Source organism: Maniola jurtina, chromosome 5, assembly GCF_905333055.1.
Source record: "Maniola jurtina chromosome 5, ilManJurt1.1, whole genome shotgun sequence".
In the NCBI taxonomy this organism is placed as follows: Eukaryota; Metazoa; Arthropoda; class Insecta; order Lepidoptera; family Nymphalidae; genus Maniola; species Maniola jurtina.
This window is the reverse complement of record NC_060033.1, coordinates 16,034-88,122: the sequence shown is the minus strand read 5'-3', so window position 1 is coordinate 88,122 and position 72,089 is coordinate 16,034. Positions and strand designations below refer to the sequence as shown.

The 72,089-nt window shown below is 42.8% G+C and overlaps 4 protein-coding genes across 4 annotated transcripts; 1 reads left to right on the top strand and 3 right to left on the bottom strand.

Moving 5' to 3' along the window:
• Nucleotides 1–4,247: 4,247 nt before the first annotated feature.
• On the bottom strand, nucleotides 4,248–5,700 carry LOC123865384 (actin, muscle). Its single transcript, XM_045906385.1, has one exon. It carries the CDS (start codon nucleotides 5,619–5,621, stop codon nucleotides 4,491–4,493), a length of 1,131 nt encoding a protein of 376 aa, XP_045762341.1. The 5' UTR covers nucleotides 5,622–5,700; the 3' UTR covers nucleotides 4,248–4,490.
• A 16,128-nt stretch (nucleotides 5,701–21,828) lies between these two features.
• On the top strand, nucleotides 21,829–27,870 carry LOC123865375. Its single transcript, XM_045906373.1, has 2 exons — nucleotides 21,829–22,792; nucleotides 23,524–27,870. The coding sequence occupies exons 1-2, from the start codon at nucleotides 22,710–22,712 to the stop codon at nucleotides 27,053–27,055; spliced, it is 3,615 nt and encodes a 1,204-aa protein (XP_045762329.1). The 5' UTR covers nucleotides 21,829–22,709; the 3' UTR covers nucleotides 27,056–27,870.
• A 5,144-nt stretch (nucleotides 27,871–33,014) lies between these two features.
• On the bottom strand, nucleotides 33,015–34,267 carry LOC123865390. Its single transcript, XM_045906392.1, has 4 exons — nucleotides 34,186–34,267; nucleotides 34,012–34,105; nucleotides 33,617–33,825; nucleotides 33,015–33,548 (listed from the first exon to the last, which is right to left on the bottom strand). The coding sequence occupies exons 1-4, from the start codon at nucleotides 34,235–34,237 to the stop codon at nucleotides 33,382–33,384; spliced, it is 522 nt and encodes a 173-aa protein (XP_045762348.1). The 5' UTR covers nucleotides 34,238–34,267; the 3' UTR covers nucleotides 33,015–33,381.
• Nucleotides 34,268–52,549: 18,282 nt separating this feature from the next.
• Nucleotides 52,550–70,159, bottom strand: LOC123865388 (retinal homeobox protein Rx-like). Its single transcript, XM_045906388.1, has 6 exons — nucleotides 69,738–70,159; nucleotides 63,259–63,419; nucleotides 62,692–62,829; nucleotides 55,223–55,310; nucleotides 53,004–53,148; nucleotides 52,550–52,715 (listed from the first exon to the last, which is right to left on the bottom strand). The coding sequence occupies exons 1-6, from the start codon at nucleotides 69,805–69,807 to the stop codon at nucleotides 52,550–52,552; spliced, it is 768 nt and encodes a 255-aa protein (XP_045762344.1). The 5' UTR covers nucleotides 69,808–70,159.
• Between the last annotated feature and the right edge of the window lie 1,930 nt (nucleotides 70,160–72,089).

Genomic DNA, 72,089 nt, shown 5'->3' with positions numbered 1-72,089 from the left:
ATATCCATGACGAAGCCGGTGTTAACATCAGGTTTAAAATGAAAATAATTTAGTCAGTTAAGTAGGGTGAAAACATCGATGGTTGAAAAACGTTAATATTAATTCTTGGGTACGAGTCTAAATCAAATAACCTCAATAAATCTTTTTACCCTTCTTACCTAAACAATAGCAAAATGTTCAATGATGGCGGTCGCCGAGTCGCGAACAGACACCGAGCACAAACAAACAAACAAACAACATCGCCCAAAATTGTGATTACGTTTTAAATCGTTAGCGGCGCGGCGCGAGTTGGATAATGGCTCCTACGCTGTCGCCATAAGGTCGCCGCCTCGCGGGCCCCGGGCGCGACTCGCGCTATCCTCGCCCGGCAAAACGCGGCAACCCGAGTTGTCGCGTTTTGTCCTTACATAGCTTCCTTTGGAACTATGCAATAGTGTCATGGTCGAAAAATACTCTATTTGATAAGAAAATGCAAAAAACAGTAAAGGCGTTTGTGCACACATTTGTATTCGATTCGCAAAAATACGGTTCGAAGTGGTCGTCATTCAAAATGTACGTATGTATGCTTGTGCACTTACTTGATTCTTAAACATAAGAATCGAATGAGTAGGTGCACGACCACTTTGAATGATATTTTTACGAAAATGAAATATACGAGTCCCAAAAAATGTCTTGACAATTTTATAAAGTAATTTGACAAATCCTGTCAACCCTTAATACCACATTTTGTCATAGTGAACTGCGTCCGCCGAGATTTCAACGGTCTTCGTTTTCAATCTAGCTTACAGGTGCGTACAGTATTTTGTTATGGCACAAGCATGCAAGTGCGCAGCGAAATTGCAGCATCACCTGCCCGTAATGGTCTGATGAAATGCGGCAACCTACTATACAGCATTATTGCGGGTTATCACGTTTTATCATCTAAGAGTAGGCGATTTAAACAACTGACAAATCAAACTTCAAACGCGTTTTTCTTACTTTTACAAATTTTGGGTTGCCGCGTTTTGGCACCGAGGCGGCGGGAGTCAGCTCGCAGGCGGAACGTAATTACTTTTCTACTTTCGTTTTGCGATTCGTCAGCGAACTGAGGAGCCGCCCCTCCCTCCCGCACCCCGCGCACCCCCGGTCTAATTAATTCTGTTACTGGAGTGCTGTCTGTATGTCATCGCTCCAACACACCTATATTTTAGGTATCTATTCGATTTCAACAAACAATAGGTACCTACGATTTCTTCTTATTTATGACTTCGTACCTAGGTATTTCTTTTAGATGTAATTTACCTATAAATTCGTATAAATGAATATACAAGTGTAAATAAAAAATTTGTAACACCCCCGACAAGTGAAAGTTACAGTAACTAGAAAAGAGCTGATAACTTTCAAACGGCTGAACCGATTTTCTTGGATTATAGCTAAGAACACTCTCGATCAAGCCACCTTTCAAACAAACAAAAAAACTAAATTAAAATCGGTTCATTAGTTTAGGAGCTACGATGCCACAGACAGATACACAGATGCACACATCAAACTTATAACACCCCTCTTCTTGGGTCGGGGGTTAAAAATAGGATTTACCACAGATCACAGAATAAAAGAAAAAAGTGAAATGCTAGGAATGTTTCACTAAACCGCCTCGGACTATCGAGTATCGTACATGAATAATAAGGAGATACAGACAAATAAACTATGCAAGTACTATTTCTAGTGATTAGAAGTCTTCGGAACCGAGATACAGAGTAACTGTAGTGCAGAAGAAATGCTCCTGAGAAGTTCACATAAAGCTCAACAGGTCTCTCAGGGGAGTGTCTGAAGAGCTGGTTGACTGCATCCCATTCTTCTTTTTCTACAACCGCACGCCGCCGCAAGCAATATCACCCTCAACACCGGGGTGCCTGCTGCACTTCGGCCGCCCGTTGTGGACAGATCCTCTTTCCATGCACATGCAAACTGTGGAATCAACTCTCATCGGCGGTGTTCCCACTGTTCAACATGGGGCTCTTCAAGGGGCGGACCAACTAATTCCTGAAAGGCCGGCAACGCATCGGCGACTCCTCTGGTGCTGCAGATGCTCATGGCCTCGTCGCTTGGTCGCTCAGAAAAGGTCAAAGAACTATTGCCAATCCTCGAAGAGTTACAATCGAGCTGAAGGAAGTGGGCATCGTAATCACATGTGCAATAATAGAATGAATTGTACTAGTATTTTTAGCGCAGGTCTTTTATAGTAGCGGCGCGTTGCGCGTGACGTCACGCACACGGCACAGCTGAGCGCGCAGTCACTCACCTTGGCAATCGGGCGGCTCCGTCAACCGAACATTGCTATGTGAATACCGCGGCTATTCGTGTATGTACGATACCTACCTGCAAACTTGATGCTCTGACCAATTATGGAGTTTTATCAAATCGCATAAAAAGTCGCGGAAACATGTTAAGTCGTAGATGATTAAAAACCAACCGTGTGAGGGACGAGGGCGAGTGCACTGAGGGTTAACCACATATTCACGGTTTTCTGATTTTTTTCATTTACTTGTGCTATAAGACCTACCTACCTGCCAAATTTCATAGTTCTAGGTCAACGGGAAGTACACTATAGGTTATCTTCATAGACACGACAGACATAGACGGACAGACAGACAGTCAGACAACAAAGTGATCCTATAAGGATTCTCGTCTGACTGACGTATCGCTTTAGACGGAGGTTTTATATTATTTTAAGCAAACGAGCAGGTGGGTCGCCTGTCGCCTGATGTTAAGTGATTACCGCCGCCCATGAACATGAGCATAATCAGAGCAACCGCCAATGCGTTGCCGGCTTCTCTGTAATTTGTAATGCTCTGTAATAAATATAATACTCTACTATATATACTCTACGTCATTATTGATCCAGACTGAGAAAGAATTTTAAGAAATTCCAACCGAGACGATGGAAGCCAACGTGGACTATAGGATCATCCATCAGCATTCAGCAATCATATACTGCGAGAGAGTTCATTGAACACTCGGGATTAGAGCCTGGGTTTTGTTCGGAGTATCGTTTTTTTTTTTCATTCAAACGCCTAGATAGCATAGCCGACTCTTTCGACGCAGCTCCTGTGGTGACTCGGTAATGAGTTAAAATAATAATGGCGACAATTCCACCGAATTAACACTTGTCAGTACCGAGTCAGTAGTCACCAGTCTTGGTTTCGTTAATAAACTGTACACTCCACTAGTTAGACGACGGGCGAGGATTTCAAAACTAAGTATGTATTCCATGTATTCAGAATAACATTCGGCTCAATCATGAATGAAACCATAAATCATCAAAAGAAATAAACAACATTTTTTGCCACCGTACGGCGACACGGCGCAGCTTCAGCCGTGAAGCGCTGAAACCCAACACGCCGCCGACCGAGCATCGCACTCGAAATACTTCCCCGTTGCTGCTATTTGTGTCGCTTATCACGACGTAAACAACATTTTTAAATGGAACACTCGACTCCGCCTGTTTTCTAGGGATACTTTCAATTTACAATTGGACACGAAGCGTTTGCGACGAACCTAAACAATCATTTACACTCTAGTCCCCGCCTTCACGTCTCGCGAAAACTCATTCAGGTTTACAAACTATAAACGGAGGTAAACAACCGAATCGGAATCAAAGAATAGGCAACGATCGCGATGACCCATCCACGAGCTGAAACGCGGAGCCGAGGGGCAGGCGTGAGCGCATCCAAACATTCGCCTGAAAATATTGTGATCGTAGAGTCGAGTAGTGTGGCGTCGACGTCACGCCGCACTCGGCGGGAGCCGCGTATTTATAGCGTGCGCGTGCGCGTGCGCGCCGATACCGCGCCTGTGCCCGCTGCGCTGGGCTCAAGTTTCTATGGCGACAGGCGCCTCCCGATTTCGATAAAATTAGAAAATGGTTCGAACGCGGGAGCTGTCTTGCCTATTTATGGTAGTGCATGCGTTGGCTAATTTGGAACCCGTGGGGCGGCCTCGCGCTATAGTTAGCCGGCGAGCGCGGCGCGCGGCCCGACCACTGCCGTGACCAGCTGCATGCGACGCTTGTCGATAACGCTGAATTATGCCTGACCCACTTTCGGCAGTTCACGACCGGCAGTTGACAACATTTGGCAGCGGAGGCCGTGACGTCACAGCTCGTCACGCCTCCGAGTGTAGCGTTACAGGGGGGGGGGGGGGGGGAGGGGGCGGGGGAGTCTAATCAAAAACGAAAGTCAACGAGTGTATAAAAAGAAATAATGTAATTAAAATAAATAAATTAACCGTTTATTTATTAATTACATTTTGGCGCGAGATCCACAAAGATCCCAAATATAATAAAAATAAAAAAGAAAAATTAAATTTATATAAATTTTACAATAAATTACATTATAATAGATGGCGTTATATTAGATGTTCAGTTCTGTCAGTATCACTACGCGACGTACAAATGCTTGCGTTCCTCTCTCGCACTGACGCGCTTGGCGGCGCGAGGGTTAATGAGATGCTTAGAAGCACTTGCGGTGCACGATGCCGGGGCCGGACTCGTCGTACTCCTCCTTGGAGATCCACATCTGCTGGAAGGTGGACAGCGACGCCAGGATGGAGCCTCCGATCCATACGGAGTACTTCCTCTCCGGGGGCGCGATGATCTTGATCTTGATGGTGGAGGGCGCCAGCGCCGTGATCTCCTTCTGCATCCTGTCGGCGATACCGGGGTACATGGTGGTGCCGCCGGACATCACGGTGTTGGCGTACAGGTCCTTGCGGATGTCGACGTCGCACTTCATGATGGAGTTGTACACGGTCTCGTGGATGCCGCACGACTCCATACCCAGGAAGGAAGGCTGGAACAGGGCTTCGGGGCAGCGGAACCTCTCGTTGCCGATGGTGATGACCTGCCCGTCGGGGAGCTCGTACGACTTCTCCAGGGAGGTGGAGGCGGCGGCGGTGGCCATCTCCTGCTCGAAGTCGAGGGCGACGTAGCACAGCTTCTCCTTGATGTCGCGCACGATTTCCCTCTCAGCGGTGGTGGTGAAGGAGTAGCCCCTCTCGGTGAGGATCTTCATGAGGTAGTCGGTCAAGTCGCGGCCGGCCAAGTCCAGACGGAGGATGGCGTGGGGCAGCGCATACCCCTCGTAGATGGGCACGGTGTGGGACACGCCGTCGCCGGAGTCCAGCACGATGCCGGTGGTACGACCGGACGCGTACAGGGAGAGCACGGCCTGGATGGCGACGTACATGGCGGGCGAGTTGAAGGTCTCGAACATGATCTGAGTCATCTTCTCCCTGTTGGCTTTGGGGTTGAGGGGTGCCTCGGTCAGCAGGACCGGGTGCTCCTCGGGGGCGACGCGCAGCTCGTTGTAGAAGGTGTGGTGCCAGATCTTCTCCATGTCGTCCCAGTTGGTGATGATGCCGTGCTCGATGGGGTACTTCAGGGTGAGGATACCTCTCTTGCTCTGGGCCTCGTCGCCCACGTACGAGTCCTTCTGACCCATACCGACCATCACGCCCTGATGCCTGGGGCGGCCCACGATGGACGGGAAGACGGCGCGGGGCGCGTCGTCGCCGGCGAAACCGGCCTTGCACATGCCGGAGCCATTGTCCACTACGAGCGCAGCAACATCGTCGTCGCACATGTTGGATTCGTGTGTGTGTGTGTGGACGCGTGGAAGTTGACTCTACGGCAGCGAGACTGCGAGTGCGGCGGAGAGCGCGGCCGGGCGCTTATATAGCGGGCGCCGCGCCGCCGCCGCGCGCCATACAAGGCGCGCCGCGCTCCCGCCGCGGGGCTGCGCCGCACTGCGCCCGCGGCCCCGCAGCACCCTGCAGCACCCTGCAGCACCCTGCAGCCTCGCAGCACCCTGCACAGCAGCCTGCGGAGTCTTCGCGGGCGCCCGAGGGCGGCGCCGCACGCCTGCCTCCGCGCGCTCGCTACACGCTAACCAAACATTTGATAACAACCAATTATTTATCCATACATTATCACATCGAACAATTTAAGTAATTTAGGAAACCATGGGTAGCACGCTAAGCATGGAATCCTCTGAGAACCTGGGGAGAGACTTATGTTCGGAGCATTTTAGCAAATTAGATTCTAAGCAAAACCAAGGGATGAAAAGGGGATAAATAAAGTCCAATACTTAGGTTTCATCGATCAACTAGGAATGATTCTCTCCGGATTCGATTAGTTCTATATGCTGCATGAACCGGTCGTTTCCGCCTGAAAAGCTTTCTACGGAAAACTTGTAAGTATATCACCAAACAAACATAACCGACACACCTGTCTCCACAAATAGCCGGCCAATGCACCCACGTGCACGTGCGACATGCATGCGACCGTCACCCCACACTCGACATTTCCATATACATTGCCCTTTTTAAAAGGTTGTCGAAAGATAGTGTAGTGTTATAGTGAGAAGTGTAAATGAAGAACGTCGAAGATTACGAGGCTGAATTTCATAATGTGATCCTAATAGTTTTCAGGATAAATTTTATGAATGAATAATTTTATAAGGGATAGCACTTGGACAAATAAATAATATCTATAAATCTGCTAAAATAATTTATTAAAGTAGGACAGTAACAATATTTCCATCGCGGTTTTCGAATATCGCATCGCTGGCGTTTTACATCGATACAGTGTTTTGTGGTGACGGCGACAGATGAGCTCCTCACACGTGGTTACATGAGTTGGCATTTCAATATTTCAAATAGGTATATCTTAAAAATTTATAACACCCCCGACAAGTGAAGGTTACAGTAACTAGAAAAGAGCTGATAACATTCAAACGGCTGAACCGGTATTCTTGGGTTATAGCGAGGCAGCCCTTACACAGTCAATTTAGATCGCAATCAGCGATCTAAATCAATGATCGCCATCCAGATTGATAGTGTACGGAGTAGATTGACGGATTGATGCATCTGATCACAAAATATCTGGATATTTTGAAATCAAGATCGCGATCCACTGATCGTGATCAAGATTAACCGCGTAAACGCAGGATCGCGTCAGTCAGTTTTGTTATATGGAGTTATCATGTGTAGTAACCCGTTTAAAGATTTTCATCCATCCTGAAGTAGTTTTTGTAATCATCATCTTCAGCAGTTAGTTGTATTTCTTTAAGAAGATTTAAATGAGTCTATACACTTCTCTTTTCTGTAACAACTGTTTAACTCAGCGCCTTCTATGAATCCTCTTCTTCAAAGTTAGGGCTAAGATAAGAGATACTACAGCGTTAACCTCATGTAAATCCATGATAACACGTGTTCACGCGGCGTAGGATAACACGGACTGACGAAATCGAGATTGAACGTGTAATGTTGTAGCGCAATCCATCAATCTGTGATCGCGATGAAAGCTACTTGATCGCGATCTAAATTGACTGTGTAAGGGCCTCCTAAGAACACTCTCGATCAAGCGAGCTTTCAAACAACAACAAAAAAACTAAATTAAAATCGGTTCATTAGTTTAGGAGCTACGATGCCACGGACATATACACAGATACACAGATATACACGTCAAACTTGTAACACCCCTCTTTTTGGATCGGGGGTTGATAAATTGCTTACAACAAGTGTAAATTAAAAATTTATAACACCCCCGACGATCCAAAGTATTTGAGTTTTCCAAAACATCATTTTCAAATAAATAATTATGTATCTAGGCAACGTCCATCTTGACAGCTTGACATTTGTCTATTGACATAATATTATGAACCTAACGGTTATCTAACCTTCTTTTCTACAAGAAAACTAGAAAAGAGCTGATAACTCTTAAACGGCTGAACCAATTTTTTTAGATTATAGCTAAGAACACTCTCGATCAAGCCACCTTTCAAACAAAAAAAACTAAATTAAAATCGGTTCATTCGTTTAGGCGCTACGATGCCACAGACAGATACACAGATACACAGATACACAGATACACAGATACACAGACACACAGATACACAGATACACACGTCAAACTTATAACACCCCTCTTTTTGGGTCGGGGGTTAAAAATAGTCAAACACAAAGCTCTTGTTGTCGTCGCCCGCTCTATCTATCCGTGCAGTGTTTTAGCACAACAATTGCTCCAAAACATTTTAATGCTTGGTAGGTGTACCTACTAAACACTTATGTGAAAAAACGTATAAGAACCGTGTTTTGTGTACTTCAGTAATAATCATAAATCATAGTAGAAGACCAAACATGAAGCAGTACAAACGACAATGGAAACAAAAACCCGCATCAGCTGTGTCGACGGCCTCGGGGTAGCTAGAGCGACGCGAGCGCAGCGCACAGCTGCTCCAGCAGCTACACAGCAGCGGTTGCATCGTACCTACCGGCTCTAGGAAGAGTATACCTAGCCGCATACCTGTACTACTGTAGGTATATTTAAAAAATTAAAACGGTACTTAATAAAGTAGCCCACTGTATTAGGTGCCTAACCATTGAATTTTTTTCTCATTTTTCCAAATACATATTTCATAGTTCGGTATTTCATTGATTTTGAGGGGTAGTTCGGAAGCGATGGCATAATAATATCACCTCTCAAAGTATTACAGGTGGACAATAACAAATCTTCAGCATTTTTTTAACTATAGGCATGCGCTTGACTGCAATCACACCAAATAGTAAATGATGATGCAGCCTCTGCCTGAGATGGAGCGCGCCGCCGGCCTAGGAGTTGCCTATTTTGCGTATTAGAAACGAGGAAGCAAATCACTCCGTCCTACTGCGAGTATGTAGGGGTGCAGACCTTTACCACTACGATGCCTTGCAATCCGAAAAAGGATTTGTTTAATGGCCAGCGCAGTGCATTATATACGTTACTTGCTTTACGTCAGATTTATCATCTTAATGTATCGTCGGCCCACTACTGAGCACAGGTGTGACGATGATGATGCTGGTACAGCGATGCGTGTGTGAGAGCCGAGTGGTGCTGCAGTGCAGCGGCGGATATAAATACACCGCAAGTTCAGTGCCGACCATCTCAGCAGCGGGCCATGCGCGCAGCGGGCGCCGTATTCGTATTATTACAGCTAACAGTGTGAACAGTGACATTTAAAAGTAGGGTGAGCGATATTTATATAATATTTTATATTCCGCAGTTTGAAATCAACTTTTCTTCGTTATTTGTCTGTCTGTCTGTCCGTCCGTCCGTCGGTCGTGTCTGTCAAGAAAACCTATAGAATACTTCCCGTTGACCTAGAATCATGAAATTTGGTAGGTAGGTAGGTAGGTCTTATAGCACAAGTGGTTACATCACAAAAAAAATTAAAGTGTGTTCATGAACAAATATTAGTACATATTTTCAATTTTCAAAGTAAGATAACTGTACCAATTGGAGTACCATATGAAAGAACTTTACCTGTAGGTACATTCTAAAACAGATTTTTTTAATGCATTGTAATTTTTGATTTACCGTGCAAAATGTCGAAAAAATACCCGAGAACGGAACCCTCGGTGTGCGAGTCTGACTCGCACTTGCCCGTTTTTTTTATTTTAAGCAGCATACGACAGTCTATTTTATGTCGAGAAATTTTATTAGGAACAATATCGTCAACATAGTGGTAGGTAGTGTACGTCAGTCAGCTGTAGTCGAGCCGAGAATTGACTCGGCTGTAGTGCATGCTGCACGTTGCGGCCCTGCAGCTAATATCACGCTATGTTTCTCTGGCGTAAATGTTAGGCTCTCCAATACTCATAATATATAAACAAAACGGAAATAACCGACTTTGTTTCAAAAGATCCAGGTCAAAATGAAGATGGACAGAGTAGAAGACCATGTACTGTGAGAAAAATGTGGACAATCATCCCACTGGCCAACGATGACATTTTCAGATAGGAGCGTAGTCTTGAGTGAGACTGGCATTAGACCTTAATATGCAAATAGCATGAGCATAAGGAGGACTTAGATATTAAGTATCTATATTGATGAATAATGTCGGTATACAAGTCTAAGGTTTAGTAAAAATAAGACGAGGCTTTCCAACTTGATCGATGGATGACTTGTTAAGAAAATTAAGGCTGACTATCTAATAATTAAGGTTAGTAAAACTTGAATATTGTGTGCTTACCTTTGTCCTGCCAACTATGAAATAGAGCTAAGATTTAATTTAAGGGCATATTATGCCCTTAAATTATAAGATATTTTAAGGGCATAATACTTTCACTATTCAAAATAGTGAAAGTATTAAGTATGCCCTTAAATTAATAATAATGAGTCAAAGTCAAAGTCATATAATTATCGCTACAGATTGTATTAACTGTTGACAGTTAAACTAAGCTAATAAAAGTAAAACAGTCAAAGTATAACAGTAAATTGCAATGTACACATTAATTAGTATATTAAACAAAATTTAATCTGCATACACATAAGTCACTTTAGTATTCATATTTAAATCTTTTATCGTTGACCGATCTCCCAATTAGCGGCCGTGAAATTGATACACTACGATAAGATCATCTGACGTAATTGGCGATAATCGACATACAGCGTAATCCCCCCGAACATCGACGCGCGTGCTTCATGCATCGCGGTTTTAATGGCCCCACTGCGCTATTGTAATAAACAATAATGAACCTTGTGTCCTACTATTAGGATCACTTTTTATTCATTTTGTGTTACGATATAAGACTTTTATAATTTTTTAAAATCATGCAACCCAATTCAGTATCTATTTAGAAGAGATAGAATTGATTTTGAGAAGACGTGTTTCAGCTTTCGTAAAACGAGTGGATGCAGTCCATATTGTTGCAGTTGTATGCAGATTACAGATTATAGGTACCATTAGTTTTTCTGGTATTCCCATACTTGATCCCCACGGCTGCCTCCTCGCCTCGCCTCTACCTAACATTAAAATGCTCGAATCCGACAACATGCTTATACAGTTTTACGATTAAAAAAAATAAACTATGCGTTTTTACAATTACTATTATCTAATGATTTCCTAATTTCCAAACTTTTATTTAAACATTTAAAACTATACTCAACTACAAATGAGCAGCGACAGACAAAAAAGACAAGAAATTGAAATTTAAAATATTATGTGGATACAGAATGTGAGTATATGCGTTACTTGAAAAGCCATAAGACCGAGAATCATATATTGTAGTCCGACGTAGATAGGTATTTTCATAAAATTAAGGAATTATAATATTGAGTCTATATTTAGTAGCTAACTATGGCTGGTAACTTAAATCCATACAAAATGTACGGGCATTAGAAAGAAAATAAACAAATTGGGTAGAAATGCATGAACAAGTTCCGACATAATAAAGATACATAAAAGCGGAAAGATTATAAATCAATTAGCAACCGAATTAGTGCAATAATGCCTGGTTCAGACTCGTGCGGGCCAGCGCCGGTAGCGGGGAGCGGGGAGCGGGGAGCGGGAGCGGGGAGCAGGTAGTGGCCCCAGAGAGCGCTAATAAAGCTGACAAATTAAATCAACCGAGATTCACGACAAAGAGTAGCAATTCGCAGACTGGTACAGATGTGACACATAATATATTAGCTATTTCAATATACCTACTTTGTTTTAAACGTAGAATTTTTGAAAATATTTTGCTACAATACTATATCTGCGTATTTACTACTAACCATATTATAAACTTTTCCTTATTAGGTATATCGTCCCTTTCAGTTACTTTTATTTGCGTAGAGCTAGAGATGCATAGCAGAAGAGTTGCAGGCCGGCACATAGATTACAATGGATGCGGATGCATATCACCAAAGTTCAGAGCTCCAGTTCGCACAACTGCCGGCGCGTCTGCGCGCGGCGTGCTCTGTGGCGGCGCGTGCGCGTCGCGTGCGCGCCGCGAGCGGAGCTCTAATTGACCAGCGCCGCTCTACACTGCTGGCCAAGGAATTGTAAACTTCTACAGTCTACACCACACACGTTTACTTCATACATCGGGCAGAGCGTTTACTTGAACCTTACTACGAATGAAAAAGTATTTTAATAAAATGTATATTTTAATCATTCTTTTAACGAGTTAACAAAAAAGTCAACCCGTTTTAGGAACGACTCCATAAAATAAAGTTTGCCGATGTTTAACTCACTTCTATTTCTAAAAAATAGACAACTTAGATACCATTCTCTTAGGTCCGATTTCACCGACGTAAAATAAGTCTTATCCGAGAGTAAATTTGATATTTTGGCAGATTTTCAGCACAAAAACTGTTATTACGCCCGGTTATTCATTCCTCGGTTATACCTACTATGTCACTCGACGTTGGGGAAATGAGTACTCAGTAAATTATACTCGTATAATGTAAATTAAGCATAGTGTAGTAACGACGATATAATTTGAAGTGAAAAAGTGCCTTTCCATGGCTGCAAGAAAGAGGGGTAGGGGAAGACCGCAAACTACCTGGATGACAAATGTCCAAAGCGACATGAAACGCCTCGGCCTCAGTGACCAAGACGCCAACACGCGATCTACATGGCGCCGCATGATACGTAAACTCGACCCCGCGTAACGGGATAAGGCGAGGGCAAAGAAGAAGAAGAGCCAGTTTACACGCAGCGTGGCCACGACGGGGCTGCTACGCGAGGGAAAGGTGGAACTGTCACGGAAAGTATCGAATTACCCGCTTTCTCTTCTTAATTCTGGTGTTTGGAAATGTCAATGAATGTGGCGCTGTGCGGAACCAACGCGGATCGTTCCTGCTTGTAGAATATGCTCCACGATCACAGACATCTGAAGTTAGATTATTGTCGTAAAATATACAAATAAATTGTATACCCATTAGAGGCGTAAAAAGTAAAAAACTAAAGTATATTATCGTTACATAATATTATATCGGTGGTACTGCATAGTGTGCAATTTTCTGCGCTCGCAGTGCACACGGTAATCCCATGGAGCTGTCCGCCGCGCGATAATATCGCTTGCGGCTCGTTTGGCGCATTAATTGCCCATTGTTGCCGCCCGCTGCCGCCCGCTGCCGCCCGCTGCCGCCCGCTGCCGCCCGCTGCCGCCCGCTGCCGATTGTTGCCGATTGTTGCTCTTTTGGGACGCCACGTGACCATTATTAAGTTGACAGATTTCATTAGCTCCTCTCGTCGCCGGAGCTGTCAATTTGCTCGTTCAGTGAGTCAGTAGTCGCGGTAATTGGTTGGAAATAAACGTTTATTTTGTCCAATTGCTTCATTTTACAATCATGGTTAATTTGACTTAATGTCCCAAAAGAGTTTCAAATTGGTAGTAATTTGATTGGATTAAAGCGTTGCCAGCTTATTATTCTCTTCGCTCTGCAATACTGCATAAAGCATAATGTAGCTTTTATTATTATCTGGTAATACCTAAGTGTCGGTCAACAAAATGAATGAACACGTACTGTTACCTGATTACTCACATTCTGGGTAAGTTAAATCTTCAGTAATCATCAGCATTACCTCAATGGCTCTTATCTGGGTAACTGGGCGTATTCATCTCGGTTAACTTTCAGAGTGAGAAGCGTACAGAGACAGACCTACTCCATCGATCTGTTCAAGTTGTGTAGGTGTTCTGTTCTAATTATTATTATTTATATAGAAAGCTTTATACCGTGACAGCACGGTAATATTATCTATTTACCATTACCGTGGTGACAGGAATTCTGACCTGGGATTTCGTTCTGAGTTAAAGTTCCGACTTCCGACGTGTGGTGCAAACAACGATGATTTTATTATTTACTTACTGGTCTCACCGGCGACACGGAATTTTAAGTTTTGTTTATTTGCGTCTATACTAGTATTATAAAGAGATAAAATTTGTAAATTTGGATGTAGGAGGTAATCTCCGAAACTAGGTACTCATCGAACTTCAAAAATTCTTTTATTAATAGATAGCTACATTATGTTCGAGTGTTGTAGGGCTGTAACATAGCAAATACGTATCGCGGATAAACTCGTGGGCAAAAGTTGGTAGGTTAGTATGTGTAGAGGTCATAAGAAGTGTGATTATACCTTCGTAAAATTTTATTGTTCGCCGCTGATTCCCACGCCGCCGCGGCGAAAATTGTTGGATAAACAATAATACAAAGGGTCAATTGACCGCGGCCGCGGCCGCGCGGGAGCGCGCTGCAGTCGCGAGCGAATTCAATTATTTGCCACCAACGCACCCGCGGGCACTTCAGTGGCGAATCCTAAATAATTATGACAAACAAAACGGTGACAGCTACTAGCTACGATGCCACAAGATTTTTCAGAATATTTTATAGTGAAATATCAATTCAAAACTTGATTATTTCAGCCTTCCTAGTAGTACCTACATTATGATTCATATTTTAGGAGTCAGATATTAGTTACTACCAGGTTGTTACCAACCGTATTGTACGAAATTCTATGTATTTTAGCCGTGTAGCTGTACGAAAGTAAAGTTTTCCCATTTTCATGACGTTTACGGACCTGGGTTAAAGTATCCCGCGAGATACCATATCAGGAGTCAACATGCACGGCCTCCTGCGTGGCGCGTCCTCTCATCTGATAGGTCGCGGTTAGGTTCCTGGTGTATACAAAGAGACGCGATGCTCTCGCGTGGGCGCGCGGTGAGGGCGGTATATTTAGCGACGCGCAGTGTGTCAGTGTGCCGGCCCACGCCCGCCTCAAACATTCGCAACACCATTTTTTAGCTTTTTCCCAAAAACTGCTGGACATAGGTCTGTTGTGCTGCGGCCTTGCAGCGCCACCGCCATGATGTCAGCCAAGCACCTGGTGTCGGATGTTCCCGCGCTGCGCTTTCCGGTGCGCGCCATCCCAGCACTCGGAACCCCAAAGTCTATCGAGTTGTTGAACGATGTGCCCTTCGGTATAGTTATATAATGCTGAACTAGTTCAGGCCGGTTATGTTCGGAGGTGAGCGAACCTTTCGCCGAGTAGGTACGCATGTATTTGATTTCGATGCAATAATTAAAACAATCAACAAGTTATACCTATTAGGTTAAATATTTTTTCATTTAAAAAAAAAGTATTATAGTTCCAGGTGCTAGCCTTCTATTGTAAGGTTATTTTTAAAAATTGATTTGAGTTGTCAAAAATAATATAAAATTATTAATTTATCTAATGCAGGTAGTTTGATAAAATCGATATTTGGCTCATTCGATGTCATACAATCTGTTACTAGGAGGCCAACAAGATTGAACTTGCATAAATACGGGTGTTTTGAAGGTTTTAGTTTAGTCTCCTTCTGAGATTCGGAGCGATATCGCATATTTTCGGTTTTTGTATTGTGAACTGGATAATTAGATGTTGTGATAGCAATCACGCTCTAATTAAATTATTCATTGTTGGCATTAGTTTGTTTAGATCAAAACTCTCGGATAACCTCTACACATTGAACCTGGTGTTTTTTGTGTTGGTTTTGAGAGACATTCCAATTATTCGATAAAAATATTTAAATAATACCTGCTTTTCTGAGTGACGCCAATAATTCAGAAGCGGGACGTGTCTCACGTTGTCTTAATTTCGCTTTGGTATCTTTTTGTAAACAACCCACATTGGATTAAAATTTTTATTGAGTTTGATTTGGTGATTAAAATTTTTAGATTTTTTTTAATAATTTAGTCTTTTGTGAATTGGAAAGTAATTTGCAATGAGTGGTTCAGATTTTGTATACATCGAATGAGAAGTTAGTCGTTTGGATTTATTGTTGACTTGATATTAAAACTGAGAGTTCGGCAGTTCAGGGGTAGGTTTTAATGATTTGATGGAGGGCAGGATAGCCCATGATTTGGATTTGACTTAGGGCAAGGAAGCCCGCGACTGACATGACAAGATTGATTAGAAACACGAGGACGTGTTAAATTCAGGACGGCCGAACTGTAAGGTTATTTTTAAAAATTGATTTGAGTTGTCAAAAATAATATAAAATTATTAATTTATCTAATGCAGGTAGTTTGATAAAATCGATATTTGGCTCATTCGATGTCATACAATCTGTTACTAGGAGGCCAACAAGATTGAACTTGCATAAATACGGGTGTTTTGAAGGTTTTAGTTTAGTCTCCTTCTGAGATTCGGAGCGATATCGCATATTTTCGGTTTTTGTATTGTGAACTGGATAATTAGATGTTGTGATAGCAATCACGCTCTAATTAAATTATTCATTGTTGGCATTAGTTTGTTTAGATCAAAACTCTCGGATAACCTCTACACATTGAACCTGGTGTTTTTTGTGTTGGTTTTGAGAGACATTCCAATTATTCGATAAAAATATTTAAATAATACCTGCTTTTCTGAGTGACGCCAATACTATTGAGGATCGTAGCTGCACTTTGTCAACTCTATAGTTGCTTACATTATTCACGACTAGTTGGCCTACCCGACTTCGCTCGTGTGCTCGAAATCCTCTCTTTTCTAGGTTTAACATACCTACTTATAGAAAACGTCCATGGAAAATCTCAGTAGGTATATTAAGCCCATGGGTTTAAGCCGATCTAGTCAGATACTCGCTTCTAACTTTCCGGAGCTATGAGCGTTTTAAGAAATTACCTAAATATCATTTGCTTTAGCGGCGAATGAAAACACCGTGAGGAAACCTGCATGCCGGAGTCTGTCGAGTTGCACTATACCACCTATGAACGGCGGACGAGTTTCGGCTTCTCATTCTGAGAGGAGATTTGTGCTCAGTAGGTGGCCAGCTATGGTATGATGATGACATAATATTATGTCAGAGAATAGTTACAATAAACAAACCGGCCAAGTGCGAGTCGGGTCATAAAACTCTGTTATGGTTCCGTACATAATTATGAAAATCATGTTTTAAGTGTATCAAATATTTCTTTTTTCTGAGCTAGAATATCGTAATAAACCGTGAAATATAAACCCCAAAATTGTTCGTTTGTTTTGGTCACAGCTCACATGCTATTTTATAAATCGTTGTTTTCAGTAGGTAGGTATTTGTTGTTTAAATACAGCATATGGTACATAATATGCCGACATTTCATTCTCCAAACCAGTTTAGTTTTTGAGATAGCCCGCGTCACAAGAATGCTCTAAAACTAACAACTTTGAAGGTCCCCCATTTCCTATTTTTTAAGATAAAAAAATATATTTATAATTCGTGAGTACGAATTATAGTAGAGTTACTCAATGAGCTGTAAACAATAATAGCCCACATGCTAAGGTGAGAAAAAAAAAATATTTACCGGCTCGTCTTTCATGTATGGGAGCCACTCTAAAAAATAGCTTCATTGAATTTTTAATTCCATATTTGGTTTTGGGTCCGCGTTCTACACCAAATACCAAAATTTTAAGTTTATTCTACGAGCATTCTACGAGCATTCTATTCATTTAGTCTACGAGCTAGAGACCTGTGACACGCGGACAGACAGACAGACAGCAGAGTGACATTAATAGGGCTTCATTTTTACCCTTTGGGTACGGAACCCTAAAAAATGAATATTTTTCTATTCTGTCCATTGGCCCTTGTAAGGCGGGCGTCGCTACACGCGCCTCGTAGCCCGTAGGCGTCGCGCCGCTGTACTACGCGCACGCACCACGCGTTCACGACGAGCGAGACCACAACACTACTCAGCTGAAAATCGCCTGCGTGGGAGTGAAACGGAACGACTGCAGCGCGACACCATTTCAGGCGAAACCTATTGCAATGCAATTATTTAGCAGAGCGTACGGGACGAGTCGCCGACGAGGAGAACGCGACCGTTTCGCGAGCGAGCAGAGTTCACTTCGCCTCGCACGGCTCGTGCTCAGTTATTCCTGGATTGACACAGCGCGGAACAAATTTCATTTCAACCGCTAAAAGTTTAAAGAGCAATTTAAATATTGCGGGCGCAGCGGGGGCGCCGCGCTCGTCTGAAGCGGCGGCGGGCGCGGACGCGGACAGGACGGTGACACTGTGCCGCATTTTTCCCTCAGTTGGAAAACGCCCAAACACCTCCGAGATACGATTTATAATATCGGCCAGGTGGAGTACGAGTACGGAGGCGTGGGCGGCGACCCTGCGTGCAGCGCGGAGCGGGCGGAGCCGGGCGGCGCGCGAGCTGTGCGAGACATAAATAGAATGTTGCAGAATGCGCGTCCAGCTGACTTATTTGGTGAGAGCGGCGCGCGGGCTCGCGGTGGAGTAGCGAGCGGCGAACTGGCGTCTGGCCGGTCGTTCGCGTATGCCGAGTAGATTGCTAGCTTCTAAGCAACTTAGTTTTTAGAAAAAAGTATTGGCAACTAGCTCTGTCGTCATGGTACAGACTGAGAATATGACTATGAACTTATCGGCCTGAAGTTTACTTAAATTGAATATAAAACACAATTCCAAAAATATTGTAAATACGGAATATATTTCATATGAAATAATATATCTCAGGCCATTGCCGGCGAGACGGGAGGCACGAGCATTGATATGCGATTAAAAGTTAATTTGTTAAAGATATTTACCTAATAAAGCTCTATTTCTTTAAAGATCTTTTTTTTCGGATATTTCTAAAGGGGCCTTTATACGTGGTCTATATGCTGGCTCCATCGTGACAAACTAAATTAAGATCAAACTAGTTAAAGTTAAAATTATAACAATTTGAGAGTCACTAACAATTTCATACACTTTCATTCCCTAAATGCTCCATGCAGTGGTTAAAATAGAGTTGGAAATACCTACCAATTCACATTGATAAAATTTAACTAATTGAATTCACACAGTGGACCTTTTCATCAGTGGCTGGACCAGGTGGTCTATGCCCATTGATGAAAAAAAATTGAAAGCAATATAGATGTTATCGTAAGTTGCAGCACGCTACCACACCGCGAGCCTTCAGCGCGAGCTCTAAATAAGGCGCGCGCCGACGCTCCTACTACTCACTCGCTGAGTACTAGACGTGGGCCACTTCGCAGGCAGCATGAACTTGCTGTATGTAGCATAACTTAAACTAGCCCGTGAAACATCGGACAGTAAAATCTCACAAAGTTTCATATGATTATTACATTTACGTCACATCAAACCAATCATTTATTTGCTCTAAACGCAGCTTAACAAAGATATTAGAACTATTCATTTTAGAATCACCACATTTGCCCTCCCGCTTTGAAGTGATCACGCTATATCGTTGAAGTTAGATTCGATTGTGAATGCGAGAATGGAAAAACACTTTCCGTGAAAAAGCGCCTGTGAAATCACTGTGAAGAAAAATAATAATTTCACGAAATGAAAAAGAGCGGTGTTGCCGATCGCATCACTACTGGGTAGGTAGTACCGTTTGGTGCACTTTCATTCATTGTAACTCGCTTAGGCGCGTAATTACATCGGTGTATCATCTTCTAAGTCCGCCTCTAGGCTTAGCATTTACTCTGTGCCACAGAGTTGAGGCCACTCACTCTAACTTAGAATAAACTAAACTTACATGTAACTGTGAGTATTATTGTAAGTTAGAGTGAACTACTGTTTATTCACTTCGCTGCACGGAACTATTTTTTCTTCTTCTAGAATTCATTGTTATGTTACGGCTGGTTAAATTCTATAATTAGTTGACATCATTATCATTCATATCGACATATGAATGATAAAAAAAAAAAAAAATATTGCCAGCTCCCCACTGAACGGTTTCCTACCAGAATAAGGAGGGCTTAAACCATAATCTGCCACGCTGACCCAGTGCGGATCGGCAGACTCCGCACACCTTTGAGAACTTTATGAAGAAGTCTGAGGCATGCAGGTTTCCTCGCGATGTTTTCCTTCACCGTTAAAGCTAGTGATATTTAATTACTTAAAATGAACACAACTCCGAAAAAGGTGCGTGCCCGGATTCGAATCTCCGTCCTTCTGAAACGAAGACGGATAACACTGATAGACAAAGATGACCTTAATGAAAGTTAAATGTAAAATTTAACCACCGAGCTGTCCTTTCTGTTTAGTAGTAACAATTACTTTAAAGTAAAAATAATGTATAAAATATAGAAAAAGGAACATCCTGACTCCCTCGCGCCTCAGCGACTGACTCACATCGCCCGGCGCTAATCTTTACAACCTACAAAGCTGATATTTTGCACAGTTTCCCTTTATAATGTAAATAAAGGTCGGATTTTCCGAGCCACTGTACCGATGTATGCAAGGGCACCGACACCGATACGAGGGGGATCTCTCTGATATAATATTTTATTAGGAGTATCAGTTTGAAAAATTATCTAATAATTTTTTGTTATATATTTGGAATAGCTATTATATAGACCACTTCCGTCTCTGAATGCATCGTCACCATCAGTGGTGAATGTGGTGACATTTGTATGAATATTATATTTGAGCGTATTAAAATCTCCTCTGACGTCATAGCCAAGATATAAACAATCGTTCAAACCTCTTTAAAAGTACACAGTCGCTTGCAGCTTCGTTGGAGTAGTCGTGTAGTAATACATACACAAGGAAGACATCTGTAGTAGTCGAGCGTGACGTGCGCGTGCGCCGCCGACGCGCCTGCGCGCGTGTGCTGAGGCCGGCTGCTCCGCCACGCAGCGTGCAGGCTAATCGACTGATTTACTGATCTGACACTATATCTATACTAATAAATAAAATTGGAGTGTCTGTCTGTAATTTCGAAATAACTACCTCATATTAAGCTCATATGGTTATTTGAACGATACCATAACTGAATCACACGTTTTTAAAATTTTTGTCTGTCTGTCTGTCTGTCTGTCTGTTTGAAAAGGCTAATCTTTGGAACGGCTGAACCGATTTTGACGGGACTTTCACAGGCAAGTAGAGGATTGACCAGGGCGTAAAATAGGCTACTTTTTTAACCGACTTTTAAAAAGGGAGTTGTATTTTTCTACCTATGTACACCGAAATCTCCGAGATTTCTGAACCGATTTGCGTCATTTCTTTTTTAATCGATAGAGGAACTTTGCGACATTGTTTCATAAAAAATTTGGAGTCCAACTCCTCAATCCTGATGCTGCAGGGGATCTGACCAATCCACGCGGGCGAAGCTGCGGGCATCAGCTAGTAGATTATATATTTAAAAAACAAAAACAGGTCAGACACGCACACGAAGGGCTCTTTTTTTGTTTTTTTTTGTGATATAACCACAAATTCATGATTTTCAGATTTTTTCCTTTACTCGTGCTATCAAATATTGCTATCTGCTAAATCTCATGAATTCTTGGTCAACCCCTTAGGCTTCGATTCCCTTGACGGCTGCGGGGGACTGCAATTACTTAAACGTGACATAATGTTATTGTAAACTGAATATTTGAAAAGAGCAAACGCCGAGCTTCGTGCTGGTTGTTCTTGTTAGTGTGGGCTTTCCTGACTAGTGCTAGGTACGCTTGACAATTATTGTCAAGAGAATGATTTAGAATCCCAAATAACCTAATCTTGACAATCCTCTTGTAAAAGTTTCATTGACACATCGAACAATCTTACTAAAAACCCTTCATTTATATTTAGATATTTCGATGTTGACAGATTTTAACAGAACCTTACAGTATTTTATGGCCCAAAGTCTGCTTCCTTGTAATAATTACTAATTTGTTTTAATGTAGTTTAATTAGGCACGATAATAATCTGATCTGATAAAATGATCTGATGAAAATTCTGTGATCATGTTTAAGTCAAGTAAACTTTACGGACAAAGAAATTTCGAAAAATTTCAAAAATAATAACTGTGCAAACGTAAAAATAGTTGTAAGTAGCTCAATAGGAACAAAAAAAAAAGGAAAACATTTTGATGATTAAAAAATCGGCCGTAACTAAATTATCGTGTTAATCGTTGGGTTAATCTATAGCCAACCGTCCGCGGTGCGGCCGGTCGTGTGACGTCAAAGTGTGCCCCCCCCCCCCCTCCCGCGCGTTTTTCAGTCAGCTGTTTCAATGTGAGGCGCGCAACTCGCCCGCATCTTGTCGTTTCTCCGAATGAAAGATCTTAATTATTTAAATACATCGACACCTTGGGGTAGAAAGGTGGTATAAACCATTTTACCCAAAATGAGTTATGTATGCAGTCTTATTTAGAATTTTTCGCTCTACCGATTGATCTATATAACACTTTCAAATTCGCAAATAAATGGTTTTTACGGCCCATGTGACTTCAACGTCTAAACAAAGTTTTTATTGGAATTTATGATGTAAGAACCAAAAAAAATATTATTGCTATGACCACTTGGAGTAATACCATATTTTTTTACAAGTTCAGGTTGTAAAAGACAGTAGATTCGAGTCAAGTACGGTGTACTACCAAAGTAATGAATTGCGCTTGGTTGTAAAAACCAAAGTTCAGTTTGACTTCGATTTACAGCCTTTTAACTCTATACGTTTAGTACAATTTAGTTTTTACACCCTGAGCTCAAGTACATCAACTGACCGTAAAGTATTTACACCCATCCGGAACACATTCGTGAAGAGCAAATTGGCTTTAATATCTCTAAGCAATTTTTGACAAATAAATTGAAAAGTACTTACTCCGTTCGAAAAAATACGTTTGAAGCCAAACGCCGCGCCGAGAGCTGCCGATTAAAGTAGAAATACCTACATCGTCGGCGACTCGTCATACTAATTTTAGATATTATGATTGCTTAAAAATAAGGTTCATTTTACAATAGTCACGTGTCTCCCTTTCTAGTTCTTATGAACTTCATAGATTAGAGTAAGATAGATAGTAGTCAAAGAATTTCGTTTTGATTATTGTTTTCTCAAGAGTCCGGCTGGCGTGGTTCAATTGTAAACGGATAGCCGTACAATTGACATCGTATTAAGAATTTGTTATACTTCTTTGATAAAAAGCAAGGTGATGGTGTAATTTATCGAATGTTGCGATGGAAAACAAACTGAATTCATTACTTGAAAGACGGAGAGTACTTCAATCATTGTTAAAACTACGAAATCGAGTGCCAGAAAGGTAAGCTACGTTATACCTAATTATTTTCCTTACTTTAGCTTCGTTAGTGCTTTCCTGTTTTTGATAATAAGTGTTAATTATTAGTACCGATGTGTTATACAGTGTCACTAACTTTTCTAAACCGATGATATTACTGTTGAACTTAGTGTTAGAAAAAGTGACGGTCATTTCGAAAACGGCGACACTTAGTGTCAAATATAGCCACCGTCGTCGGGTTAGAAAAGTCGGCACTATAGTTATTATTATAGTTTAGTTAAGTACCTATAATGTTATCAATATTAGCACCTGCCTAATAATAATAATGCCTGAGTATAATACTTGAATAGCTTATTTTTTAAAATAATAATATAGTTAAGTACCCAGATAACCGTGGTCGTAACGAACACCAGACGAAATACATGGTTTATACACCAATTTAGCTTTCAATACTTTTTTGTCTTGACGGTTTTAGTGGTTTATACGACGCAGTTTACTATTTCTCAAGGCTTTTACTGCCTACTCATATCTTGCCTCTGAAAAAATGTGTCTTCACGTCATGATAATATTTTCTTTTTCTAATGTTCAGATAAATAAATTTAAATAATTATTTGGCACCGGGATATTAGAGACTCCTGTTAGAGGGGATCTATAGTGGAATACTATGAATGACAAAAACACAGTCTCACAGTCAATATTATTATGTGAACCCGCAGATGACTATCATTAAAATTAGGTATAATTTTTACTTACAGATTGAATCACGAACAACAAGGTGAGATAGGCAGATACAAAAGCATTGATAAAAATAGCAATGATGTAAATCAGAGCTCAGATATCATAGAAGGAAGTGATACAGAAAGCCCACCAAAAAGAAAAAAAGTACTAAAAGAAAATATTATAATACATAGCAGCAGCAGCGAAAGTAACTTCAATACTAGAAGTATTGAAGTACCCCGATCAAATACATCTTTCTTTGGAGAAAATGCTGGTGTTCCGAACAGTCCATTAAAAAGTACTGATGCAAAGAAGCAAAGTAAAGTTGAGATTATTTCTATCGACGTAATAAAACACGGGAACAGTACTGAAACCACGACGTGTTTGGAGCCACTTGTAACACCATACCAGTATTTTTACGAGCCACCTGCTACTTCCGGCAACACTCAGCCCTCAGCTTCGTGCTCCCTGGGTCCTGATGAAACTCCGTTCTTACCGACGAGCTACCCACCTGCTGTTTCTGGAGACGCTCAGCCTTCAGTTTCGTACTCCATGCGTTCTGATGAAACCACGTGCTTGACGACGACCTACCCACCTGCTGCTTACGGAGATGCTCAGCCCTCAGCTTCGTGCTCCCTGGGTCCTGATGAAACCCCGTGCTTAACGACGAGCTACCCACCTGCTGCTTACGGAGATGCTCAGCCCTCAGCTTCGTGCTACCTGGGCCCTGATGATACCCCGTGCTTAACGACGAGCTACCCACCTGCTGCTACCGGAGATGCTCAGCCCTCAGCTTCGTGCTCTATGCGTTCTGATGAAACCGCGTGCTTGACGACTACCTATCAACCTGTTGCTTACGGAGATACTCAGCCCTCAGCTTCGTGCTCCCTGGGTCCTGATGAAACCCCGTGCTTAGCGACGAGCTACCTACCTGCTGCTACCGAAGATGCTCAGCCCTCAGCTTCGTGCTCCATGCGTTCTGATGAAACCGCGTGCTTGACGACGAGCTACCCACCTGCTGCTTACGGAGATGCTCAGCCCTCAGCTTCGTGCTACCTGGGCCCTGATGATACCCCGTGCTTAACGACGAGCTACCCACCTGCTGCTACCGGAGATGCTCAGCCCTCAGCTTCGTGCTCCATGCGTTCTGATGAAACCGCGTGCTTGACGACTACCTATCAACCTGTTGCTTACGGAGATACTCAGCCCTCAGCTTCGTGCTCCCTGAGTCCTGATGAAACCCCGTGCTTAGCGACGAGCTACCTACCTGCTGCTACCGAAGATGCTCAGCCCTCAGCTTCGTGCTCCATGCGTTCTGATGAAACCGCGTGCTTGACGACGACCTATGCTCACGGAGATACTCAGCCCTCAGCTTCGTGCTCCCTGGGTCCTGAAGTAACTCCATGCTTAATGACGAGCTACCCACCCGCTGCTTCCGGAGACGCTCAACCCTCAGCTTCGTGCTCCCTGCGTCCTGATGAAAAAGGAACTCCAGAAATGAAGCAAAATACAAAACGTAAAAGATTATCGTTTAAAAGGTCCTTATACGTAGAGTTTTTGTCAGAAGATGAATTAATGGATTTTAGTGGAGGAAGTTCCGATGAGTGGTCGTGTAATGAATCTGAAGCAAGCGATAGTCCTGAGAAAAAAAAGAAAAAACTAAGTAAAAGGGCAATCAAAGAAGATAATATTGATAGTGTAAATAAACGTAAGAAGAAAAAACCTATTAATAAAAGAAAGCAACGGAAACAACTTAAAGATGAAGGTAAAAGCTACGAAAAAAGAGAAGGAAACTTAGTACCAGAAAAAACTATGGGACGAAATCCTTGTGAGCCAAATAAATGTAAAAGGGGTTGTTATGATATTTCCGAAGAAAAAAGAAATTCCATTTTCAATTTCTACTGGAGCTTAGATTTGCAGAGGAAAAAAGACTGGCTTGTCAATTGTACTCGCTTAGTTCCGGTTTCACGCACAAGAACATCTCATGAAAGCAGGAGAAGTCTTACTTATGAATATTTCATCAACGACGGTGAAGATCGTAAGAAGGTGTGTCAAAAGTTTTTACTTCAAACCCTCAATGTAACTCAAAAATTTTTACTGTACACTCTGTCGCATTCTAAAGAAGGCATGGCCCAAAATGAGTTGAGGACACGCAATGTTCCTGCCAAATATTCTTCCGATGATAAAGAATACGTGAAGATGTTCATTGAAAAGCTACCTGCAGTGCCTTCACACTACACCCGGAAACGATCAAGTAGGGTTTACCTTCCTCAGGAACTCAAAAACGTTACTAATTTGTATAGAATTTACCAGAAACAGTGTGAAAGTAATCATAAGCAACCTGTTGGAGAATCTGTTTTTAGAATGATATTCAACAATGAATACAATATCAGTTTTCATACGCCAAAGAAAGATAAATGTCTTTTGTGTACAAAAGCAGAGCGCAATGAGAACATGAATGAAGCAGAAAAAAAGAAATTAGATACACATTGTAAAGAAAAGAAATCTATGTACAGAAGATTTTCAGCTCACCAAAAATTCAGAAGTCTTAACAATGACACACTGACCACAAGCTTTGATCTGCAAAAGGTGCTAACCACACCTCATGGAGATAGTATGCTACTAGGATATTCCAGAAAATATGCAGTATTCAATTTCACTTTGTACGAAAGTGGGACTCAAAATGGATATTGCTATGTTTGGGGAGAGTGTGATGCGAAACGAGGCAGTCAAGAAATTGCTACTTGTTTATATAAATACTTTGAAGAAGTTGATAAAAGAAAGGTGAAACATTTGATTCTTTACTGTGATTCCTGCGTGGGACAAAACAAGAACAGGATAGTCTTGTCTGTTATTAATCAGTTCCTGAAGCGATCGAAAAGCTTAGAGACTATTCAAATAAATTTTTTGCTACCAGGACATACTTACATGCCTGTGGATTCCATGCATGCAACGATTGAAAAAGAAATTCAAAAGCTCACAGTATGGAGCCCCTCGCAATGGCTACCTTACATTTCAGCTGCACGAAAACGTCCGCGACCCTACCAAGTCAATATTTTGGAACATGAAGACTTCATCAACTGGGAAGCTCTTGCATTAAAAACATTTACAAAAGAGACACAAAAAAAAATTAAATTCCAACAAATCAGGATTGCGACATTTAAAAAAAGAAATAAAAATAAAGCAGAAATTAAATACTCGATGTGCGAAGACGCACTCCAAGAAACAATCAATCTTTATGAAGAATCTACAAAAAGGAAAAAGGGAAAGGGGAAAGGGAGAGGGACAGGAAGATTCAAAGGAAAGGGAAGAGGAAGAATTCATGATAACGACGACGATACAAATAGCGAACAAAGTTCCATCCAAGGAGAAGAGTTGGTATTGCGAAAGTTGTATGACCGTCGGCTGCCCATTTCAACTGTAAAATACAACGATTTGAAACGTTTATGTGAAAATGGAACTATACCAAAACCATATCAACACGAATATTTGAATTTACCTCATGAATCTTTACAAGACTGCCTCCTAGATACAGATGAAGACGATGAAGATGACCAAGATGAAAGTTAATTTAAATGTAAAGTACCGTCAAGTTTTATATATTTGTAATTATAAGAAGATAATGTTCTGAGCAACTTTGTTGATGATTACTGACGTACGAAAAATTGTGAAATAGTTATTCAATTGTCTTAACGAAACACGAACGTATTTTTACAGTTGTAATTACTGTCACCGTATTGTATTGTCATTAACATTGTGTTTATGTTTTCTGGAATAAAAACATGATTAAACAAAAAATGATTTTTATTTTATACTTAGTTTTTAGTAGATTCATTTAAAAAAATTGACTAAATTTGATTCATCAACTGATAAAAAAAATTGGAATAAGTTCACACATAGGTACTAGTAGGTAATGTGGGATATTTAGGTAAGTATAGTGGTTTTTGCTACCAATTTACAGTGAGGTATGTAATATTACTATAAAGTTATTATAGTTACACTCCCAACATTTGAAAGGTATTGATTTTATGACTTTCTTTTTTTATGTTAGTGGTTTTTAAGCTCAATAACAACAACTTACATCTAGTTACGACTCATTACAATGCAACAACTCAAATTATCGTGGGGTGTATTAAACATGTTTCAAAAAATAATTGGTCGTAAATCCACACTAACTTTTAAACTAAGAGACTGACAATAAAATAAGCCTGTCCATTGCAAAGAGCATAAAAAATTAACAAATTTGACTTAATAGGGTCAATATACATACATGAACAAAAAAGTTATTAGCCAAAATGTTTTTAAAATTTCGTTTTTTGCTCGTCCTGAAAAGTAGGCTTTTGGCTTTTACGACCTTTGTACCCCAAGGTAGCGACATATTCCTTTAAACAGGCGCTTTGATTCGTTAAAAAATACTTGTTGAAATAATTGCTGTGCGGTGTTTCTAAAGTACAGTAAAACGTCGCGTTCTAATACCTTGTAAGTCATTTTTTGCCAGTTTTAACATTTGAAAGTCGTTCGCTAGAGAATCTAGAAACGCGTTTGAGCCAGTCAAGAACAAAAAATGTTCAACAGAATCTTTTCAAACAATAAACAGTAACGACACGGCATCCATCATATCCATACCTCTGGAAACTACAATGTTTTCGCTCTCCTGTCAAGTTGCATGACTTGTAGTCCTAGGTACGTTGTGTCAGAACTTCAGCGACGAAACTTAGTAAGCGTAGAATTTTTTTCTATTGCAAGATTTAATTACTGTTACTTAACTTTTCGTATCTTGTAAAGACCCTTCGTAAAACGATTAAGTAGGTACATAGATAAACGTTTAAGTACATATAGGTACATAATATTGACATAATAATGTATCATGTTATTTTTAACCGACCTCGAAAAAAGGAGGAGATTCTCAATTCGTCGGAATCTTTTTTTTTTAACAATATTTTTGTTTATCTATTTTAAGATAATGTACCGGGTGAAGTAAACTTGATTGAAAGCACCTACGAGGGCGGCACTGAAAATTTCGGGAATCAAGGAAGTGACACAACATTACTATTTAAAAATGTATTTATTGCTTTTCGAAGTATTCTCCGCGAAATTTGACACATTTTTCCATACGATGGAACCAATCATTGAAGCAACCATTCCATTCGGAAGTTGGGGTCTCCTAAATGGCCGTTTTGTAGGCGTCCACAGCTTCTTCATGTGACAAAAATCTCTGACCACGCAATGTATTCTTTATTTTAGGGATAGTACAGAAATCATTAGGGCTTAGGTCGGGGCTGTACGGTGGATGGTCTAATAATTCTATGTTTTCTTGCTCTAAAAACTCTTTTGTTCTGTGCGCGGTGTGAGAACTCGCATTGTCGTGATGGAGGATGATGCGGCGGTTGCAGTTCTCTTTACGGAGTTCAGAAACGACCTGTGGCAAACAAATGCTAGCATATCATTCTGCATTAACCGTTCTTTATCCCTCAAGAGGAATAGTCGCAACATGGCCGGTTTTGGAGACAAACGTGGCCACCTTTTTTGCAACACTTCGTGAACGAACAATTTTTGTTGGCTTTAACTCATTTTCGAACACCCAAACTCGTGACTGGTTTTTTGTTTCGGGTTCGTACGCGTATATCCAGGATTAACTAGGTATTATGTTATATAGATATGTGTGTGGGAAAAAGTATGATGAAAACCTTTCGGTTCTTTTCACCGGATCTGTATCCCGTGAGATAATCGCGCCGTTCCGCCCCGCGCCGCGACGGAGCGGGTGTCGGCCTGCACTCCTATGTGTGTGACACTTTTGTGGTTTTCGCCACTAAAGCGCACCAAACTGCACTAAAGCCGTGCGAATAAGGTTTTTGGGTCAAGTTTTTTGCATCCTCTCGTTGATCTCCTTTCAAACATTTTGCTATTATGTAGTTATAATAGAAAGAATTTGAATCAAAACCCGTCGAAGCGTGTTAATAAATGCCATTTGATGGCTTCAAAGCAAAAGTGAGATACAACATGATGTACCAGCGTGATAGACGACATGAATGCTCGTTTTACGATCATTTGTGCATTCGCCCTACTTAATATTTAAAGAATTTTTTTACATTTTTTTCAGTCATGTTTACAATCATAGGTACATTTAGTTTGTCTATTTATTTGCTATCGAATACCGAGCAAGAAACACTGTATTGGCTGATACACTTTCGAGCGTGATATGACGAGGCTGCGCCTGCGCCGCGGCTCTCCTGCAGCCTGCCGCCGACAGCGCCGCATCAGCTGAGCAGCGCCGCGCTCAGCCAAATGAAATACTTAGGAAGAATGAACTAAGGAGCATAAACATTGGTCGGCTCCTTGGTTTCCGGGGGACTATGTTGCTCTACGTATCTGTCTGCATATTTTAATCTTTTTTGGTTAAAGAAAGGATATTAATTATTATTATTAAATGTTCTAAAACAATACACTATGTTTCATTTTACTCTGTACAGTACACCTACATGGCCGGAAACCGCCCTCGTGGTAGTCATGTAGAGTTTTGTTTTTTATAAAGAAATATACTTTGAAAGAAATTGGTACTTCGGTCACATTGTTTATTATTGGATACAATTTAAAACTACTTATTGCTTTATTATTAAAACTACAAATAAAACCTAATTTATCAATCAAAAACTTTACCCTTCCGCCATTAAGTAGGTAAGTACGTGTGGTAAAAAACCTAGAGTTATTGTTACACTTTATTTAATATTTGGCCAACATGTAACCGGAGTGGCCATTAAACTCTTATCCGCGTAATCTTGGGCGCGTAATTACATAGTTATTGTATAGTGATTGTGCAGCGAGCGGCAGCGGCGCGCACACAGCGCGGCGCGGTGCGGTGCGGCGCGGCGCGGCGCGGCACAGCGCGGCGCGGCGGGGGGCGAGGCTGTTGATATTTGTTATTATATTTTGGCAGCCCTCATTATGTACGCCTAAACGACGCCGGCTTAGGGCGCAGCCACACTACGCGTTTTAACTTCAATTTAACATACGTTTTATATGAACCCACTTACTAATCTATTTATAACTTTGATACTTACCCATTACTTTAGTATCTATTTTAGATAAATAATAAATAGTAATTAGTAATTACTATGTTTTTAAAACGGATTATAATAGGTAAGTTTAACATAAATAATTATAGTTACCTAAGAAAACACTTGTAAGATATAAAAAGCGTGGGACGCACGCAACAGATGAGTGTTGAGTAGGTGCATCATAAAAATTGTAGTCAATATATATGTAGTGCTGTAATTCAGTTTGGGCAACAGTCGTTGAGAAACTCCCCAAGCAATTTATATCATTTCAGAGGAATAAAATTGTTTGTGACGCAGATGTTAATAGTTACAGACATCAATAAAATTATAGATATGTATTGCCATAAGTATTCTCATATCAAACTATGATTATTTGAATTTTTTTAGTCCATTTTAAACGTGGTATATTTTAAAATACTTTTTCCTTAAAAAATATTGCATCATTCTTTCTATTACGTACCTATGCCTAAACTCCAACTGACAATTTCTAAATGTACAGGGAGCAAGTTACGAAGCAGCAAGTGAACGCGCGGTCTCCTCGCGCAGTGTGTGGTGACCCTCAGCTGGCGGCGCACAATGTCGCCGCGGGCGGCGGCCGCGGTCGCACCGCCGAGCGAGGCCGCAGCTATGCTTTCTTTTTATTGCCTTGACTGACGATGCTGTCTAATAATATGGTAGCGGGCTAACTTGGGGGTGAGGCAGTTCTTATTTATTTTTACTTTATTTTATTTATCCGAGCCCGAACAGCTTACAAAACATTCAAGCTATAAAAATACAGATATCAGAAAGTTTCCTCTAAAAAGTAAGTAAATGAATTATTATATCAAATAAAAAAATCTCAACGAACGTCACAAACACGTATTTGTGCATATTTAATATAGTATTATAATATAGTGTGTAGTTTTTGTGCAACCTAAGTGTTTGTGCATATTTTCGTATGAAACAGGAAGATAAAAAAGTGGGGTGATAACGAGCCAGGGCCATAGCCTTCCATCCGACAAGACCAGAGATACATTTAAAGGACCATTAAACAAATAAGAACCTATTCTTAGCTGTTATTATTTTTACCCTATATTATCTATCTATCGCTTCCATTTACAACTGCAGCCTTCTTTCAAATAGTTTTTAGTAGATTTTGTCAACAATGTAAAGTTAGTGTCATTCTTCAATTCGCCACTGCGCGTGAGTGCTCTCATTTCCGGTGCCATTCGCCCACCGCCGCCGCCGCCGCCGCACAATACGCACAATACGCACAACCACACACAATCATATCACTCTATTAAACTGCGCTCTGCACAAATTAAACCAAACTATGCCAAGCTAATTGATACTTTAAACTTTCCCAGTTAAAGTTCAGGTTTCGTTTATATATTTTTTAACAAAGATGTGGTTGTATTAAAAAAATTGCCGGTGGGTCTTTATGTAATTGATACATTAGTATTTTTTCTCGCAATAAGTAATGACAATTTGTCGCAGTATAAAGGTGTTACTTAAATATCAATTACAAGCGCGGAGTCGCTGCGAACGGAAGCTTATTGTATTGCAGAGGCATTGAGATCGTTTTATGGGAAGTTCCATTTAAGCACTATAAAGAGTGCTGCATATTATTACATTTAATATTTACCATAACCAGTAATAAACATTTTAATTATTTAATTCATTTTGACTGAAAACCAACTATTTATGTACAGTTATCTATATATGTATTACACGCAACATGAGCTACTTACTACGGAAAACGGTCAAAACCACGCTCCGAACATTCTGAGCTAATACTCAGAAACTCAGAAACAATTTGATATAGTTCTTTACTAGACGATACCTGCGGCTTCGTCCGCGTGGATTTTAATTTTAGGTTTTCTTAAAAAGCCCGCGGGAACTCTTTTATTTCCCTGCCTGCTGCCTGTGCCAAACAGTTGCGTGTTTCAATTTCCGGGACGCGAGCTACCTCTGCGTCGAACATATAAACCAGTTAAATGGATAGACGTCGATGATGAGTCGACTCGAGAGACGAGACGCAGGCCGCAGGCCGGGTCATGTAGTTTATTCAGTGACGGATTAAGACTACATGATGCCCTAAGCAATCCATGCCTGTGGGCCCCCCTATCCGTATGTCAACTAGAATCGCTCTTTAAACCTTTACCGCCTAAAAACATTAGTTTTTTGTAAAATAAGATGATGAGATGTAACGTACTTTAAAAGTGGAGTAGTTAGGTGCGACAACAATAAAAACCAAAGCATAATTTATTTATTTATTGAAATGCGCCTTGCGGCTTTCGGACGCATTCGAATTTCGAATGCACAAGCGGACAGCAAGTCGGTAAGCTGAAGTTGGGTTATGACTCTAGATCATACTCTATGTCAACTTAAAACGCGCGAATTTTCAAATTAGTTCTAGAAACTTTTTTTGGTGTGGTTTTTGGTGACGTGAGAGTGAGACGTGATGCCCTAAGGACGGATTTTTTTTGTGCTTCTTCTGGTGCCCCCTCAGACGTGATGCCCTAGGCAATTGCTTAATTTGATTAAGGGTTAATCCGTCACTGAGTTTATTGCATAAGAAGATTGCGCTTCACGTCGACAAGTAGATCTTGCCGGAAGTAGAAAGTAAACATTTTAAGTATTAGAATACACTATTTGTGTTATTAAATGCACGGTAGAAAATAGTTACTGGGAAAGTATTAGCACCAATTCTCTAAGGATTATCCCGACGCCCACCCACCGCGGTCATCGCCCGGGAGCCCTCTGTGCAGTGCGCCGAGAGCGCCGCACTGTGTGACGAGGATGTACGGATGAGTGGCAGGTTGACTGGCAGGGAGTAGGACGGTGTGGGAGAGGGTGAGGTCAGTAGAACTCTCCGTCGGACAGCTTGAGCGCGTAGAGCTGCAGCGCGCGGAACTCGCAGTAGTGGTCGGTGCAGCGGCCGCCGCGCCCGTCCGTGCAGCGGCACGAGTCGCACTCGTCCATGTACTTCTCGCCCGGGATGCACTTGAAGAACGGGTTCTTGATCACTGCGGACAACGCACGGGTCAGTGACGGCGGGGCGCAGCGCAGGTACACGCAGCAGGGCACTACCCACCTGTGCAGCGCAGGCACGGCGTGCTGCGCTCGGCGAGCGCGGTGACGGTGGGCTCGCAGTACACGCAGGAGGGCATGGCGCGGCAGGCGCCCGAGTCCTGCGCCTCGCACAGCAGGCAGTTGCGGTTCTCGGGCTCCAGCGTCGCCGCCGTCTCCTCCTGCCAGTACTGGTGCGGCGGCCGCGGCTTCACGAACTGCGACACCACGTACCTGCCGAACCACCGCACGCCTCACTGCGAGAACTAGAGCAACATGACGCTGTTGAGGTGGAGCTCCATTGATGCCATGCAAATACCCTCACCATTCTTGAAAAAAGAGCGATAAAAGCGGAAGTTGTAGTTGAAATATTGGAGCAGGCGAAATAAAGCAGTAAAGGTGGTGAAGAAGTGGGCTTACGCCTGCGAGCCGGGGCGGTAGAGCGGCGGCGCGCGCTCCTCGCCCGCGCCCAGCGAGCTCAGCGTGCCCGCCGGCGGCGCGCCGCGTCGAGCCTCTGGCGACACACACAAATCAATCATTATACTATGCCAAGAAAGATACAAGGTCGCTAAAATATACGATAACCATTTTCACCTCCTTCGCCATAAGCCGCCACCGCCGCGAAGCAACAAGCGAGCACCAGCATAGTCGTAGTTGTGTGCGCGGAGCCAGCGCGAGTGCCGCCGCCGCGAGCAGCCGCTCCGCAGCCGCCTAATTGAGCGGCCAATTACTGCGGATTGGCTTAACCGACACCGCGCACACACAGGGTGCTCCGATACCTACATATATTCTTACCTCGCATTCTAATTCACATTCAAAGCATTTATTCAAAATGAGTACCACTATACACTTTTTTTCAATCGTTCAATTTGTAAGATAATGATGTAATGGGGTGATAATTAATTACGGAAACTTGCGCTTTCAAATGTGCTTTGTACGCATAGATATGTATGTTTGTACGAGCTACTGACATCGGTTTGATAGATAGGGTGAGAAGATAAACAAATAAGAAACTGAATCATGCAATCACAGTCAATTGTACCCAATATTCACTTGTATGTCAATCTGATGCAAGGCAAGTGTAACATTATACAACTTTAGCTGATACCTGTTGACTTCGTCTGAATGGATTTAGGTTTTACAAAGACCCCGTTGGGATTTCTAAAAATGTTTTTTAGCGTTTGTCTATGTTATAGAAGCGAGCTATACCTACTATGAAAGATTTCAAGTTTCTTGATCCACTCAGGTTTCGGTTGTGCGTTGTCATGGTAGAATCACTTAATTAGAAATTAAAAATTAATCAATCTATATTTAGGTACTACGAACCTATTTTTCTTATTACTATGAGGCTTTAATTTAAGTCGTAAGCAATATTTCTTGTTTATAATAAACCTAGATTTTTTAAATTGTGAGATAGAGTTGCGCTTGTCAGCAATCACGCCTGAGGAGCAGAGCAATGTTGAGGTGTGGGATGGAGTGAGCTTGCCTGCGCGGTGTCGGAGCAGGCTGTATGTGGGCGGGCGGCGATTAGCGGCGCGCTCGTTACGCGGATCTGTTGCTGCAGCTCGCATACATACGTACCTCACGGCTGCACTAATTGGACATGTTCGCCTGAATATGGTTTACAACTGTTTAATTTAAAGTTTTTTACGATTCAACAACTAATACAAATTGTAATATTATTATGGATCCTTGATATAAATAAAAAATAAATATGGCTCCAAACATTACCCTCGTGGAGAACATCCAATATTTTTTTATTTATACTTACACTCATTTATTTAAAAGAAAGTATGTAATAGACTAATGTTCGTCGTAGTATATCAAATCTATTTTAACCTGCATTTGAGCAAATAAAATGATTTGATTTGATTTAGAGTTTCCTAAATTACGAAATAATAGAAAGATATTCGGTTAAAGAAATAATAATAAAGGTGTAGTAGTAAATAAGTAACGTAATAAGTAGGTGAGTTACGTTAGTTACTGTAAGTATTTTGTCAAGTCCATTGTTACAAGTTACACGGAACACGTCATGTAAGTAAACTATAACGGGCGTGATTGCCCTCGCGTCGTGCGCCCTCAGCGCGCGTCGTGCGCCCTCAGCGCGCGTCGTGCGCCCTCAGCGCGCGTCGTGCGCCCTCAGCGCGCGTCGTGCGCCCTCAGCGCGCGTCGTGCGCACAAAGCCGCGATGATGGATGCGGCGCACGGCAATGGCGCGCTATCGACTAAACCAACAAACGTGCAGATAACCGCCATCGTATTATTATAATGTAATAATAGATTATGCTCCTACAGCCAGTAATTCAATAATCTACGAGATACACACTGAATGGCGACGATCGCTCGTGTCTGTTCGTCGGAGTTGTCTCGTGTCTGTTCGTCGGAGTTAGCTAATGATAAGCGCGATTATATCACAAGCTGTACTGGAGTTAGTTTCAAAAGTTTATTGACGACCTCTAAGCTCGCATTGAATAGCTTTCGATACCATCAACGTTTAAGAAATTATTTATTACTCAGGTGTACATAACGTAGCTATGGTTCTACTACTACTTAGTCTACTACTGCTTCCTTTGTGAAACTACGACATATTCGAATTTTTGTGTTTGAGTTGTGAATTAAAAGTTAAAAAGTAAGGACCGGGGTCGCGGGCCAACACTAGCACATAATAAAATGATATTAAAGTGATAAGCGAGGAGAGAGCGCGGGAGCGGGCAGCTGCGCGTCGGCTTATCAGCTCGCACCCCAGCACCTGCAGATTCCCGCACTATTGCTTGTTATGATTTCTAAATTTAGTTATTTTTAGTTAATCGTATGGCAATTAATTTTTTAATAAGCGTGTTATATTATAAAGTAGATATATATACCTTCGGAGTTACCTTTTTCAGTTTTACACGTGTCCCCGTAAGCGAGCGAGAAGCCGGACAGCAAAGCAGCAATAAGCGTGTTTTCGCTGCTTAAACGTTTCAAATGAATCAAAGGCTCTTTCTTGTAAGAGCCCCCGAGCGAGGCCGCCGGAGCTGCTCCGCGCGCTGCGACGCCACGTACAGGGTATAAGTCTAAATTCAGTAATTAGGTGTGAAATGCTTCTTTTCTAAAAGTGTAGATACTTTTGTAAATTTCTTGCCAATTTCTTAACAATAGGATCTGCTTTACGAAAGAACAAAGTCATAACTTGCTGTACCTATAACTACCTATAGTGATAATAATTTAATTGAATTACTTACTTATATTAAATGATCTCTTTTAAAACATTTGCCCACTATAAAATGAGTCGAATGTTAGCCTCTGACTAACTACAGTGTGACGTGTGGGTGGTCACTCACGTGTGGGTAGATAGGAAACGTTATACTGCGCGTATTTTAATTAAATTTTATTATTTATTAATTAGTAAAAGTGTTAAATGTTATAGTTTATTGTTTAATAAGTTTCTACACTACCTGGCAAATATAATTCACTGCACTTCAACAAGCTTCGACATCAAAATGGATCTACACAATCAGCTGAGTAAAAATATGGAAGAAATTGTGTCACAGTTTAAGTCTCGAATGGATAACTTCGATGAGGCCCTCAAACAATCACAATCCTCTTCAAATAAAGCTTGTGATCTCAGCTCGCTGGCTGCCGACTATTACGCCTTCAAGGAGGTTATGTGGAAGACACTTTCGATGCTGCAACAACAACTGCAACTGCTCACGGAGGGCTATGACAAGCATGAAATGCACACGCGGAGAACGGTTTTATTGTTCCATGGCCTACCGGAGGAGGACAATGAAAAAGTGGAAGGTAAAATCTGTGATTTGGTCTGTGATCGGTTAAAGCTGCCTATCCTTGAAGAGGCAAGTGTCGAAGCCTGTCACCGTCTTGGCTTAAAAAGGGATACACCACGACCTATCTTAGTCCGTTTTTCTAATATAAAAGTGAAGAATGCAGTATGGAAAGCTAAGACAGCTCTAAAAGGCACCGGAGTCACAATATCAGAGTTCCTCACTAAACCTCGACAAGAGACGTTTGTTGCTGCCAGGAAACACTTCGGCATCAAGAGCTGCTGGTCATCAGACGGTGTTATAGTCATCGTACTTCCGGATAAAAGCCGTACGAAGGTTGTTTCGCTTTCTGAACTTAATACATTAATCGCCAAATACCCACAGACCGCCGCGGCCGTCTCTCAAGATACGAAGTCGTCGAGATCACGCCGAGTAAACAAACATACGGCCAAGTGAATGCGTCATTAATGAGTGGTGGCTAGCGCGTGTTGTAGTATCTCTTTTATTTGATGGCATTATACGCTTCGCTTAGTTAAATTATCAAATACACCTACAAACGAAACTCTTGAAGTCGTGTAATATTTGTATTAAGTACTTAAATTAATTATTGTTTTTACGATAGACTTACTTTAATACTCCTCTATAACCTATTGTTTATAAACCTATTGTTTTTAACTGAAGTTTGTTTTAGTATGTAAGTACTTATGTATTTCCTTTTGTATTTTCTAACTTAATTACTCCTTACTTTTAGTAGGTACCTTAATGTTAACTCGTGACTCTTGCCAGTTAGTGTAGGATAAAAGATTGTGTGATTTATCTTATCTTGCAATTTTTTTCGCTTATAGGACGTTTTTATATAAAAAAAAATTTACTTATATATAATACTCTTATTAATTATTTTATTAGTATTTATTATTTGTATTTACTTATTATTTTGTTATATATTATTTTATTAGTTTAAACCAATGACAGAATGTGATGATATACTTAATAATGACTTTTTTTCGTGTTCCTCATCCGACGAAGAGGAGTTTCACAGTGCCGCTAGTAGCTTATCTCTGTGTAGTTGTAATTCCTCATGTAATCTTGACACTAAACTTAAATCGGTGCTGGTCAGTAGTGCTCATTGCCTTAATTTTGTACATATAAACGCACAGAGTATTCCGGCTCATTTTTCAGATCTTCAAGCATCCTTTAGTGACGTGCAGGTCGATGGGATATTCGTTTCGGAATCCTGGCTGAAACCATTCCTTCCTTCTATCCTTTATGCCCTACCGGGATACACGTTGATTCGCAATGATCGTACGTGTAAACGTGGTGGAGGGGTCTGTCTATATCTCAAGGACAACATAAAGTTCAACGTAATAAGTCAGAGTCCGAGTATATACTCTGGCAACTTTGAATACCTATTTTTGGAAATTTCATTTGACCATAAAAAACTTCTCCTCGGGGTAGTCTACAGTCCTTCTTGTAACGTAAACTATTTCAATGATTTTGACACCCTCCTCAATAACTTATCGCCATCCTATGAACACGTCATCATCATGGGTGACCTAAATACTTGCTTAATAAAAAACGACCATCGATCCAAACAATTAAATTCCCTAGTTTCATCAGTCAACCTAAAAATTCTTCCTCTTAACGCGACTCACTTTTCTCCTAATTCTATCCCTTCTCTCTTGGACCTCATAATTGTTTCTAATCCCGATAAAGTACTCGTTCACGGTCAACTAACAGCCCCCTTCTCTTACCACGACCTTATTTTTCTTAGTTATAACCTATCTGTCCCTAGACGTAAGAGCAAGGTTATCCTGCGACGTAATTATAAAGGTATAGACTTGGACACATTAAATGATGACGTTTCTAAATTAGATTGGTCCCCTCTTTATTGCTCATCCACTGTAGACGACAAGGTTGATTTTCTAAATTCGACCCTCATAAGACTATTTGATGCACATGCACCTGTTAGATCAATAAGGGTCAAACATCTCCCAGCCCCCTGGCTCACTCCTACGATTAAAAAACTCATGACCAAACGAAACAAAGCAAAGAGTCTCTGTAAAAAGTACCCTTGTGATGTCAATGTGGCTGCCTATAAAAAGTTGCGTAATCTCTGTAATAGAATGTGTAGGGATGCAAAACGTCGCCATATTTTCTCTTGTGTAAATGATTTTTCTTCTTCACAGACCTGGAGGTTTTTTAAGTCTCTAGGTGTAGGAAAAAGTTCTGAAGAATCTAAGCCCTCCGTAGACATAAACTCTCTTAATCAACATTTTTCTAACCCCCCGGTAAAAATTTCCAATAGCAATAAATTCCAAACGCTTCATAATTTGGCCAATGTTGCCAGGCCCAAATGCGAACCCTTTCTATTCCAGGAAATTACGGTTGGTGAGGTTAAGAAGGGAATTCTTAGTATTACATCCAAAGCTGTTGGTAGTGATAACATAAGCCGAGATATGCTTATTCTTATCATTGATGTTGTTTCGCCTATTATTGCCCACATCCTCAATTTTTCTCTTTCCTCTAAATGTTTTCCTACGGCTTGGAAGTTAGCTCACGTTATACCTTTGCCAAAAATCTCTAACCCTTCTTCACTCTCTCAATATCGTCCCATTTCAATACTCCCCATTATTTCCAAGATTTTAGAAAATTCCGTATTTAAACAACTTTCCTACTATCTTTTTCAAAACAACCTTTTGAGTCCCTATCAATCAGGTTTCCGTCCCTTACACAGTACCACCACCGCTTTACTCAAAGTCACGGAAGATATTCGCCATGCTATGGATAACAAAAAATTAACAGTACTTGTTCTTCTTGACTTTAGCAATGCGTTCAATTCAGTGGATTTTGATGTACTACTCAACATTCTCTGCTCGCTTAATTTATCACCATCCGTAGTTGAATGGTTTAGATCCTACCTTCTTGGTCGCCGTCAGAGAATCTATGCTGACGGAGTTTACTCTGATTGGGCTGATATCTCTGCCGGTGTACCTCAGGGTGGCGTTTTGTCTCCTCTGTTATTCTCTGTTTTTATAAACGAAATCACTAAAACAGTTTCATCCCACTACCACCTCTACGCAGATGATTTGCAAATTTATAGGCATGCTGCTGTCACTGACCTGGCCGCTACAGTGGATGAAATTAACTTGGATCTTGCACAAATAAAGAATTGGGCTGACGCACACGGTCTTTTGGTAAACCCAAAAAAATCGCAGGCTATTGTAATAGGTAGTAGACAATTTCGAATTCGTGCTGATTTAAAAAATCTCCCTGCAATAGCCTACGATGGGGTAACTATTACGCTAACCGAAAGAACTAAAAATCTTGGCGTGATATTGGACGGCCATTTATCGTGGGCAAGTCACATTAATGAAGTGAGTAAGCGCATGCACTACTCCCTTCACTCCTTGAAACGTTTGCAGAATTTCCTTCCTCTTAAAACTAAAATCTTACTCGCACAATCTCTTCTGCTTCCTCTCCTAGATTACGCCGATGTCTGCTATTTAGATGCAACCGAGGAGCTGCTTGATAAACTAGATCGCCTTCAGAATTTGTGCATCCGTTTTATTTTCGGATTGCGCAAATTCGACCATGTTTCTCAATTTCGAAATAAGTTAAAGTGGCTCCCTATTCGACTTCGCCGGAATACTCATATTCTCACGCTACTCTTTAAGATTTTAAATTCATCCTCCCCCTCTTACTTGCGTGAGCGCTTCAACGAAGCCGCTCCTCGGGTGATGCCAGTGCGTTCGTGTGTCAAGTTAAACTCACTTGCAGTTCCCCCTTACAACACTATATTTTATGCTAAATCTTTTACGGTACTCGCAACTCGCCTTTGGAACTCACTACCTGACAGTATTTTTAAAAATAACCCTTCCATCAGCACCTTCAAACTTCGTCTGAAACAGCACTATCTTTCCTCTCTGTCATAACATATTGTTTACATATATTTATCGGTATATATTATAAGATATATTTATGACTATAAGTATATATTTATGTATTAAGGTATATATGTTTTTGTAAGTCTATTTTAATATATAAATATTTGTAAGTATATATTATAACATAATATCTACTATATTTTTTTGTTTTCATGATTACTGTCTATCTTTGCTGTACCTATTCTACTCCATTTACAACCTCTCGCACTGCCAAGGGTCACTGGTAGAGATCTCTTATAGAGATAAGTGCTTCCCTGTCCACTTTTTCTTTCCTTTTATTTATATTGTTACAACTTTCTGGTACAAATAAAAATAAAAAAAAAAAATACAGTACCTACTTCCATCCATTTTGTACCAACGCGGCGTTCATGCAAATAAATAAAGATTATTTATTTATTTGATGTTTTGAAAGCAATTTGAAGCTAACTTTATTTAATTACTGTACAAACATGCCCGCGTGGAACGAGGCCAAGGATACTTGCTGCATTTCTGCGTTACCCGACAGACGTCCACGGCTGGACAGGGTCTCCTGTAGAGATCGCTACAGGATGGAGATCTCTAGAACCACTGCTTAACTTCGACGGCTCCCGCGTCTCGTCTGATGTGTTCTTCCACCTAGTGGAATTAAAACAAACTAAAAGCAGCATGAAAAAACCGGTGAAGTGCGAATCAGGCTCGCGCACTGAGGGTTCCGTACTCGGGTATTTTTTCCAACATTTTGCACGATAAATGAAAAACTATTATGCATAAAAATAACTAAAAATCTGTTTTAGAATGTACAGGTAAAGCCCTTTCTTATGATACCCCACTTGGTATAGTTATCTTACTTTGAAAATTGAAACATATTTTAATTTTTTTTTTAATGATGTGACCCTAAATTCTTGATTTTCAGATTTATTCCTGTACTTGTGCTATAAGACCTACCTACCTGCCAAATTTCATGATTCTAGGTTAACGGGGAGTACCCTATAGGTTTCTTGACAGACACGACGGACGGACGGAAGGACGGACGGACGAACGGACAGATAGACAGACAGACGCACAGACAGACAGACAGACAACAAAGCGATCCTTTAAGGATTCCGTTTTTCCTTTTGAGGTACGGAACCCTAAAAGATGCAAAAAATGTACTTCTTAATAATTCGATTCCGAATCAACTTGTAATAATCTGCTGCAGTTTCTCTCTCAGGGTATGAATGGGTGAGTACTTACTTAATTAAGAAATGTTTATCGTGCACATTATTCAAGAATCAAAGGTTATAATTAAAGTGTTTTGGTGTGCATATCAGTGAGGCAATACAAGCTATTGGAAGTTAATGAAATGAAGCAGTGCGTCCATTGAGCGCGCCTCTCACGCGCGCCGCTGGTGCGCCTCGCTGCGCGGCGCGGGAACCGGCGGCACATGGCCGAGGATGCTTACCTACTGATGGGTTTCATTATCCTGCGTGCGATACTCCACACTATACTTAGTATAATTTCATATTTTCTGAACGTCTTTTATGTTTACGGAACATCGAGTGAAATTGTTACTTTTGTACTTTTCTTGTGTAGAACTAGTTTATAAGTACTAGTTAGAACGTTTATAGCAAAATATTATGTACACAAATAGCTAACGCCAAGTTGTATAACAACACTCAATCTGAAATTTGAAACAACCCAATGGAGCACTGTTTTGAATATAAAACTTTTTTCATTAAACGAAATTCAAAAAAAAACTTCCAAATAGTCCTCTAATACGGATAATCACGCCCTCATAAAACTAATTTGCCGGCGGCGGGCGGGGCGGGGGGGCGGGGGCGGCGCAAACAGAACAGTTTTTCTACCCTTTTAATAAACCTCAACTGTGTCCCTCCGCCGCCAGCACACACACACGCACACACACACGCACACACACACACACAGACACACGCGCGCAGCGGCGTCGTGCGCTAGCCGCCACCGGCGACTTCGAGATTATGCCATGCATGACATCTCGAAAGAAATCTCGAAGATAATATGTCTGCTTAGTGGCAAGATTCTATCTCGAGTCCGTTCGCCTGCGACCACACTCCAGTGGAAGCAACCGCAAAGCATTTCATGCGCTCCGTACCTCTTGCCATCCCATCGAATGGGTTCATTGACTGGAGACCGCCGTTGCTGCATCATTCGTCGAATTCTTGAAAAGCTGGCAACGCGTCCTCTGGTGCTGCAAATGTTCATGGGCGACGGAAATTATCTCCTTCACGACAGGTGAACCGCCTGCTCGTTTGCTCGCTATTTTTATAATAAAAAAAATCAACCATGCCGAACGTCTCTACTCAAATTACAATTACAATTCATATCCTCAAGTAAAAAAGAAAGTGACCACGTCACTTATTAAGTCATACATGTTTTTGTTGTTGCATTGTCAAATCGGATAAATTAAAAAAATTATAAGCTTTTGAGAAAATAAATCGAGAAAGCGAAACGGTATTTCGATTGGAATTATTTTTTCTAAGTTTGATTCAATCATTTTGTTTCATTCCACTTTCAGAACATGTAAGTAATGACACGGTGGTACACGGACGTGACGCGCGACTCCGCCGCGTGTGAGTGTCGCTAGTGTGTGCGGACTCTACGTGCTACGGACGACACAGTACGTAAGCTCGCAGATCGCTCTGAATAAACTAATAAATGTGTGCGCCGCTCGCCGGCCGCCGCAGATCAAATTACCCCGCGACAGCCGCTTATGAGCGGAATCAATACGCGATCATCGCAATAATAGCTCCAGATGTTTGCCTTCGCCCCCCCCCCCACCCACCCCGCCCACACCGCCCGCCCGCCCGCCCCCGGCGCCGGCAATTTGCCCGATATTAAGTTTATACAGCGATTTGTACCCTTCTTTACAGCAGCCGTGAGGCGCGACGTGCACTGAGTCTCATTCCATGCCGTGATCTTTCATTTTATGTTTTCCGCTGGTCCGCGCGGAGAACGCGCACGACCGTTACGCTTTTTCGCAATTACACTGTTGATATCCGGGTAGGTCACAGGGGTAGGTACACGGGGCAGATTGAGTGTAAGCTTCATTTATATTTTTTTAAGCATTTGCAAATAAAATTATTAGAACTCATGGTTCAATTTAGCGATTATGGCTGAAAGAACTTTTAGCTATACTCACTTCAGTTGCGTGAATTTAGTTCCACTCACACCTTAACGTTAACCGACCTTCCCACACCTACTTTTTCCTTTCAACGTATTATATTACGTATAATGACGAGTAAATACCATCATATCAAATGTGTTTTGGATAACTTCGGCACAAATCTGTCGAGCCGGCGTGCGAGAGCAGCAGTGTGCGTCGCGCGCTGAGGGACACAGATCACCGGCAGCTTTACTGCTCACTTTACACCTTACTTATGTTCACGTATCATTTATTTCATCATTTATATACGTTTTTATATACGACGTACCAAGTGCATGATACGAGTATGTTAACAGAACTGCGATACGACACACCAATCTATTAGTAGGTACGATACATCGATGACATTCAAAACAATTTGTTTTTGGTAATCATCCTCAGTCTGTCGTTCCACCTCCGAGAGCGCCGAGAGGTAGTTAGTTCTATCTTTTGACTCATTTTCGTAGGTTGGTACTTTGTAGAAGATTGGCTTTTTGTGCAACTTCTTTAATGGCATTAAATTTTTATAGGTCCCGTAATCTAAGTAAATATTTAAAAATGTCCTTTTGAGAATACTTACCTACTGACGTCTGATCGGCTTCTGGAGTTTCGAATTTATAGTCTCATCGGTAATTTGAGCTCTACGACGACAAGTTATATGACGCCATTCAGATAACCATGGTGATCCTCAGAACAACAACAAGCAGGCTAGGTACGTACTATCCTCGGCCGCCCGGCTTCGTCTTCCGTAGCGCCGCGTGTCGTCGTCACCATGATAACGATGGTGTTCCTCAGAACAACAACAAGCAGGCTAAGTGTAGGTACGTACTATCCTCGGCCGCCCGGCTTCGTCTCCCGTAGCGCCGCGTGTCGTCGTCACCATGATAACGATGGTGTTCCTCAGAACAACAACAAGCAGGCTAAGTGTAGGTACGTACTATCCTCGGCCGCCCGGCTTCGTCTCCCGTAGCGCCGCGTGTCGTCGTCACCATGATAACGATGGTGTTCCTCAGAACAACAACAAGCAGGCTAAGTGTAGGTACGTACTATCCTCGGCCGCCCGGCTTCGTCTCCCGTAGCGCCGCGTGTCGTCGTCACCAGAGGCCATGATAAATGGCTTACCTAACTACTTACGTACCTACCCGATAATCATATTGTACTAGGCGATGCCCGCGGCTTTGTCCGTGTAAATTTAGATCTTGTGAAATCCAGGACACAAGCTATCTTTGTACCAAATTACATAAAAGTTGGTTTAACGAATGAGTCTTTAAGAATCCTGTGTGAACTTTCTAATTTTCTGGGATAAAAAGAAGCTGATCTCCGTCCCGAAAAATTCATAATTAATTGATTATATCATCATCATCATCCAGTTACTCGTTTTGGTGTGACTCGTTGGGAACCCACAATAAATTAAGATAAATCTTCCCAACGAGTCACACCCCGAGTAACAGTGTCACTCGTTGAGAATTACAATGGATAAAAAAGTTGCAACGAGTAGGTCAGTGTGACTCGTTGGGAGAACATTTTCGAAAAATTCCTGAGTCACACTGTTACTCGTTTTGGTGACTCGTTGGGAACCCATCGTCCCTAGGATGGATGTAAGCTAACTAAGGATGTAAAGTATACGTACCTATAACTTACCTACTTGCCAAATTTCATCAAAATCAATTAAATGGACGGGCCGTGAAAAGCACGCAGACGGACAGACGGGCAGACACACTTGTGCATTTATAATGTTAGTATAGTAATGGATATAGAAGTAGGTACGGATTATTATCTGTGAGTCAGTTCCTCAGTTTATGTATGCAAAGATAAAACGCAAGGTAACCCGATATTGCTGGCATTGCTGCAAAAGCAATTAATACTTACAATGAGAGCGGGGCCGGGGCACGCCGGGGGGCGGAGCGCAGCAGTTTGCGTCGAGGCCGCGGCGGCGTGCGTGCAAATGAGATGACTCATTAGCGGGCTCGGCGATATCGCGGTAATTAAGCGGCGCTACAATGCCGCCGTCCGCCGCAGCTGCCGCGCCCCGCACCCCCGACCCCCGCTGTTTGTGTTTGTTGAGTTTGAGCATCGTAATCATAAAGATACTCAAAATGTTACAAAGTACAGCGATGGACGATTATTTATTGTTACGTTCAAATAATAATCATTCCCCTCGTAGTTCCTAATAAAACTATGACTTTGTCCCTAGCCATTGACCCATTGTCCCCAAGTCAATATGTTAAAACATCTAAAGTGAAATGAGCAACTGCTGAGTTTGTGTCGTGGTCAGCTCGAGTAAATTCTGCTTCTAAGCTAATTCGCTTCGAAGCGGTGGTAAGTAGTTTGAAATAATTGTCATACATTATTGATTATTATCTTACATGAAATACTTTCATGCTGTTGTCCGCAGTGTGTCGGCGGCCTCGCCGCGATCTACTCAGCGCGGTGCTACACGGCGCGCCGAGCGTCTCTGCGCACTGCGGCGCGGCGACGCTAGTCTGCCTAGTTCCCGTGTCAGCTACATCTAGGAATTATTACACTTCAGTCATCTGTCCTACCTCTGAACAGAGGCCGCCTGCCTCATGATCTCGCCTATTGTCACAATATAAGCTTATACAATCATTGGTTACACATTTCACGCGTTACGCGTCAGGTCGAATTATGGCAATCGAGGCATTAGGCCCACGTGGTGTGATATGTAGGTTGCTTAAGAATCGGATTAGAGAAAAGGTGATGCAGAATGATGTAGGTTAGATTAAGAAATATTAATTATGTAAACAATAGCATGTAAGATTTCGTCATAATTATTGGTAGCCCATGGAGTCGATTATAAATAAGCCTGCACGTAAACACGTCCACCACAACGCCGTCGTCCGTCATAATATACCAACAAATAGTTGACAGTGGAACTATACAAACTCTTAGGGCGTCATATATGTATTTTGTAGCAATGCACTATATCGATGATGAGCAAGTTCATACTCCGACTCGCACTTGGCCAACTGTCGGGTGTCGGTACTCGGTGCCACAACCTTTTTTTAGGTCTGGATCCGCGCCTGCCTTAAAGGTCATGAGACCGGCCTGCCCGCGAAATTCAAATTTAATTTCAAATCAAATCAAGAGAGATTAGGCATCTTCTAGGAAAATGCGCTCCATCTTAGGCTGCATCATCACTTGCAAGCACATCTGATTGCAGCCAAGAATTAAGTAGTCCGTAAATTAAAAAAAAACCATACTTATTAAGATAATAAGTAGAACTGCCTACATCGGCGTATGTAATCTCAATTCAGCAATTTTGCGTAATCTTCTTAATCTTAAACTGTTAAAGCTCTCCCCCCCCCCTGGGCCCTGCCTTGGTGGAAGTTGGGGAGAGGGGGAGGGAGAGAGTGGGCAGTGCGTTAAACAAGGCAGCTCATTGAACTAACCGCGAAGGGATCGCGGCCGCGTCCCGCTGTGCGTTGACATTGCTCGGAGCTTATCGTGTAATTCAATGACTTCCCAATTACAACAAAAGGGGAAACTGACTGACTGACATGTGACATGAAACTGCAGCTCTAACTTTCGTGTCCGCGAGACTGCTTAATATTATAAACTAGCTGATGCCCGCGACTTCGTTCGCGTGGATGTAAGTTTTTTTTAAATTCCTGTGGGAACTCTTTGATTTTCCGGGATCAAAAGTAGCCTATGTGCTAATCCAGGGTATAATCTATCTCCATTCTGAATTTCAGCCCAATCCGTCCAGTAGTTTTTGCGTGAAGGAGTAACAAACATACACACACACACACACATACAAACTTTCTCCTTTATAATATTACTAGCCGATGCCCGCGACTTCGCCCGCGTGAATTTAGGTTTTTTGAAGTCCCGTGGGAACTCTTTGATTTTTCGGGATAAAAAGTAGCCTATGTGCTAATCCAGGATATTATCTATCTTCATTCTGAATTTCAGCCAAATCCGTCCAGTGGTTTTTGCGTGAAGGAGTAACAAACACACTCACACACACACACACACACACACACACACACACACACACACACACACACACACACACACACACACATACAAACTTTCGCCTTTATAATATTAAGTGTGATTAGTGTGATAGTGTGATGTGATTTGAAAGTTTATTTGTTACTATTAGTTTCTTCTTCAAACGTGTCGCAATGAATCAACTGATCGACATCATTTGTTGCATGCGCAATGCACACTATGGTTAAAAGCCTGAAGAGTGATATTATATAGGCTACTGTTTACTGGAAAATCAAAGTTCCTACGGAATTATAAGCTTCGGTAGCTTATAATTCACGCGAACAAAGTTGCTCGCTTACATATCTGTTATAGGTACTCGTATCTATATCTAACTGTTATCTCTATTCGCAAGTTCTTTGTAGAATCTGCATGCTTTTTAAACGCAGTCTTGATAGAATGTTGTAAAGGCTACGTAGGGCAGGGAGTAGGGACCTACCTAGCCTACCTACTTACTGTAAAAATCTGAAGTTGGTCTAAGAAGGTATACATGAAATATTTGAAATGAAATTATTTGTTTCATGTAGGGCAGCATGTACCATTTGTGATATGTCGAGACTCTACCGCCGGTTCGGAAAGCAGTTCTATCGAGAAGAGCCGGCAAGAAACTCAGCAGTTGAACTTCAAAATAATGCAAATGTTACAATACAAGATATTGCAAATATGCAATATCTTGTGGGCTGCTGAATGCAAAAGCGACCGGATTCGTGAATTTGTTTTTAATATTATAGTAACGGACTTCTGCTCAAACACCAGAAGAGTCAAGTTAAATACTTTGTAATCTCAGTGTATTCCCACTTATTAGTAGTGTTTAAACTTAAAGTGGAGAATGATGAGAGTCGCCTGAGCCTCTCACCGCCCGCCGGAGTTTCCTGGCTCCGCTCTTTGCACAGCTGCCATGGAGCAAGGCACACGAGTGTACACCACTCAACTCTTATTTTGACTCGTCAGTTCCTGGAATTACAGCTCGTATGGTGACCGCAATAGGGCCCGTTGTCGTGTAGCAGCTCACGCTTGTGGCGCGACGTACGGCGCGGTAAGTGGGCTTAGCGCCCAATTTTTCCCAAATTAATCTTTCTTCAAACACTCGTCGTCTTTGTTAGGAGACGCAAATTTAATCTCGCGCTGATCGCGGACGCGGCCAGGGCTGCCACTCCCGAGACACGTGAGATATAGTAATTAAGTTCACCTGGGTCTATGCTTTTAAGTATAAATTTCCTTATCGGTTTGGGATTCGTCTCCTCAGCTCCAGACATTTATGTACAGTATCGTTGCGTAGGGTGATACACTCGTCAAGATAATAATAATAGCATTACTCGATACATATTGTAATATCAAAATATACGGCCAACGTATCACAGGCCATAGAGCTACGTAGAGATCATAGTTTACAATTTAGACTACCTAGTGTGAGCTGGTTCCAGTGCTAAAACTTAGAATGATATGTGCATCACGAAACATTTTGTGGAATGTGGCAGGGGATCTCAAACAATGCCTAACATTATGTGGAGTAGTAGTCGTACATATGTGGATACGGACGAGGGGCTCCGACTGTACCGCCACGTGGTACCGCCTCGCCATACTACAGGTACAGCGTGGCTGTACCGCCTCGCCGTACTACAGGTACAGTGCGACTGTACCGCCTCGCCGTACTACAGGTACAGCGCGACTGTACCGCCTCGCCGTACTACAGGTACAGCGCGACTGTACCGCCTCGCCGTACTACAGGTACAGCGCGACTGTACCGCCTCGCCGTACTACAGGTACAGCGCGACAGCGCGCAACAGATAGGTCCAAGAGTTGAAAACATGTTCGTTGAAGGACGGACAGGACGACTCGGTTTGATTTGTACATTTTTGTGACGTAATTTAATAATAGGTATAAATAAATCTTTTTCAAAAACCAATGTTTTCTTATTTCATAACCTGAAAACATGCTGTTATTTTCTATTTATTGCTCCTAATGAAAGATCATTTTAGGTCTGACTGCTGAAAAGTTCTCCAATTACTTTAAGGATTTACGGAAAGCTACGAATTTGGTTACGACTATAGGTATGTAGATACTTATGTTAAAATCTAGATTCTATCTTATAAGTAAGCAGGTAAGGCCGGTAAATAAATAAAAGACGGCAAGTAATTAGTGATGTATTTTATTGGCGGACTACAGCGACATATTGCAAACCTCTACGCTACTCCCTACATACGACACGATACCGCCGCACTGCACGCCTGACAATATGGAAGATGTAAGCAACAGTACAACATCACAACATACCGTAATATGTAGTGTCAACTGTCAACCAAAATGTATCAATCAATCGATCAGAAACACTTACAAATCTAGGAAGCTGCGAAGTTCTGTGAATTCTTCTAATAAGTACCTACTTCTAATAAGTCTGAGGTAATATTGTCAACGTGTGTCTATCTGTTTGCTCTGCTCCGTCTTCGCAGCTTGAATCAATTTTGACAAAGTTAGATGCAGTCATATCTTGCACCCCCAAAACGGACGGAAAATCAAAAGGTTTCCACAGAATTAAAAAAAAAATTAAACATCAGCAGCATCATGTACTTCCAAATAAAGTTTACCTTTCAGATAAAAGGGTTTGAAACGTAACAAAATATTTTTTTGTGCGGCACTACGGGCACCACTTACCTACTATGATTTGCATTTCCGTAACCTACATCTTGCATAGTGTCGACAGTGGCCGGGTACCTACGGCGCAGTGCTCGGCTACGCGCCACAGGATATATCTACACTTTACAATATTTACACCTGAACTTATTTATTTACTCATGTTAAGGCTAATATCTTACACTTACAATAGTTTTGTATTTTAACACCTAACTTAGTGGTTTCATTTTAAATTTTACAAAATAATTATGACGAATATAAAATTCGTGACAGCATCAATGTAATTTACGCTGTTTATATTTTATACTTGTAATGTTATACACTAGTTCTATTTGCAGCCAGCTGCTGAAACTTCAGCGGAGCGCTCAGAGGCCGGTCCGAGTCCGATGTGTTTTGTGGGACATATACCGACACACAACTTGGCCGTGACGTCATGATCTGAATATCGCTCGCACGAGTACAGAGTAGGCCCCTAGGCGACAGATCACGCCCGGCCGAGTCCATGGCGCCTCCGGACTTGGTGACAGTTTGAACATTGTATAATATGAGAAGTTCGGGCACAACAGCGAGCAGTAAGGCACACGAAGCTATGAGCCCGCAGTCGGCCGTGGCGACGCGCGACGCTCACATGCGACTACTCCATACTTCAACTGAACACAGGGACACTCCTAGTTGTGTTTCAACGATTCATTTGAATAACAAGCGAATTATTGGTTGTTGTTTTTCGATAGCAGTTGAACAATCGAAAAACAATCGATTGTTTTCGGTTGTTCAAATTGTTATTTTGGGCGCGGGTCTGGGACGAATGGCTCGAAAATTGAATGCAATGCGCAAATGATTTAGATTTTCGATTTATTCGTTCGTTCTATTAAAATGATATCTTTTGTTTATAGCTGTTCGCTAAAAGTTTTATAAAATAAGTTAGATTAGCTTTGTGTTCATAATGATAGGTAATTGTAATAATGCCTCAATCGGTGGGATTCTACATAATTATTATTATTTAATAATTATGTATTCTACATAATTATTAATTCTTATAGGTAGGTATAACAAATAAAATATTTTCGAAATAACTGTACATAACATTCATACTCTACTGAATCATTTATGTATTTCAGTACTTTATAGTAACTGATCGTTTCGTGTTTTCAATAAAATATAACAATTCAGTTGTTACAGTAGATACAGTAACGAGTGGTCACACCGGAGACGTGGCGCGGACGCAGCGCAGATGTTGTTTCCACTGACAAGTAAAGGGACAATATTATCGCCGAACTCGCTTTATATCACAATATCGCCGAAATAGATCACCCCGCGTCCGGTGCCGCGGTCCGCCGCCACGTCACCGTTTTTACCACGCTTTTGTCATGTGTACAACCGCGCTTTAGAGTTCGCGTACAGGTGGAGTGTACCTACTCATTGGAACAGTACGTCGGACGCGCAGGCGGCGCGGGCGTGGCGGCGGCCGGTTACGTGTGCACGCGGCTGTAGCGGTCGTGCAGCGCGCGCAGCGCGTCGGCGTGCGGCGCGTGCGGCGCGTGCGGCGCGCGCGGCGCGAGCGGCGGCTCGGCGCGCGGCGACGGCGAGCGCGGCGGCGGCGAGGGCGGCGCGGGCGGCGGCAGCGCCAGCACGTACCTGCCACACACACTCGCGCATCACGCTCTGTCGGACGATGCACTGCGTGCAGGATCCCTGACTATGTTTAATTCACTACAAAGCGCGTGATAAATGCTCTATATTAAAACCCTGAGACACTATAAGTACCTAGTGAGTAATTTCCAAAAATGTACGTAAGACTAGCGACGAGTAAAGCGCGTAACCCCGACCTCCTGTATTTATCTATGATATTGTGAACGCAGCAGCTGGTTGGCTGTGTAGTTGCGGACGAAAGTGAGCTGTACTTGAGGAACGTGTCACAGTTACCTGTGCAGCAGCGCACGGAAAGCGGCGGCGGGCTGCGCCTCGTGCCACAGCGGCGCGCCCAGCCCCAGCCACCACTCGCCCGCACCCACGCCCACGCCGCCCACGCCCACGCCCACGCCCATGCCGGGTGGCCACTCGCCCACACCTATATCATACACAAAACTTGAAAACCAACTCTTATTAAACGACGTTTACACTATGGTCCAGTAGCTTACGTCGTCTATCAGGGTTGAGGGTTGAGGGTTGAGGGTTGAGGGTTGAGGGTTGAGGGTTGAGGGTTGAGGGTTGAGGGTTGGGAGGGTTGGGAGCGTTGGGAGGGCTGGGAGTTCAATTATTGTGAAATCTTTCTCTTGTACTTCCCACTATCGACGGTTTCTGAATCTCCATGTTCTAGGTTGGCAGCAACCCTGCAGCAGTGGGATTAAAGAGTTGAATCTAACATAATTTATAGGATCGTCTCGCAATCTTTCTCTAATGATTAAAAAATAATAATTTGCAAATTGGTCCAGGAACCTCAAAAAAATCATAGTAGGGAACTTTCAAGATCCCGACGACTAACTAAAGCGTCTGACCGAGCCACAATATTTTAATCTGTCAAAGAAAGTCACGTTATGTACTAAAATGTATTAATGTATGCGTCGTCTCGGCCCGGTTATCCCTGGTAACTGGTAAGTCATGATTCTATGTACTAAACTAAACTATAAACACGACAGTGCACTAAACTAAACTACAGGTAATCGGTACAAAGATTACATTCATGTTGTAATGTAACAATTCCCAGTTATTATCATAATACCTACTTCAAATATGGCGTTCAATAAACAACGCTTAACGTCAACAATCGATACTAAATAATCGAATAACAATATCGATTGCTCCAACAGGTGAGCCGGCTGCTCCTGCAATAGGTATCGAGTACTTGCGACACACTGCACGTCTGTGTACTCGCACCTGGCACCTGTCAGTGCAGTGGCTGCTATCACTACTTCACGAAGCTCACTTCAATTCAAGTCTGGCCACTTTATTTTTCCATTTTACAAAATCTACGGCCATTAAAACTATTTTGTTTTCCAATATCCCAAAAACATACATACATATTTTACCTAATTCAATGTCCTATGGAAGTTTAACTCGGCAGGAACTTAGCTACTTCTCGAGTATCAACTGTACATTTCGTGAAGATAAATACGTCGAAATCTGGCAATTATAACATTTCAACGCTAGAGAAATTCAAATCTATTTTCATGTGAATGAAAAAGAAGACAATTATTATAATGTAGATCTATTAATTGCCAACCCTGCACTGTTATATGATAGTGATCGGTAAACTGTGGTAATCACCAGTCCACAAACCGTCCACTAAGTTGCACGCGTTATCATATCACGCTCTAATGACGCGTCGCGTCGCCCCGTAGCGCGTAGCTACGCGTAGTTGTTGCGATCCTCGGCCGATAACTGTGTAATTATAGGCTTTCCTTGTCACACCATACGTCTAATTATTTCCCGATACATTTTGTTAAATAAAACGGACCTACTATTTTTTGGCTTATAGTATTTTATGGAGGCTAACTCTATTTAAACAAAAACCTCATCAACTTTACTGGGCTTACCTAATCTTATCTAACGAAAGTTGTAATAAAAATTATGTTTTGCTCTACCTAAACTAAATGTTATGAATTTCTAGAAATAAATTCCACGTCAATAAAAAAATCGTCCTCGCTTTGATCGGTGTGAAAGTAGCCATTAGAAGTCATCACAAGTGAAGCGAGGAGCAAGGAAAAAGCGTCTCCATCTTATATTGCACTAATCTTTGGATAAAAGTTATGAATTTTTTATTCAAAAATATCGTGCAGCTACTCACAATTAGATAAATAATAAAACTAAAGCGATATAAACATGTTGGTGACATTAAACCGATTCCCGTAGCTCGTGGTGATGCGCTAATGACGGCGCGGAGCAGGGCGGCGGAGATCGTGAGTAGATATTGAATATCACCAAATTGGGCGATAATGTCATTATAATGATACGTTCCGGTTGTTTATAGTTGTAACAGTGTAGTAGTCACACAATTGTTTTGTATTCGACAGGGCCTGGCAAACCTACTTGTATTTATTTGGCAATGCTACTTCGTAACTCCGTAAAGTTGCGGGCTGGCGGATGTAACGTGGGAAGGCGGAGAGCTGGGCACTGGGCAGTGCTGGCACTCCGTGGATAGTTACCGTGGTCGTGGTGCAGGAAGGGCGCGTGCTCGCGGCCCAGCGCCTTCTCGCGCTTGCGCCACTTGGCGCGCCGGTTCTGGAACCACACCTGCGCAACCAGTACTTCACTTTACACCATACCCATCGTTACCAATAGTAGGTAAAGACAAAGGCGATTAGTCGAACAATCGAAAAATAATCGATTATTTTCGATTGGTTAATTATTTATTGTTACTTAATGTGGGGGTCTGGGACGATAAGTCGAAAATTGTGTGTAATGGGCTATTGATTTAGATTTTTGATTTATTCGTTCAAGACCATGCGCTTTGTAGATCAGCTAACAATCGATGAATCGAGAAATCGACTAATCGATTGTTAAATCGACATTCGATTGTTCAATTGTTCGATTCATTCGATTGTTGTTTTGCAACTACTTTGTTGTGTTTATCTGTTTCGTGTATCGGTTAACTAGACAAGTATCTGAACCCAGCACGCCGGAGTCAGCAATTACGGCACGATGCGGCACGGCGCGGCACGGACGGCACGCCGGAGTCAGCAACGGCACCATGCCGCACGGCGCGGCACGGTCGGCACGCCGGAGTCTCCGCGTCCACTTTGAATGTTTTTTATCGCGTAATTGTCGCCAATTTGCCGCTCTCCACTACAATGGGGCCGTAATGAAAAGCAATTACGCATACGTGGTTTTCGCGCGCGATCCCACACAATGGAAATTCAACTCTGTCGCTTTCCGTTTCAATCCACATTTGCATGGCGGCGCCGGAGAATAGAAACAAATTGAGCTAGTCGAGCCGCATTGCGCTAATAAAAAGACATTGTAGCCGGCGAAAGGCAAAAATGCTATAATTTCATAATTTCCAAATGAGTCCATTCGCTGCGGCGACGTCGAGAGGCGGGCGGGGGCGGCGGAGTGGGGGGGGGGGGGGGAGGAGGGGTGAAATTGACTGAACTTAAACGTTACAATTACTGTGAGACGCTCGATTGAAGCCAAACCATAGAAACTCTTGAGAATAGGAAAATGTACTTCGTTATATACAGATTTCTTTTATTGCGTGACAGCTTGCGCTTGCCGACTATCATGCGAGGTCTGCATCGGAGCACGCTGAGGTACATACCTACGAGATGCCTGAGGGTCACTCTCGCCTCGAAGAACATACATTATCGAAGTTCGACAATAGCATTGTTATCTCTGAAATTGTTTTCTCTGAAAATAAATCGGAGCATAATGTCACCCGCTTCACTTTGTATAATTTTGTCACATCATCTAAACTACTGTTCTCAGCAACATCCAACCGATACAAGATTGGTAGGCAGGTACTTCCTGGCAGATTGCGATCCATTATCGCTCTAAAAATAATTCCGAAGTGTTTGTCAATCTGTCTGTGTGTCACGTCTCAACTGCTGAACTGATAATAAAATTGAACACTGACCTAACTCGTATCTTGGAGATGGGCAGTCCGTACCCGAAGGGCTTATAGCCCTCGGCAGGAGTCACTAACCTAAAATTTTGATATTTATTGTAGAACGTTGAGCCAAAACCAAATCAATTAAATTATTTTTTTGGTGGAATATGAAATTTTGGTATATTATGTACCATATTATATTGTACCAGCGACTCGCCCCGGCTTCGCACGGGTGTTCTATGGAAAAGTGGTTATAATGGCTAAAATATAAATGTTTGGTTTATACTATTGCGGACTTTTTTGTAGGCATTATTGAGTTCTACAACTTTTCTGTAGAAGTCAACCATACATCTCTAACCATTTAGGCAGCGTTCGCGAGAATCGTTAACGTACGGCAGTGTTTTCGACGCCTTACTCCACAATTTTCACTACAACGAAAAATCCTATCTATTTTCCGGGATAAAATATAGCCTATACGGATTCGGAAGAATCCCTCTAAGTAATGGTAAAAGAAATTTTGAAATCGTTCCAGTAGTATTTGAGCCTATTCAATACAAACATACAAAAATACAAAGGTTTCCTCTTTATAATATTAGTATAGATTTAAACAACAAATTCTGAATACAACGATTTATAAAATAGTTTGAAAGTTGTGGCCAAAACAGACGATCATTTTTGGGTTTTTCCTTTACTGTTAATTGCGATGTTCAGGCTCGGAAAAGAAATATTTCATACACCGAAAAATGTGATGTTCATAATTATGTGCGGAACCCTACACGAGCGAGGCCCCATTCGCACTTGACTGGTTTATAAGAGTTCAGCCACTTGCGTGTACACTAGCGAGCAGCCGGAGTATTAGTGGTTCCACTAATGAAGCAGTTCAATTTAATTAGAGCCGACTTGAAATAAAACGAGACTGATTGAGCGCGCATTGTTCGCGTGGAGTGGAGTCGCGTTACACCGCCACTGTTCGCCGCTTTGCGCGGCTCACTCCACCCTCCTGTAGAGTGCTGCGCGCCATCTACGAGAGGATTGAACGCAATTGACGCGAGCCGAGTGGGATGTAAGAACCGCGCCCTCCGCGGCAGGGCTGCTGCCGGCGCCGGCGCTGCGCCGAGCGACGCCGTCAGCGGCCAGCGCGGCGGGTGGATAAGGAAGGCGGAGGACCGTGTTTGGGGGTGCGCTCTCGATGAGGTCCAGCGGTGGAAGCATACAGGATTGGAGCCTTTGATGTAACTTAATAAAAATGTCTGAATTCATGATTTGGAAAATGCACCGTTTTGGAAGATGTACATAGTGCTTGAAACTTTAATAAACAAAAGGGAAGTTTTATGATTTATTATTATAAATATATGGAAGGCAGTTCTGCATATACCTAGTGAGTAGGAATCTACGACAGCTAAAACAAATCAAATGGAAAGATATAATTCAGTGTTGTAAGTGTCTACTACGGAGTACTGCGGAGTGTACTGTATTGTAAGAGCCTGTAACACGAGAGGCGCAGCAGCTGGAGAACTTCATCTCGCGTTAAACGGAGCCATTACAATAGCCGTTGATGTTCCATTCACGAAGCGAGGCGAGCGAGTGAGGCGAGGCGATGAGGCGAGGAGGCGAGGCGAGGAGGCGACACGAGAGCCAATCTTGGCGCGGTGTAACGAGGCGCAATTAAAGACGTACTGCAGAGCATCTAATGACCGAAATGAATTCCTCATTAGGCGAATGCAGCCCTGCGAAATATTAAAGTGTTTTATTGTCTGTGCCGACTGCTCTCGAGGCCGCGAGATTACCTCCCCCCCCCCCCCCCCCCTCACGCCGGGCGCACCCCCGCGCACCCCCACGCGCCCTCGCCGAGTAATTACCAAATTGCAGCGCCGCTCACTTTAACTGCAGTTGGAGAGCTCTCGCGCTCAAACCGTGCTTAATTAAACTATTGTTAGTCGCCGCCGACCTGACCCGACACGACACGACCCGACACGACCCGACACGACTCGACCCGGCCGACTGACGAGCAGTAACTCTCACTACGACCACGTCGATACTCAATTTCGGTACTACCGTTTTGTGGAATACCTACGCTTGACATAAGAACAAAATCATTAGAGTGTAAATGTATGTCGTGAAAGGCAAAGTCAGAATAGGACTTGTAACAGTTCGGAAGTTTTAGCAATTAGTGCAGCAAAGTTGCAGACGAGGAGAGGGGGGGGGGGGGGGGAGAAGGGGGGGCGCACAATTAGCACAACACGAGACATTAGCGTGAGGATGTAATGAGTATAATGACGCTGAATTAGCGGCCATTGTGGACGAGCCTGCCGCTGCCGCCCGGCGCCGCCCGCCCGCGCCGCCCGCCCGCTGTCAACTCAATCTTACTTAGCGATTAATGTATGTGTCGGTACTATGGGTCGTCAACACTGATTTCCCGCCAGTAAGTATCTGTCGCGTGTGTAGCCGCTATATTACAACATTTCACGACAGAAGTTTATACGCATGAGTTGTACAATGAAATAAAAGTGAATGTTCGATCTAATTGAAGATGTTGTTTTCTACCACTAAGCTTCCATGTAGTAGGCCACTAGCGTGCGACAAGTGTGCGTGCACTCCGCGCGGACAATGGCGCTAATGCTAATTGCCGCGTTGTGGCCGCCGCGTCGCCGCCTCTCACCGCGCCACTGCGACACCCGCTGGTGCACTCCTCCTGTTTGAGTGTACACTGTACACTGAGTGTGTACACATTCCGCTGAATATCGTACGTTCAACCATCAATGGGCAATCTAATCATGTGCAACAGGTGCGACAGTTAACATGACCACGAAATTACGAACCGTATGAGTGTTCTACTGTCATAGTGTTTTTTTACCCGACTACGGCAAAGCCGAAAGGAAGGGTTATGATTTTAGCAGTCTATGTATGTATGTATGTATGTATGTAAATATGTATGTATGTAAATATGTATGTATGTTTGTATCCAGATTTTGTGTGTTCCACCGTAGCGCCTAAACTACTGGGCCGATTTTGATGAATGAGGTGTCAATCGATTCTTTGTAATGGCCCGGGTGACATAGGCTATACTTTATACGAAAAAAATCGTCCTGACGGAAGTTACATCAAAAAAAGTGAGGGTCTCGAATTTTTTTTATTGCTATTGCGTCGAGTGGGATGTCCAACGAAAGAGAAAAAAATTCTGAGTTCATAAATATAAATTTAGTTAGTATTAAAATATACCAAGCGACAGAAACCCCATTTTACTATAATTAAATTCGTTTCGATTAGACATAACCGATGGCGCCACTAGCTGCTTACAACGCATAGCTCACAGAATTTCTCATATAGTACGTAGTTGATCACAGTTCTTGCACCCTATTAATTGATTATTCTTTTTATTATTTAAATATATAATATATAGTTATCATTAAAATATACCAAGCGACAGAAATCCCATTTTATTATAATTTTATTATTTCTCATACAGCAGCGCCACCTATTGGCTATTTACGAGACCTCAGTTAATCGTCGCATCATAGACTTATTAAAACGGAAAAGTTTCAAATAAAAAAAAGTTGAAAAAACTATAACCCGACTACGGAAAAAATAAGACAACTTGAACCCGACTTGGTACAAGTAAAATAAACTAAAAAGAAAGAAACAAGATTGTGCTTAGTGCTATCATCGTCTTGATTGAGATTCAACACAAAGGCCGTGGTCGTGCGTTGTCGACAGCAAAAAGAAAATATTCTAATTTGGTAGACAAATAAAATCACTGGGAATTCCGTCAATCAAGGATAAGAAATACGCTGTCGACAACGCACGACCACGGCCTTTGTGTTGAATCTCAATCAAGACGATGATAGCACTAAGCACAATCTTGTTTCTTTCTTTTTAGTTTATTTTACTTGTACCAAGTCGGGTTCAAGTTGTCTTATTTTTTCCGTAGTCGGGTTATAGTTTTTTCAACTTTTTTCACTATAATGGAAACAGCTGTAACTTTGGATATGGGTATAATATGTGAACTGTTGTGTTGTTTATTGAAAAATAAATGTTTCGGAATCGCGACCTCGCACCAAAGCGCAGCGTTGAAAAATCCCCTCTAGATCAGTTGTCGACCTATTTTATTCTATTATTCAAAAACAAGTTATATTAAACGAGTGTACAGGAGAGTCTACGCGTGGAAACCTCTGCGGGAGACCTATGCCCAGCAGTGGACGTCTGCTGAATGTAAGCGTTAGTCGAGTTAATACACAGCGCACTCCGACCGCCCGGTACAAAAACATCCTGCTGGACGTCTGAGGTATCGCTGTTGATGAGCGCAGCCGCACACGCCTGCAAGCTCTCGGAGCGGCAACTCGAGTGAAGCTGCAGCGGGCCACCGACAGCCTCTAGTGCTGGGGTCAGGAGTCGGACAGGCTGTAGATCGCGGGGTCCGCGCAGTATTGCAGTTACAAGTGTTCGCTTCAAACGCAAATTCACTCTCGTACAATTCTGTGCTCGTTATCTACGTTAATAATTATTTTTTTTCCAAGATGGCGGCGCGAGCGGCAAAGGTACGAGGTGGCAAAATAAAAATTCGGAAAGAGCACATCGAAATCTATAAAACCACCAATTTGCATAACATTCTGAAAACTTTCCAGATAAGCCCCTTTTTGAGGACCAAATTACTGGGCTAAATAATATTAAATTATAAATGTCTCTATCAGTAGTTCCAGGGATCGCGAAATGAATGTGCGCGAAGGCAATATCGCCCCACAAACGAACCGCGGAACTCATCGCGAGCTTCATTATGTAGTTACTGAATAGTTACGGCGAATTTAATTACGCTTTCGCCCAGTACCTGATTACAAATGTATTTATATTTATTAACAATCGTTAAGTTCTTAATTAAATTGATGATGTATTTTATTAATTTTAAATTAAATTATAATTTAATCAATTGTGTCATCATTTTCGTCATTAGCTGATGGATCCTCTGTCCAAATAATTACAGAACTACAGAATATTCGTACTCGTATGTATTATGTGCGGGGTGCGGTATGTGTGGGGTGCGGCATGTGCGGTGTGCGGTATGTGCGGGCTGCGGTATATGTGAGGTGCGGTATGTTTGGGGTGCGGTATGTGTGGTGTGCGGTATGTGTGGGGTGCGGTATGTTCGGTGTGCGGTATGTGTGAGGTGCGGTATGTGCGGGGTGTGGTATGTGCAGTGTGCGGTATGTTCGGGGTGCGGTGTGCGGTATGTGTGGGGTGCGGTATGTGCGGTGTGCGGTATGTGCGGGGTGCGGTTTGTGTGAGGTGCGGCATGTGCGGTGTGCGGTATGTGCGGGCTGCGGTGTGTATGGGGCGCGGTATGTGCGGGCTGCGGTGTGTGCGGGGTGCGGACACCGACCTGCACTCTGGCCTCGCTGAGGTCGAGCCTCATGGCGAGCTCCTCCCTCGTGAACACGTTGGGGTACTGCGTCTTGTCGAAGGCGCGCTCCAGCTCGTGCAGCTGGTACGTGGTGAAGGTGGTGCGGTGTGCGGTGTGTGCGGGGTGCGGTATGTGTGAGGTGCGGCATGTGCGGTGTGCGGTATGTGCGGGCTGCGGTGTGTATGGGGTGCGGTATGTGCGGGCTGCGGTGTGTGCGGGGTGCGGACACCGACCTGCACTCTGGCCTCGCTGAGGTCGAGCCTCATGGCGAGCTCCTCCCTCGTGAACACGTCGGGGTACTGCGTCTTCTCGAAGGCGCGCTCCAGCTCGTGCAGCTGGTACGTGGTGAAGGTGGTGCGGTGTGCGGTGTGTGCGGTGTGCGGCATGTGCGGGCTGCGGTGTGTATGGGGTGCGGTATGTGCGGGCTGCGGTGTGTGCGGGGTGCGGACACCGACCTGCACTCTGGCCTCGCTGAGGTCGAGCCTCATGGCGAGCTCCTCCCTCGTGAACACGTCGGGGTACTGCGTCTTCTCGAAGGCGCGCTCCAGCTCGTGCAGCTGGTACGTGGTGAAGGTGGTGCGGTGTGCGGTGTGTGCGGTGTGCGGCATGTGCGGGCTGCGGTGTGTATGGGGTGCGGTATGTGCGGGCTGCGGTGTGTGCGGGGTGCGGACACCGACCTGCACTCTGGCCTCGCTGAGGTCGAGCCTCATGGCGAGCTCCTCCCTCGTGAACACGTCGGGGTACTGCGTCTTCTCGAAGGCGCGCTCCAGCTCGTGCAGCTGGTACGTGGTGAAGGTGGTGCGGCTGCGGCGCACCTGCTTGCAACACACACCACACCGACATTGAACAACATGAGACGCCGCGCGCCGGGTGAGCGCGCGACACTCAACGACATTTGAGAATCTTTAAAAAATCAACCGAGTTTCAAATGTTTATTTGATGCTCAACAAGTCACTTAATTAGGTTTTACAGTGACGCACTTTTTACTGAATGAAAACATCGCAAGGAAACGTGTATGTCCAGAAAGGAATTCTAAGATAGTAGGCGCGTGAAACTGGGGCGAGCCAGTATTGAACGCTTGATATCAGTGTACATGTAGACTCAGAATATTATAAAATGAATTGTTTTAAGAACTTTAAAAGCTGAAAAATGAATAAATTTCTTTTAAATTGTTTCAAAATCTTTCTTTTTGCCCTGCTCCGAGTCGCCGGACGACGCGCGACGCATCAAGCGTAGCAAGTTACCTTGCGCGGCCGGCCCGCGTCCATGGCGTCCAGCGCGTCCATCTCTGCGCGTTCGGGCTCGGCGCTCGGCTCGTGCTCGTGCTCGTGCTCGTGCTCCGCCTCGTGCTCCGAGTCGGAGTGGATGCCCTCGCTCTTCATTTCCACGCAGCGATCCACACCATCTGACAAAAACATAGCCTTTCGTCAAATTTCTTTATTTACCTAACGGTCCTCTTCAAATGCCCAGACCAGCTCAATATGGAAGTTAGCAAATTTATAACAGACGTACAAAAGTCAGCTTAGCATAATCCGTCATCGATTAAAAATCGAAGACGCGATAGTACCGAGGATTAATAATAAGATACCAAAAAAAAAATAACAAAAAAAAATTAAAACCTGCATTTTTTTTAAAGTTCAAAATATATTGCAATTAAAACATTTAACTAATGTTAGAGGTCAACGAACGTTCCGTAAATAGGTCACTCGAAATCAAAGCCGCGTCGTAGGCGGGGCATTGACCGGAGTTTTGCACGCTATACAATGCGGGTTAGAAAAATTCTAAATCACTAAAACTACAAGATAAGGCAAATGGTTATTGGCATTGGATTGTGTAAAGGTAGTATAATAATATTGCTAAGTTTTAGCTAGCGTTCTGGTTACACTGTATATTCGCTCAGCATCTGGAAGATAATGACGTATTCGAACCAAATGATCTCATCGAGAATGAAGATAGCTAAGATAATCTGCAAAATATTAGACTTGCGGCATCAAAGAAAGTATTTGAAGAAATAAAGTGAGGCAAAAAATCTCCAGGATACGATCTCATTAGCAGAGAAATTATAAAAAACCTCGAAAAGCTTTAGTGAAAGTTACCAACGTCATCAATGCGTCATTTCGACAGACATGTTCCGGAGCTATGCTGCTGAAGTTGCTGTGGTTGCCGAGCGGGACACGTGCCATGAAACAACATCATACAGATTTACAGACCTATCTCTTTGTTACCAGTTATTTCGAAATTTTTTGAAAAACTGTTACTCAAGACACTAAACCCCTTACTAGAAGATACAAAATTAATTAGAGATTAGAGAATAGAACAGTGATTTGTAGCGATAGTGGCCATACGAATACTTATTCTGTGAGCATTTCAACTCTTCTTTCTTACTCTTTCCTTCTCTTCTTTCTAAATCTTTACTTATTACGGTTCCCGCGATACAGCCCGCCGACAGACGGACGAACGCACAGCGGAGGCTTAGTTCCGTTGGCACCGTCCCTGCACCAAAAGTTACTTACTAGTAGTAGTAAAGTTGGTTAAAATGATTTGTTATTCTGTACTCTTCGTAAAAGCCCCAACACTCGAAATATGAGAGTTTAATAGGTATAATCGCCGAGTAATATCGGTTCACATGGCAATATAAGCTAAATGGCAAAATGTCATGTTGCTAAAACACATTAACATCGCTTGATCAAACACGAATTAGCATTGTGTGTGTGTGTGTGTGTGTTCCCAGCGAGGATGCACCGGCGTGACATCGATCTCTTAATCCGGCGCAAACCTGCCCTCGATAATAGCGAATTAGTACCCCTCGCTAGCGACGACCGGCGCGGCGGCGCTGCAGCCAGTCCGACGGCTAAATACGCTTTTTGTGAAGCACTCAACGTCACTCGACGTTAGTCGCACTATTTACTTGTACTAATTGTATTTCAGTTAAGCCGCGCCGTGATTGTTGTCGGAGCGAGCGGCGCCGGGCGGCGGGCGCTAGCGAGCGGAGCAACTGCGCGCATTATGATCCCTACAATGATCCATTTCGATTATGTCGTTGTTGATATTAAAAAACATAAAGCGTTTATTCAACGATATGAATGTTCCCCAACACAGTTGTGGTCATCGCAACACGCTTTACACGCAGTCCGTTCCTACGAACGTGGCTAAGTAATTACAACTAACAACAGACGATACGTACTAAAGCTACGTGAATATTGTTTTCGCGCAAGCTTGATTTTTGCAAACCAACTGCGCCTAAAGTGTAGAAGTGTACTCGTAAGATTGACAGTGGCGCCGACACCGATGTTCCTCCGAGCGTGTTGGCACTGTGAAGCGCAGCATCTAATTCTAGTGGAACATAATATTACATTCTCTGTGTCTATTTTATTCATTTTCGATAGCTGTGACCCAAAAATCGACGACTACGGTAACACTTGGGCGAAGGATCGCAACAATTTAATCTTGGTGAACCCCAAAGGGTCGCTGATGACTGATACGTAACTGAGCTTAGTAAACATTTTGTTGCGCTTAAAATATTTCTAGAGAATGTGAAGTGAACGATGGGCCGCGGTTCGTACTGATCCTTACAATCATCTTCGGTGATGACTTATGACACGAACGAATAGGTACACAGATAGGTATATGGAGCTGAAAATTTTCTCCTGTTTGAATTCTGTGAATAAAATCCTAACTGCTTTGCCAATTGTGAAGGAGATTGCAATACTTTGTACGTCGCCGTCGCAGCTGAAGTAATCCCGTCGAATTGCCGCTTCAAGTGTGGCTCGTTACATCGTCGCACGCCGCGCGAGCCGTGCGGCCGCGCGAGCCCGCGTCGCCCGCGTCGCCCGCGTCGCCCGCGTCGCCCGCGTCGCCCGCGTCGCCGGGGAACAAGGTCGGAAATGCTGATACAATCTGAATTGTTAAACTTGTCGGTATACTCTCAAATGGTACTATTATGATAACATCGAGAATCGAGAGCGGTACTTTATATCATTTTCGTGAACCGGTTTGATCGAATTCCAATTGATAGTAATGACATCTTCCGAGCATTATTATCTCTGAATAAATATTCAGTCCTTTTCAATCGTTTCGTAAAATATACCTAAGTTCTTTGAATTGTATGGTTAGTGTGGAATAGATAGAGTAGCTCTAATAGGTATAAGTACTAAGGAGGTAAACATTGGCAGACTTGAGACACCTTTGAGCACACTATGGAGATTTGTAAAGGTTTTCCATACAGAGATGGCAGATTTCCTCACGACGATTTCTTCCTACTTTAAAAGTATGATATTAATAAAACAAATCTCCCCGGCAGCGGGTCAACTGACGCGTGTCGACACGAGTGTCTACGTATAAAGCCAAATAATTTTGCAATTCGCCGATTTTATTTTATTGAGTGGTAATTTCTCACGGGGAGCGTCGGGCGCCCTCCGCTAGCATCGGCCCGCGACTCCGCCCACGGACGGTATTATCTTTCAATCTGCCTTCATTATCGGTGAAACTGTTTACGCTTTCCTCGTATAAGAGTAACAAATAAAAACAATGAAATAATTGAAATGTTGTAAGGAAAAGGAGTGAGTATACGGAGAGCCGTGATAGCCCAGCGGTTGAGAGTCGAGGCGAGCGTCTGCCATTCGGAAGATCGAGTGTTCGATTCCGGACTCTAACTTTGGAGTCGTGTGCGTTCCGAGCGATTGATATCACTCGTTTTAATAACTGAAGACATCATATTCATATTGTTTTGGAAGATGTGTGGAGTCTGCCGCTTCGCTTTGGCCAGCTGATGGCGACTGCCACCTAAACCTTTCTGTTCTGCGAAAAGAGCTGTACTCAGTAGTGGGTTGGCGGCGATGATGATGAAGGAAAATGAATTAGTTCGTTACGGATCGCTTCTCAGAGCAGAGCGCGCTCGGCGCTTTCTTCTCGAGCAGTTAATGATCGGAAAAGTTAAAGTTACATAAGAGTAGCTAACTAAGAAAGAATGGATTCTGTTAAAGGAGAAATCGTATTGAATCAATCTTATTGTATGGAACAGAACACAAAAATCGTTAAAAGCTCCGCGCGCCGGTAGCGCCGCCAGGTAACGACATGTGAAGAGTCCTTTCACGCGCAGCCACCCGAGATAATCATCATATTTCCAAATCACTATTTGTTGTACAACTCAACGAGGTGTTTGATCGAACACGCTATTTTAGCTCTTTACACAAGTCATTATAGATTAGTTTCGCGTGGCGGCGTCGCGGCACATACGCCGCGGCGCCGCGGGGGGTCGGTTATTAGTTTGCGCGGCCGCTGCGCTGTGTACTTTGTGTAAGTCGGGAATATTAATATCTATTTGGGGTTATTTGAATTGGATGACGCTCGTGGGGAAGAACGGACTCGGAGTGATCGCCGTGCGGACTAGCTCATGCCGGCGACTTTATCCGCGTACGTTCAGCGCATTCAAATCACGGGGAACTTTTTGATTTTCCTTGGTAAGAAGTAGTACGTCTATCACTCTCCGAGTCTTTAATTATATCATGCAAAAAATTTCATCAATCCGTCGCTCTGTGTGGCGCGATTGAAGAACAAACAAACCCAATGTTGCATGTATAATGCGGGCATCGATTATTACGAGGTAAGTTATCCTCCCTCGGCAGAAACTGTCTCCTGGTCGCTCGTCGCTCGTCGCTCGTCGCTCGTCGCTCGTCACTCGTCAAGCACAATGGCGATGATGAGTACCTACTAGACGTAAAAACACTAGCTGTGTGACGTCATAAACATTTGACATAATTTGACGCCCTTTTTAGTTAAATCGATAATTTGAAATGGTTAGCCAACTTAAAATTATTAACAACGGATAACGGATATACAATATACGAATTTGGGAATACCCTCTACTAATAATTTATTTTGACCCAACTGCTCGATTACTTTCTACTCGGCTTTCCAGAACTGCAAAACTAGCACTCTTAACTTCAGAGCGTCTCACATGCATCGAGATCTCGAAACACCACGAATATTTTTATTTTTTTATTTTCCAAGCCAATCCGAGCCAATATCGCTTCACCCGCCGTAGAGTGAGCCGCTACAGTTCGGGGACTATTGATTAAGCCCTAATTCACACGAGCGTTAAAAAAGCGTTGCACTAAAACCCGGCGTTGCGCTGATAACACAAAGTGCGCGTTAAAAAAGCGTTGACGTGTGAACCGATACTTGGGAATGCGTTTGTTCTCTCGTGCGAATGAGGCCTAGTTCGTGCTAATAAATGTGAAAGCTAATGTTGGCTAGGTTTTCACGAACGGATTCTGATGTTTGGTGTAGAGTTGCTCACATCCCGGGGAAGGATACAGGCTCATTTTGATTCCGGGAAATCGAAGACTTCTCGCGTGACTTTAAAAACCTAACAGACAGACGAAGTCGCGGGCTGAACTAATAAATCAATAAATTTTCTTTTGGCTTTGATTCTCGGCATTTGGGAAGCGAGGTACGGTTTGACTCGGCTCAGGTCTCAGTAAAGCTTACAATTTAAATGCTCACCAAAGTAGGACCCAAGTACTAAGTTCCACATAAAACAAATTGACTTAAATAACAATTTTGCTTCCCAAAAACCTGATAATATGGTTTCAGTAGAGACCGTGAAATCTCTGCAAGAAACTATGTCTAGTACAAGATATAGTACAAGATTTGTACGTCAACAAAATAATGATAAAATGAGCGTCGTAGCACGCGGCGCGAACTAAGAGATCCTATTTATGTCTTTTACACGGCGCGGCGCTGCGGCGCTACGGCGCTACGGCGTAGCACTTCCGTAGAGCGACCACTACGGACTGACTTACGTAAGCCATTTAAAGTTTCAGCTCCAAACAATAACTTATTTGTATGTCTTCTACACGAGTAGGTACGACAAGTCTGTCTGCTACGCTTTCACGGCTAAACCGCTGAACCGATTTTGATGAAATTTGGTACCGACTTAGGATATTTTCCGGGGAAGGACATAGGCTACTTTTTATCCCGGAAAAACAAACAGTTCCTGCGGGATAGCCCTCCATCTTTCACGCATTTGTCGTTCAATAACGCCGCAACAGAGCTACGGATTGACGACATTTTTTGCATAGACATAATTGAAGACCTAACAAGTGATATAGGCTACTTTTTTCCCGAAAAAACAAACGGTTCCCGCATAATTTATGATGGTAAAAAGTTGTATCGAAGTTACCTATTTCGCATGGCGCTACGCGATTCAGATGCACGTATTGAAGTCTACAATTTAAAAGGAAAAATAACTGAGTGATCTATCAACGCACAGCTCAAACTACCTGACGGATATTTGGCGGACAGCTATAATTATGGCGTAGTCTTCTGCTAACAGAGGATTTTTAAAAATTCAACCCCCGAGGGCGAAAATAAGAGTTTGAAATTTGTTAAGTCCACGCGGATGAAGTTGCGAGCATTAGCTAGTCTTAGGTTATAATAAGTATTAAATAATATAAAGGCTTTGCTAATGATAACAATGCGATTAATAGTAGAAACTTAGCAGGCTGCCTGCCTCCCCGACACACGCGTACCTGCGCGTCCGCGTAGCCGATGTAACCTGTTCTAGAACTATGTAATTGTCTGCTCTTGGTTTGTAGATAACGTGCTCATTATGACTTTTACTTTCTTTGTGACTTCCATCTTAGACTACATGTTCACTAGCCACCGGCCGACACCGCAGCCACAGGCCTACTTGTAACAGAATCAGGAGTCGGGCGCGTACCGGGCGTGCGGCGGTGCCCCAGGATGCTGTCGATGGTGTAGGCGGCGCCGCGCCGCGCACTGCTGGCCATCGCGTCGCGCGCTACTCGCCGCACATCAGTCACTGCTCACTCACCGACTGACTGAACTAATGCACTTGTGTATTGTAAGTGGGTATCTAGTGACACAGTTGATCTGACCGATGACTCCAAATCCGATTATTTGAAAGTCCACGTAACGTCTATTCACCCGCTTTTGATAATTCTAGTCCCCATAATTTTAAGTAGAAATTAATCGCCACTAAGAACTATAATATCACAACGGAGGCTATTTATATTTTATGAATAATTAAATTAAATAATAAATCTGATAGAGTTACGATTTCACGAACTATGAAATAAACTCGCACGCTGAGCGTTCGCGAGGAGTCATACAACTCCACCCGACTGTTGCCTAAGTTTGACTGATGGCTTCGGCGAGTGTCACTCGGCCCGAGCCGCCTCCCGCTAGAGCCTTCCCGCCTCGCAGCCGTCCCGCTCGTCCCCGCGGGCTCCGCTAGCGCCGTCTCTGTCCCGCGCCCCGCCCCGCTGTCGCGATTGGTCATCCGCAAAGCTAGGGGTCACAAAAGCGCGAAGCGTCCACTCGTCAAAGCTCGCGTGGACGCGCGGCGGCGCACGTGTGACGACGACTCGCACGGAGCTCGCGATGAACTCGAACTGGGATTTCAAAAATCCGAGATCTAGGGCTGCTTTACTTAAAATGAACCGAAACTTCAAAAAACCCACAAACAACCAAACTAGGGGTTTGCTTTATTATAGCATTGTGTATAGATAAGTAGGTATATTTTAACCGACTTTCAAAAAGGAGATGGTTCTCAATTCAACCCTTATTTTTTTTTTTAATGTATGTACCTACACCGATTTTTTCGAGGCTTCTGTACCGATTTGCAAAATTTTTTTTTAATGAACAGTGGAAGTTTTCGTGGTGGTCCTATAAATATTCCTGTATCCAATTAATTAATCCTGCTGATGCAGGGTTACCTACTGCCCGCATAAGAAGTTATCAAGATTCAGAAAGTGCACATAGTGAACTAATATTGTAGGCACCAAGCAACGATTTCATACTTAGGTACATGATTACACTCCAAGTCTGAATTCCTCAAACCCGATGATTCAGGGTGGTACTCACTGAGCCATACAACACACAACACAACAACTACAACACTCCTGAGCCATACAAAGTTCAGGAACTATTCCTCGTGAAATAAAATTGCAAATGCCGAGCAATGACTTCATTTTTGAATTCCAAGTTCTCTTCAATCCTGATGCCACTCAAAGCTTAGAATGATATTAAAAAACTGACTTCCAAAACCACTACAAAGTAAAAAAAACTTTGTTTCTACACGTGTAGGCAGGTATGTATTTATGAAGTCGGGCGAGTATACCTAATAAAAGAAACTGGAAATCAAAGCGTGAAGCTCTCCCGACTTCAACATACATAGGTACCTACTCGTGTAGAACAAATAATTAATTTGTACTGGTTTTGGAAGTCGGTTTTTTTAATATTTTTTTTGAAGTAGGTAACCAAAAACCTGGTTGTGAAGTCGCCGGTCGCGGCAACGCGGCGGCGGCGGCTGGAGCGATGGCTATTACTTTAAAGACGCAGTTCCGCCACTCTGCTGTCTCTTTGTCGCGAATTAAGGCAATTTTCTCTGCGCCGGAAAATAAAATAATAGCGAGCCCATTAGCGACCCCCCGCCCCGCGCCCCGCACCGCCCCCCGCCCGCCCCGCTGCAGGTCTCGGCGAGCTCGCTAATCGTCGGAAATGAATTTGACGTTTCTCTGTTCGCGCTCCCCGCGCCGCCCGCGCCGCCAGCGAGCGCCGAGCTGCAGGAAGCTTCGGATGAGCGAGTTGTTTAATACGAGCCTACCCCGTAGCTACCCACCAAGCGTATCCGTTAGCAGGTACCTTTATGGCGTGACTCTTACTTGGGAATTTTGAGCCAATAGCAGTTAGACAAGAAGTTAGTAAATACTGGAATGCTCTCCCGAAACATACGCGAGGATACAAATCACAACAAGTACAGTTTATTCGAGAGTTTTAATTTTAAAAACTAAATGCAAAATAAATTTTTAATGAGAGCGCGACGCGATCGCAGCATGTCACCCAGCGCCAGCTCGCGATCTGGACGCCGAGGGTTATTTAACAATCATCGAAAAGGGTCTTGAATAAAGATCTTTTAAACAGCCGAAGGTAGGCCGCGTAGGCCTCCTAGCAACGAATTGTATGATACCAAATAGGTGAAATACCTACCTACTGATTTTATCTAACTACCTTCATTAGACAAATTCGTAATGTTGTATGATTTCCAGCA

What these genes read in the sequence shown, in the direction of transcription:
- LOC123865384 (XM_045906385.1), bottom strand. Translation starts at nt 5,621, where the DNA reads ATGTGCGACGACGATGTTGCTGCGCTCGTAGTGGACAATGGCTCCGGC.
- LOC123865375 (XM_045906373.1), top strand. Translation starts at nt 22,710, where the DNA reads ATGGAAAACAAACTGAATTCATTACTTGAAAGACGGAGAGTACTTCAA. An exon ending in CGAAATCGAGTGCCAGAAAG is followed by an intron (nt 22,793 to 23,523) that starts GTAAGCTACGTT and finishes TTTTACTTACAG; the next exon opens with ATTGAATCACGAACAACAAG.
- LOC123865390 (XM_045906392.1), bottom strand. Translation starts at nt 34,237, where the DNA reads ATGCTGGTGCTCGCTTGTTGCTTCGCGGCGGTGGCGGCTTATGGCGAA. An exon ending in TACCGCCCCGGCTCGCAGGC is followed by an intron (nt 33,826 to 34,011) that starts GTAAGCCCACTT and finishes GTGGTTCGGCAG; the next exon opens with GTACGTGGTGTCGCAGTTCG. An exon ending in GCCGTGCCTGCGCTGCACAG is followed by an intron (nt 33,549 to 33,616) that starts GTGGGTAGTGCC and finishes CGTTGTCCGCAG; the next exon opens with TGATCAAGAACCCGTTCTTC.
- LOC123865388 (XM_045906388.1), bottom strand. Translation starts at nt 69,807, where the DNA reads ATGGCCAGCAGTGCGCGGCGCGGCGCCGCCTACACCATCGACAGCATC. An exon ending in ACGCGGGCCGGCCGCGCAAG is followed by an intron (nt 62,830 to 63,258) that starts GTAACTTGCTAC and finishes TGTTGCAAGCAG; the next exon opens with GTGCGCCGCAGCCGCACCAC. An exon ending in TCAGCGAGGCCAGAGTGCAG is followed by an intron (nt 55,311 to 62,691) that starts GTCGGTGTCCGC and finishes CTGGTTGCGCAG; the next exon opens with GTGTGGTTCCAGAACCGGCG.